Below are 71,375 nucleotides of genomic sequence, written 5' to 3'. Positions count from 1 at the left end.
AATTAGCAGAGTAGCCTTAGGGAGGAAATATAACAAAGGGGAAAGAGGAATCAATGCTGAGGCCATCACTTTTTATTGAGCAAAAGTTACTGAGTTCACTTTTTTTTTTTTTTTTTTGTGGAAAATTAGGAGATTATATTGTGGGGAATCGAATCCTCACCAACAAGGTGAAAGTTTAAATAGTCTGCCAACTGAGGTATAAATAGTCTGCCAACTGAGGTACTAAGATTCCCTTGAGTTACTAAGTTCACGTGATCCATATGTTACTTTTCGTCCCAATTGTAGTTGCTATCTTCATTGCAAGATATAGAAACAAGATATGAATCTTGGAGTGGAGTGGCAGCCTTGCATCCCCAAATTCCTCATATAACTGTCCATCTAATCTACATTCACAATAAGCTCTTGTAGGCATACGAAGGAAAATTTGTATTGATTCTTTGAAGTTTTGAGTCTTTCAAATGCACATTGAGTTCTCACACGTACACCTAATATTCCAAGAAAGTTGGCTAATCGTTGTAAACATGAGATCTTAGAACTATGCTTTTTCCCTTTCAAGATGCAGACTTTTCATTAATACAATCATCAACTCCTTGCTGAGGATTGTAGTGAGGATATCTGGACGACAAGATGGATCCTCACTCAACTTCATAGAAGCAGAAACCAAACTTTCCCCCGGAAGAAAACTGGGTCCAGGGTCCCATCTGCTTTATTTGTTTAAAATCTCATGCTTTTCTATTTTTAAAATAAAAAAGTGGTCGATGTCACTAATTTCTTCAAGAAAGTGGCGGATATCACAATATTAATACTTTATGAAACTGGTCCAGATCATAAAAATCTTTCTTTAGATACTTTGAAGATCAGAAACAACAAAAAAGTGAGTGATATATGTTTGATCATAATCGCAAAATGCAATACTCCCTCCGAATCAAAAATAGTGTTCACTTAGCTTTTTTTTCTTAGATAAAAAAAAGTGTCCACTTATCAAATCAAGAAAAAATTAACTTTGTTTTTCCAGATTTATCCCTATTAGGTGTTATATGATCAAATCCCAATGCCCATTTAATTAGAGATATTTTGGTCAAATTACCTATTTTTGCCTAGAGGTTAGTATTTTTTTAAGGAGTGTGCAAATGACCAAGTGAACTCTTTTTTTTATTCGGAGGGAGTAATATAATCACAAAATACCGTCATAATCATGAATTTATTAGGCCGTTTTGGGTAAGCTCGCCTACCTCCTAGTAATTTTTTTCTATCTTTGAACTTTTGCCATGTTAAAAGAAAATCTACCAAAAACTCATAGCAAATAGTATTATTTTAATAAACAACGTATTCATGGGGCAGATTTGCAAGTTGGCGTCTATATAGTGGGATCAATAATTTAATGGGGGCAATTCGCATGAATGCCCTTATTTTGGGGTGTTCTTCAATTTTTGCCCCTCAAATCGCTGGTCTTTAATTTTTGTCATTGGGCACTTTAAGTAACAAAAAAGTGTCCGAAAATATCCCTGATCTCAAAAAAACAAAAAACAAAAAATCGAATCTATGACTTAATTTCGCTATCTACAGAATTTATACCGGACAAGGTATAGTTTTTATGTAACTTTGCCCAAAAAGGCTAGAAACTTTGCCTTATGAATTTAGTTACTACACAACTTATGCCGGATAACTTAATTTTTACAAAACTATATCGGACAAGGCATAATTTTTATGTAACTTTGCCGAAAGGGCATAGTTTCTATGAAACTTTGCCTTGTGAATTTTTTTTCCGACGCTGCTGGGGATCGAACCCAGAATCTCTGGTTTCATAGACCAGCGAATAAGGTACTTCGGCACATAAATTTTTATTAAATGAGAAGCGGGGGCAAACATTTCTCATTAAAAACCAGTATGTATGAAGGGCAGTCCACGCAAAAAAAAAAAAAAAGTAACTTTGAAGCCACAACCCAAATCTTGATTTTATTGAATCTAGTTACTCATCGCTCCAACAAAAAAATGGATCTGCCTTGCTATTCTGTTCTAGTTCCTCTGCTTGTTTTCATTTTCATCGTCTACCAATGTTTCTTTACTAATTTCAACAATCCAAAAAAGTCACCACCATCTCCAAGAAAGCTTCCGATAATAGAAAATTTACATCAACTTGAGTTACATCCTCACCGTTCTCTCCATAAACTATCACAAAAACATGGTCCGATCATGCTACTTCACTTGGGAAGTAAGCCAATGCTCGTTGCTTCCTCTGTTGATGCTGCTCATGATATAATGAAAACTCACGATCTCGTCTGGGCAAGCAGACCTAAATCCAGCATCGTTGATAGAATCTTTTATGGTTCAAAGGATGTGGCCTTTAGTTCTGGTGAATATTGGAGGCAAGTTAGAAGTATTATTGTGCTTCACCTTCTCAGCAATAAAAGAGTTCAATCTTTTCGTGATGTCAGAGAAGCAGAAACATCAAACGTGATTGCAAAAATCAGGAAAGAGTGTGATTCTTTGAGTTCAGTGATACATTTGAGCGATATTTTATATTCTCTTACTAATAACATAATTAGCAGAGTGGCCTTAGGGAGGAAATTTAATGAAGGGGAAAGTGGAATAGATGCTAAGACCATCCTAGAAAAACTAGTTGAACTTGTAGGTTCTTTTAACGTCGGGGATTATATTCCATGGCTTGAATGGGTCAATAAAATCACTGGTTTGGACACCAAAGTGGAGAAAGTAGCTAAAAAGTTGGATGCATTTTTGGAAAGAGTGATTGAAGAACACATTATTAGGAACAACAAAAGAGAATACAGTGGGGGTGAAGTTAAAGACTTCGTGGACGTGTTGCTAGAAATTCAAAATGGAAAGGAAACTGGCTTTCCTCTTCAAAGGGATTCATTAAAATCTATCCTCTTGGTAAGAGTCTCGCATTTCCAACGCATTACTTATTTAATCCCACATAACAATCTATCACCCTTATTGATCTAGGCATATCAAATTTAACTTTTAATTAAATGAAAAATTGAAACTCACATGCAATATGTCTAGAACCAAGTTATTAGCTTCTTGATTGTTCAACAATATAATAGGGCCAGAATAAGGGAGACGTCACTCTATCCATAGTTTATGCTTTGGACAGGGTTAATTGATCTTGTAATCTTTTACAACTTGTAAAAGGCTATTCAAATGGTAAAGGGTTTCCTCCCCGTGCATTTTTTTTTCAATTTTTTTCTTTAAAGTGTTTAATATAATTCGTATTAATACATATTTTTGGTCATGACTTATGTATTGTACATATACACATAAAATACTCTACATATTGTGCAGGTAATGAATTATATAAAATCTGTAACATATTTTCTATAAATTATTATTCATTTTGAAATATTACATTTATTAGGAAAAAAAAAAAATTCCTATTAAGAATTAGAAATCCATGGGACATGTGTCCTCATGTGTCTTCAGGCTCACGCCCCACTTTACACTTCCATTTTTTAAGACACTGATCTAATTCAGAATTTTAAGTCAGTGAATGCGGAATACTATTAAAATATATTATTAATTTTATTGTACAAAAATGTTGCAAATGTATATTATTTTAAATTTTATTCGCGAAGTACTAAAGCAATGGTGGTGAGACTACACACCAACTGTGCTTTTATATATGTGTCATAGCCCCCATGGTTATTAGGGGCTATAATTCGAATGTTGGAAAGCATGTGGAACTTGGAAGTAAATGGAGCTTAAAAACGCAATTTGTCATTTCATTTCGCGTTAATTTCCTATCATAGGATTCGTTTGGTGCTGGCACGGATACAATATATACAACTCTAGATTGCACAATGGCGGAGCTTTTGAGGCAGCCAAGAATCATGGAAACATTAGAGAATGAAGTGCGACAATTAGCTCAAGGAAAATTGGAGATAGCAGAGGATGACTTAAAAGATGCTCCTGTGCAATAGCTGGGAGCAATTATTAAGGAGAGCCTCAGGCTTCATCCACCGAATCCACTACTAGTTCCTCGAGAATCAATGAAAGACGTGAAATTATTAGGTTATTATCACATACCTGCTAGGACTCAGGCCATTATTAATGTTTGGACAATCGGAAGAGACCCGTTATCGTGGGAAAATCCAGAGGAGTATCGGCCTGAGAGATTCTTAAATAGTGATATTGATGTCAAAGGCCTAAACTTTGAGTTGATTCCCTTCGGAGCTGGCAGAAGGGGCTGCCCAGGAAGTACTTTTGCTATTGCGGTAATTGAGCTAGCGTTGGCAAGGCTTCTACATAAGTTCAATTTTTCATTACCAGAAGGGGTAAAACCGGAGGATTTGGATATGACTGAAAGCACTGGCATCACTGTTCGTGGGAAATCACCTTTGCTAGTTGTGGCCACTCCATGCTCTATCTAAATCACTGATCTAATTCACCAATATTATGAAACGAAACAATAGTTCCCAGCATTGCTAGTAGTTAATAATTTCACAATATGTAACAAGTATATTGATCGACTCCCTTTTGGGTGTTTGTACATCTATTTTATGTTCTTTTATGCAATATTTCTTGTTCTAGCATGCTCCACAGATAACATTAATTTGTCAAAAGATCAGCTATTTTAGAAATAAGGGACCAAAGCCCAAAGGTGATGCTATTTACTAATAAACCATCTCGCCATTCGATATTTAAATACTCTTTCGTCCCAATTTATGTGAATACTTTTTATTGGGCACGAAGTTTAAGAGAAAATAAAAGACTTTTGAAACTTACTGTCTAAAATAAGAATAAGGCGTAGAAATTTATATGGCTATAAATCATTTCATTAAGGGTAAAATGAGAAGTTTGAAGTTAAATTATTACTAAATATAGAAATATATCATTGTTTTTAGGACTGATTAAAAAGGAAAGAGTGTCACATAAATTGGAAAGTATTAAATTAAGCTTTCCACATTTAGTTGATATATATATTGATTCCAATAGAAGGGGAAAAAGAAGCCTAGTATTCTTTTTCTTCCTCAAAGGTATATATTGGGGCGTGTTGTGTGTTTGTAATTAGATATAAATACTCGATGCGGGTAAATATTTACCATTAGATATTACGTGTTCAAAGGTTTTGGCCTTGAATTGACAAGGACTGGTTCTTGAGGTAATTCTTCATCCAACTCTGCACCCTTTCTTTTTTCAGAATGAAAATGAAATACATCATCCCTATTTTACCCTCACAAAATGAACTGGATTTGCTGGAAATTCCGAATGGAAAGGAAACTGGAAATCCTCTTCAAAGGGATTCATTGAAAGCTCTCAACGTGGTAAGCATCTCGTGCTTCCACTTATCTAGCATTATTTAATCTAACACGAAAAAGTGGAAATCCACATATTTAGTAGTATCTAATCCAAAGCTCATGCAAATAAAAGTGGAGCTTACAAGATCGGCTTGTTCTTTTTCTTTATATTATTATATATTATATTGTTTGTGTTCTTTTTAATACATAGGATTCGTTTGCTGCCAGTACGGATACAACATATACAACTCTAGAGTGGACAATGACAGAGCTTTTGAAGCATCCAAGAGCCATGGAAACAGTACAAAATGAAGTGTGGGGATTAGTCCAAGGGAAAGCAGAGATAACTGAGGGTGAGTACTTGGGAAATATGAAGTATCTGAAAGCAGCGATCAAGGAGAGTCTTAGGCTTCATCCACCGATTCCATTACTAATTCCTCGAGAATCAATTGAAGACATCAAATTACTTGGCTATCACATAACTGAAACTCAAATCATTATTGATGTCAGAGGACTAAACTTTTGAGTTGATTCCCTTCGGAGCTGGCAGAAGGGGCTGTCCAGGAATTATTTTTGCTATTAGGGTGAATGAGCTAGCATTAGCAAGGGTAGTCACAAGTTCAACTTTGCATTACCAAAAGTGATAAAAGAGGAGTTGGATATGACTGAAAGCACTGGCTGTAAAGAAATTAGATCAAGAGAATAAGAAGGAAAGACTTGAGCCTTGAGGCGTGATACTACTCTCTCAAAAGATTGATCGCTTGTCTATGGGGTTAGCCGACAACACTCTTTCAGGATACAAATTGAAACTATCGAAATTTAGAAATAAGATATGAAACTACAAATTGTACAAGTTACTTCTTTATCCGTATCCAAAAGTCGTGCATTGTGTACGTATCTCCATTTTTTACACGATAAGCAAAAGGTCCTATATATAGTGCATATGCATTACATGACAATAATTTCTATTCATCATCACGGATCTAGTATTTTAATCCATGAGTAACATGTCCACAAATTTCATCACCCGACCCCTCCCGTAAAAGATTTGATTTCTAAATATTGCAAGAGATAATAATAATCTTAATACGAGTAATAAAAGACTTCGAGTAGAATTATTGCATCGTTGAGAGTGATGTACAAAATGAAATCTCCGTGGTTTTGAACTATCAGAGTCGCATTGACCCATATCTAATTTTTCATCTAAAACGAAACATAATTCCCTATTTGGCTTTGTTTTGTTTGTTGCAATGTTCAAGTGTTAAAACCCAAGTAAGAAATTCAGAAGAATGTGGTGACGAATGCATGAAAGTCTCTCTTCTCCTACGTACCACCAAGAGTTATGGTGGGCTGGATTGAATTCCGTCATCCTTAACTTGGACGATATCATTACAAAGTGTCTACAATAATTGAAACTCGCAGACAAATTTGCCCTTTTTGGAAAAAACATGCACGACTTTCACAAGCATGCTACACAACTAAAGAATGTTTGACAAATTCATTCATCCAAAATTTTTTTTTTTTTTTTTTTAAAGAAAGCTGTAAAAGTATCTTGTAACAACTTACTTATAACATGCATGGACGAACTCCACGGGTATATAAAAGGGAATTAAACGTTATAAGTAATTTAGTTTGTGCAATTTTTGTATACCTAGATTTGATCTGATTTAACAAAGAAATTTCATCAAATGGACTCTCGGCTAATGAGAAGTGCTAATAAATATGGGACTTAGGGCGTAAAATTAAGCACAGAATTTCAGTGGTACATCTACACAACCAAAGACAACTGTATATCTACTCTTTTCTTAAAATTAAATAGTACACTGTATAAAGAAAAATAATCCTGACTTTTGCTTGTAAGTAAGCGTTTCGATATAAAACATGTGGTATTTTAAAAAAAAAAAATAGTATTTTGGAAAAAGTTAGAAAAGGGTATTTGAAAGTCAGTACTCCAACAACATGATCAGATATTGAATTATCATAGCCCTTGAACGCTTTTGACATATTTAGCCAGCTTGTCCTGTTGTACAAGGAGAATATTCAGCTACAATTGCAACTTGACTACTTATTAATCAAACTGTGAATTGTGATGTATTTAATTTCTTCATCCTTTACACCTACGTAAGAATGCACCCCAAAACAAAAGAAACAAGAATTGCACAAACTATTAATTAGCTTGTGTTAATTAACTTCAGCATTAGCTCAAGAAATGGTCAAGGAATACCCTACATCAACCAAGAAAAATAAGAGACAGATCTCAAATCTAAGTTCATATATTGCTACTATTAATATTATTATCTTAGCTTGTCTACTACTAGCTTATTTTGTTTTGACATTTGTGTACTGGCATGAAAATTTGTCTGTTTCTTTGACGTCTCTTATGCATAAAATCGTCCGACAGGAGATTAAGACGACAACGTAACATAGTCACCAGACTTAATAAATGCCAAAAAGTTCGATTCTACTAATAATAAATATAGATAATCGTCAATAATTTCTTGACCAATAGACCACATTCTGTCTCATCCACAAAAGTTTCTTGACCAATAGACCAACAACTCCCACCCAGGGAATTTAGTAACCGATAAATCCAGGAAAAATTTAAAATACTCCAAAGAGTTTGGTGTTGTTCATGAGTAGTAGGAGATCTTGACGATGAGATTAATTAATTAAGAAGCCATTGAGACCCCAATTAGTGGAAACCTTTTTTGTCACTCTGCCACAAGACTTCGTCTTCCTCCCCGATTTTGTCAAAAAAATCAGTTGCACGTACTGTCCCTTTTCGCTGTCTTTTATCAAATGAATTTAGGTTATAAAGTCAAACCTCTCTATAACAGCATCGTTGGGTCCGAAATTTTTCAGCTGTTATAGAGAATGGATGTTATATACCTATAACTGCATTGACATTTAAATAATACTTCGCTGTTATAGGCAAAAAAAAAAAGCATAAAATCTTATTTTCATTTATAATTGTCAAATTCTAAGCTTAATCACACTTTGTATAACGAATGAAAATCGTTTAATGATGCAAATATATATATTTATATGAGATTGTTTTTTTATCATAAATAGTGTATTAAATGATCAAATATTTGGTCAAAATCTCTACACTTATTATTGGTAATCATAGATGTTCTATTTTTATAAAGATGGTTAATTATTATATTACCAAAAAAAAAAAAAGATAGCTGTTATATGAGGGGTAATTTTACCAAGAGCGCACTGTTATAAAGTTGGTTGTTGATGTTATAGGTGAAATGTTGTTATAGAGAAGTAAAATATAACATAAAAAATCGATTCCGAAAAATCTTGGTTGTTATAGAGAGGTGTTGTTAAATGCGAGTGCCGCTATAGAGAAGTCTGACTATATACAATTAATAGTGCACAGAAAATTTTGCATTATTAGTATAACTTAATTGGATACTAGGGATATTGACCGCGCGAGCATAAAATTTAGTGATATTTTTAATCAGTTTTCTATAGATTTAGTCAATATAGAAATAAACTTTTCATCTGTATACATATAAAAATTAATAATAAATCGACTAAATCACAAGTATAAACAGTTTTTGAGATTTCTTCGACCTCGTCATATTGTCAATTTTGCAAAAACAGTGAATAACTACAACAAATATCATTGTATATAAACCAAGAGCTAATTAAGAATGAGAGAAAATAAATCACCATAAGGTGATAACCACTAAAACAATGTTAGAGCTCACATTTGAGGTACTATAAGTTTGGAGATTTAGAAATAGAAAACGATTAATATACCTCTTTTAATTAACGTAATTTGACAGTTACCGTGTGAACCTCTTTCACTTTAATTTTATTGGGCAATTATTATGTAAATGCTTTATTTTTAAATAAGAGAAGAGGAAAAAATCGAAATTGCTGGATGTTTGGACAAATGAGTCCTATTTGTATAATTAAAAAGAAGAAACCGAAAGATGAAGAAATAATTAGAAAAAGAAAGCGCAGAAAGAAATACTCCGTGATAACATCAATTTATTTTTACCCTTGTCGGTAAATCTTTCTTTCACATCGTGTTGTTTTGAGATCCCAAATGAGGTTTCGGATAGAACAACGGTTAAAAGATACTTTAGCAAACTATCAGAATATTTGCATTGTCCACCGGTAGATATCAACAAAAAATTACAAAGCAATTAGCAAGAAAATTTAGTGAAAGATGAGGTTGGAAGGTGAAAAGTGTGTAGGTATAGTGACTAATTAACCCCCTTTCACGATCACCATGACCTAGAATAGTTTGTATTGTTATTCTGTTCATTAATTTATAGTGTGAGAAAATGAAACGAAGAGTTACATTGATTCACATAAAATGAATGTAAAGAAGTACAACGATTCACATAAAAACGAAGAGTTACAACAATTACATTTCTCCTTTTGGAATAAAACAAATATTTAATAAAGAAAAATGAAAATTACTCGCCAAAAAATGAGGAAAAAGATGTAAATGACTTTCTTGATCACAAAGAAGCTACACATCATTCCCTTATAGACTAACTTTAAATTATATATGGATATAGATTCATCATTGTAACATTAACATTACTATAACAGAACCAAAAAAGTTCGGCCGAATAGAAAAAAGCAAAGAAAATGGTAAAATCTTGTATCAGGTAATTAATGTATTCAATTACAGAATGTCAAAAGCTTGCTTAAAGAATGAGTAAACAATAGCCACGGACAAAATAGAAGCACTCATTAAAAGAGATAACAATAAACCATGCCCGCAATCAAAATAAATGGAGATAGACACAGAATAAAAGTTAAGTCTAACTTACATCCGTGCAGACTATACCAGCATCTACCAACATGGGTTGTGGTATGGTTGGGATGCTTTCACCCTTAATCAGAAATCTCAGGTTCGACCACTTGCAAATGGAAAATATTTTTTTGGAAGCGCCGCCCCCAACAATGAGCCCTGCAATGCGTAATCCAGATTTAATCGCGCTCTAACGCAGTACCGAACACCGTGTGGGAAATAAAAATAAAAAAATAAAAAAAATAAAAACTATACCAGGATCTTAACTTACAATGTATAGAACTCCTCTGTTTTAAATGCAGGTGCAGAGACCGTGTGGGAAACCCAAAAAAAAAAGACTATACTTCCTCCATTTCATAGTAAGTGATTCTTTTAGCTCATGCACACACTTTGAGAAATTGCTTACTTTTAGAAAATTATGAGTATTTTTACTAACTTATCCCTAATTAATGCTTAGAAAAAGAAAAGTTATTTAATGATTCTTGATTATATAAGGGTAAGTTTGGAAGAATAGGATTAATTTCTTCTTAAAATAAAAGGCTTAAAAGGTCACTTAATATGGAATGGAAGTAGCGGCAGAGCCACACTATGCCAAGGGTGTTCATCCGAACCCTCTGGGCGGAAAAAAAAAACTGTTTTTATAAGGTTAAAATTATTTTTTATGTATATATAGTAGATGTTGAACCCCCTTAGGCTTTTTCGTATGTTTACTTTTTTATATTTTGAACCCCCTCGGCGGAAATCCTGGTTCCGCCATTAAATGGAGGGAGTACTAGGATCTTAACTTACAATGTATTAAACTCCCCTGTTTTGTAAACTTTTTGATATTTGTCAGAGTAGGGATAAATAAAAGCACCAACGCAATCAGACGGAGCAAACTTGAACCCGTAATAGCATCAAAAACTGATGGAGCCAAAATTAAATAAAAACAACAAACATAAGAACGTAGAAAGATAGAACAAAACCCAGCAGAAAATAAAGAATATCGGCTCCAATCGATGGAGGAGCAAAAGAAAGTACTTACTCTATCATATGCATGGATTTAATTGGATAAACAAATGAGATTGATTAAAAAGAATAATGTATTGGCTTAATGCATATGCAGCCCCTAAACTTGTCTTTTTTTTCCATTTTGGCACCTCAACTAAATGTTGTTCCTATTGAACCCCTGAACTCGTCCTCAAGTGTGTCTATCAAACCCTTTAAATATAATTTTTATTAGAAGCAAAAAATAAATTGTGGTAATGAAGGTAAAGTAATATTTTAGACGTGTGGTAAGTTATTCTTTAGGTCATGGATGTGTCGATTCTATTTGGTTACTCTTTTCATTCTTGAAGCAATTAAGAGCTTACTCTTTTTTTTTTTCCCTCTCAATTGCTTTGCTGATCTTAGCTAAAAAATGGCATAATTAAATTAGAATATATATTAGCATGTTCTACATTGAAGATATAATACTTATGTAAGTCAGATTGTGTTTGATAGACACACTTGAGGACGAGTTCAGGGGTTCAATAGGAACAACAGTTAGTTGAGGTGTCAAAATAAGAGGAACAGACGTGATGGAGAGGATTAATGAAACGAAGAGGAAGAGAGGCGAATAATTAAGAGGATTAAGAAATTGGAAAAGGGTCATATTTGCCCCTATACTCTCAGAAAATAGCTATATTTGCTCTTCGTATATTTACCCCTCCATCCAATTTTAGGGCCATATTTACCCAGAACTATTAGTTTACCTGTCCCTATCTTTATTATCTTACGTGACGCCTACGTGAATATTTATTTCTCACAAATAAAATCTCGTCAAATGAAAACCCGACCCGTTCATATTAAACCGACCCAACTTGCATATTCCAAACCCACCACAAAGATTCTCTTCAGAAAAAACTACAGCGAAGAGATTCCCAAACCAGTATACGCAAGTAAATAAATTTAATCTGTTACTTACATTCGAAGAACTAAAAACGCGAAATAAGATGATAATTTCTCATCTTTTTGGTCTTAATTTTTCTTTTCTTTTCGTGAGAAAATTGGATCGTAATTGTCAAAGACATAATAACCGATGGTACCACAATCATGGAGCCATTATCATATAGGAAAGTTAATGTTTACATTCGAAGAAATATAACAAGTCAAAGGCGATGGTTTCAAAATATCCGGTACCAGTGGAAGCAGAGTAGCATTTGCATACACAGTCAATTTTCAATTCGTATTCTACCATATAAAAAATCATTGGGAAAGGGGGCTAGGGTTTTCTCCAAAGTTGAAGAAAATTTGAAGTGGAGAGAAAGGGAACTGACAAAGCGATTTGGGTTTGGGAATCCCTTTGGTGTTGTTTTTTCTAAAGAGAATCTTTGTGGTGGGTTTGGAATATGCAAGTTGGGCCGGTTTAATATGAACGGGTCGGGTTTTCATTTGACCGAATTTTATTTGTGAGAAATAAATATTCACGTAGGCTCCATGTAAGATAATAAAGATGGGGACAAGTAAACTAGCGGTTCAGGGGTAAATATGGCCCTTAAGTTGGATGGAGGGGAAAATATATCAAAAAAATATAACAAAGGGCAAATATAACTATTTTTACGATATTACAGGGGCAAATATTGAACGTTTTAATTGGGGAAAAATAACGAAAAAAGGTAAACTGGAGAAAGAACCACTTTATTAGAAAAACCAACAGTCACATTTAGTGAGGCCGAATAGGCACTTTAGTGAGGGGAAAAGTTGGAAATTAAGAGAGTTAATGCAAAAATCTAGAAAATTAGATAAACAACAATCTTGGCTTAGGAGAATGCTCCCATTTAGATATTTGGGAATCCCGGAAACCAAGAAGCTCAGTGTCTTACAGTGCCAACCTTTAGTTGATGATTGTGGCAAAAATTTCTTCTTGGACAGCCAAAAAATTGTCGTATGCCGGCAGGGTGCAACTGGTCCAATCAGTCATATTTGGAGTTCAAGCTTACTGGGCTCAGATCTTTATTATTCCAACCAAGGTAGTGAAATCTATAGAAGCTTATCGTCGAAGCTACATCTAGTCAGGGTCCAATACTATCACAAGGAAAACTCTAATATCTTGGAAAAAAATATGTACTCCTAAAGCAGCTGGGGGATTAAACCTCACCAATCTTAAGTTGTGGAATAAAGTAGCCATAACTAAGACTTGTTGGGATCTATCAAGGAAGCGGGATAAGCTGTAGATTATGTGGATTCATAGTTATTATGTCAAAAATCAGGAATGGAGTTGATGGAGATACCATAGGTTTAAATTATTCGCTTTTGTGAATGAAAAAAATCTACCTACCACCTTTTTGGATTCCTATCTGAATCAAATTTTGAATTTGATTAATTTATTGGAATTAATAAAATTAGAAGTTCATAAAGAATTGGATGATTAGGAAAATATTCAATGCCAGGGTTCATCTACAGCAGAATCAATTGTCTCAAGGAAGCAAGCATAGTGTCATTAGCAGATTTATCATAAGCTGCTTGGAGACTTACCTAAGGTTCCTTGGAAAGGTCTTGTTAGTCATAGTGCTGCTAGGCCAAAGACTCTGTTCACTCTATGGGTTCAACTGCATAGAAGACTTCTTACAACTAATAGATTGATATATTGGGGGGTTCAAGTGGATCATATGTGTGTCCTTTGAAAAATAGCTCCTGAATCACGAATGCATCTGTTTGCAGAATGCCTTTTCACCAGAAATATCTGGGCAAGATTGTTGCAATGGCTCAACATTCCTTATCTTCCTCAAATTTGGGATCTGCTGCTCCAATGGATGCTTATCAAGGCCAAAGGCAAAACTGAAATGGCACAGGTGATGAAACTGATGTTCACAGAATTCATCCATGAAGTATGGATTAAGAGAAACAATAAAATTTTTGAGAAAGTTGATAGTATAGAAGGTGTTATAGCAAAAAAAAATAAAAAAAAATAGCTTGTATATGCTGTGTTAGAACATCCCCAGCCGGGAAAATATTGCTAGATAGGTGCAGGTTTTGAATTGAGTTACATAGGAAACTTTGTTTCCGTGTGGAGAGGGTTAGCTAGATGTGTCTGATCTAGCTTACATTGTAAATATTCCCTTTGGTGATTAATGAAATGTTGATAATTACCAAAAAAAAAAAAAAAAAAAAAAGAATGCAATGTCAGCCGGCCTATGTCCCTGTGTTATATAATTATATAGAATACAGGTTATTAATCTTTTTTTAAAAGTTACTTATCATGTTATACGGAGAGTTAGTGCTAATAGTAAATTAAATGAACCTCATAGTGTATAGATATTTTTTACTTTAATAGTTAATATGTGTAACATTAAACTCTTATCGAATACAAAACTAATTAATAATGTAACATCTCGTACATTAGTGTTAGGATGCGTAGTAGTAAATTCATATGAGCTTGAATGGATTAAAGACAATCACCAGGTTATAGAAGGTCTATGATAGTGTCACTGTAAGGCCCCGTAAGTTTGAAAACCTTGATATCGTTAGATACTATGTTGATATGGTATTTTCTATTAAGTGAAACATTTTTGTAAAAAGTTTGATACATATGATTTTATATAGTTAATAATATTACTACTTTTTGGTTACGCTTGAAATTACGATATATGAGGAAGTTTATAAATGAGACTAGTTTCATGAGGCCCGGGCTTACTCAATATATAAAAGTAGACATTTAATTAAAGAAATATATTTGTGTTACACTTTTTTACTGTATAATAATTAAATTTTCAAATAAGTAAATTTTTAATATATAAAAGCAAAACTTTCGTTCCATTCCTTTAACATTTTAACTTTCATTGTTGAAATTATTTACTTCAATCAGATGAGGAGTCAGATTTAAAGTTTATGGGTTCTGAATTCTAATCTTTTTAAGTTATTCGGTTCTATATTAACAATCAATACATAATGAATGAATTTTTAAGACAAACACAGAATTTAAATCAAACTTGTTGGAACCGACCAAACTCGTAGCCGACACTCTAACTCCGCTCTACTTCATACTCATTTTGTGCTTATCTTAAACTCAGCTAAGATTTTAGTGACGTATTTTAATCTCACTTGTATTAAAAAAAGTACTCATGTTTTCATCTTCTAGAATCACCTAACACAATAAATTCTTTCAATAACTTCGAATTTATACTACAATATTTATAGCTTTAGTTTCGAGTTTTTACACAAATTAACCTAATGGTCTTACAAGAATATCAATAAATAATAATTAAAGTAAAAAAAAAAAAAAAAAACTATACCTGAAATTAATTTTAGGACCTTGATAAGTACATATGAACTCACTAAAGACACAAAATATGGAAAGTTTAAGGATAAAGGATATAGTAATACCTAATAAATGCTCCAGTTGTAAAAAAAAATGGCTCAAAAGTTGCTAATTTAACCATAACCTATAGGACATAATATAATCCTTCGGTCTCAAAATATTTGTCACGTTTCGTTTTTTGAAAGATAATTTGACTAATTTTCAGAGCTAAATTGAATTAGATTAATTCAATATTTTAAAATTAAAATTTAGATATCCGAAAATTACTTGAAAAAATATCAATATAGTTATTTTTAAAAAGATATTAGTTAAAATTTATGTAATTTGACCCTCGATAAGTGAAACGTGATAGATGTTTTGAGACGAAGGAGTAAAAACTATTTAAGGAGCAAAAAAAAAAAATCACAAAAAGGTAGTACTCCAATATTGACCAATTACAAAGGCACATGTAAAAATCTATATCTATATCTATATCTATATCTATATATAATATAAAGTTAGGTATAGGCAAAGTGATGTGGCACCTCTCTATGACCATCATTCCTATTTGTCTTTTTTCTCCCTTTTTTGCCTTTTTTCTTCATTTTAAAATTAATGTGATATATATTAAAAAGCCAAAAAAGTCACTCTCTTAATTCTATTAATTACACCTCTTACTTCTCTTAATTACACCTTTTCCACTTCCTCGGTAACCATTGGTAGTGGTAACCTTCGACTGTATTTTTCACCTCCTAGAGGACTTTTTTATTCATCTTTTCATTCGTCTTATTTTTAAAAAGAATCACATATGTAACTTACCTTTTTATTGGGAGGTTATGACTTTTCAAATCCATAACCCCCAATAATTAACGTGTTATAAATTGCATCTTTCGTTCTTCTTTTTTCTCAATAAATTGCACCTTCCCTACGTGATAAGAAACATGGCCTTGGGGGACGTGGTTTTATTAAGAAGTTTTCCTCCGCCAAAGCATGATCAAGCAAGATGCACTGTTTGTGGAATGTAGATGCTGAACAAAGTGGTGGACATTTCCTATGCTAAAGAAATTTATTTTTGCCCTGTAGCATTTTCTTTTAACGGTGCTAGATTTTAAGTCTATTCATCCTATTTTTTTATATATATATATATATTTTTTATATTTTCTTTTTCATGTATTTTCTATATATTCAAAAAAAGTTCTAGATAAACAAGAAATTATATATAGATATATGAACTTACTCTTTTGTCTTTTAGATGCCATTAGAGTCAAGTCGTGGGTGTTAGAGATTGGAGATTTTAGTTACACCATCTATTTATGTTTCTTTCTTTTGTTTTATATTTTTATTCCATATTTAATATGTTTTAATATGTTAATTGTTCAAGTGTAATTTCTTTGTTGAATTTATTGTTGAGATTTTGAAAAATATTTTGAGAGTATATATCACCATTGTTAGTGTATGAAATATATTTGTTTTCTTTTCTTTTCTTTGTGAACTGCCTTTATAACTTGCTTCGTTCTGTTTTATAACTTGCTTCATTCTGTTCTCTTCCTTTTTCCTTTTCTAAGTCTGGTTAAATGTTCCATTTCTCCGACAATATGGATTTAGTGAAAAGGTATGAAAGCAAAATTCAAGAAATAGTAGCAAAATTATTTCATTTATAAATTATCATTAGTTCAAAGCACGGGAATCTGTCAATTATTTGAGATTAAACTAAGTACTTCATTCAGAAGATTTCAAAATCACCACCAAGGCATTCATTTATTTACATGTTATTCCAAATCTTTTATCAGTTTGGTCTTATAGAAGGTTCCGCTACTTTGTTGTCAACTAGATTAGCATAAATTTTGGTGCTCTTTAAACCTTGTATTCGTGTTTGTTGTCACCAATGTTTCCACTTTCACTTTAGAATAGATGGTAGTTCTCCCAGAAATTTTAATGGAACTTCTTTGTGAGGTTGTTGTTTCCTTTTCGTTCGAATTGATAATATTTTTTTTAATATCTACTATTAGGAAAAGGTTAGTTCCTATATTCAATAAAGCTTTCACGATCGCGCGACGCGCGGACAAATATACTAGTATCTTAATAAAAGAAGTGATGCCAAAAGTAAAAATTTGCACGGAATAAGCAATAGCCACGTGGCAGCTTAATCACCAATGATTGTGGGATGTGAGGCCGACAAAAGTTCCATGTCCGTGCTTATATATAGTAGTAATTTTCTTTATTATAAAGATAGAAATTATTTTCTCATAAGAAAAGAAAGTTATCTTTTTACCGTTTTGAGAATTTCTTTTGTACTCTTGGGATTAGATTGGTAAAAAAATAGAATTTGATAAAATTTATTTTATCACATGTTATAAAACTTAGTGTTTTTGTTTTATTTATAAGTAATAATTTCCCATTAATACTTAACTTTGTAATAAATGTATTAAGCACATGTTCCTTAGTAGATGACTTTTAGTTTATGTAATACATTTTATTTCTCTTATGAGATAAGATTTGGTAGGTTTTCTTTACGTTTCGAATATTTGGACACATGTTTGACTTTAATAAGTGACAACAACTTTCACATTAAGTAGGGCCCAACCAAAGGTAAATAACCCTTAGCCATAATCTGGATAAAGATCAAATTTTGTGGCCAAGAAGTCACGTGTATATAGTATATACATAGACCTCAATGGAAAAACAAAAATAAAAGAGTTCCTAGCCTTGTTCTTGCTCGTTTGCAGATCACAACGTGCATCAACATTAAGCTTTTATTTTCTCCATATTTTCAGACCTAATACACTCCCAAAAAAACCCTCTCCCCCATATTCAACTATTCCCAAGTGAAATCAAAGATTAAAAGTGTGATTCAAGTATTAAAGTTTCCGGATTGTTTATCGGATGCTAGTTCTTCTTCTTGTGGAGGTTTTGGAAGATACTTCATAGTGAAGTAATCTCTGTGTTGAAGTGTTCTTGAGTTCTTGAGGTAAGTTATCAACCCATCTTCATGTTCATGTACTTATTTAGCCCTTAAACAACTTGATTGAAGGAAGAAATTGTGAAAGAAAGCTCAAATGTGTTCTAGGAATTATGTTGAGTTTGTGGACTGTTTTGAGCATGATGTTGCTGTGTTATTGAGGTGATTTCCTTGTTTATGGATAGTAGTTGGTGCTGTTGTTGTATTGTTGTTAATATACTTCATGAATTTGGAAGAAATGAATGTATAAGGTATCGTATACGAAGCATATATTGGGTTGTTTAGTGCATATTCTTCGTTGTTGATGAATTGAGTTCAAAGAGGATAAAAAGGGGTTGTAGTTGTTGTTGTTGGTTGTGTTGATTGAGCTGTAGTTGTTGTATAATAGGGGAAATGTTTTGCGTTTCATTTTAGAACCGAACTATCATTTGATATACGCGCTATACTAGTATCATCTAAGTTCATATATATGTTCCTTTATTATAGGATTGGCGTACTAGTTACGACGAGCTCGTTGTTGGGCCGTATTGACGACTTGAGGTATGTAATGGCTATCTCTTCTTTCTTTGGCATGATTCCATAGCTAGTAAGAGCTTACGAGTCGCATAAAGAGAACTCGTCGATAGATCTTGTCTTAGCTATATATAGACTACCGAGTGACTGTGTTGTACCTTCCTAGGGATTCTTATCCGCTCCGTATTCCCTTGATTTCAATAGAGCTAGAGAGACACGTTGGTACTATATTTACATTCGAGAATATCGATGATATACAACATAATATACATATATTTTTCTTTAGTTGGGCCGTCGCTTGGTCGGAGAGACATTATTTCACGTACGAATTGATGAAACGTTATTGCCTAGCCTTAGTCAGTGAGGTTTTACGGTTATTGCCCCGCCCAAATTAAATTAGAGATATACTATTATTATACTGCATTTGATATGAGATAGATCAGGTGAGTTATTTCAGGGCGTTCTTTGGCCTCCAGATTATTCTGTTTTCAGTTCAGTTTCAGTTTCAGTTATTCTATTGCCTTACATACTCGGTACATTATTTCGTACTGATGTCCCTTTTGCGGGGGGCGCTGCATTCATCCCTGCAGGTGCTGATAGACAGACAGATAGATCTCCCCAGTAGGCGGGATCAGATATCAGTTGATTGGTGAGCTCCACTTATTCGGAGTTGCCAAGTCTAGTTTGGAGTCTTTATTTTGTGTACACAGATATGATGAATAGGCCGGAGCCCTGTCCCGGCCATGATACAGTTGTTTACTCTTTAGAGGCTTGTAGACGAGTCCTGTATATATTATGTCAGTGTTGTGGCCTTGCCGGCCCTTGTACTTACCCATTTTGGTACTGTTGGTTGAATGTGGCATTGTTGGTATTGTCTGCTTGCAGGTAGGCTTTGTCGGACTATGTTGAGGGTTACCCCTCTGAGTTACAGGTTCAGAGTGGTTCGCTCAGGCCGAGTGTGGCACCGGGTGCAGGCCACTCCTATTTAGATTTGGGGCGTGACAAATTTGGTATCAGAGCAAGTCTGTCCTAGGAAGTCTACAAGCCGTGTCTAGTAGAGTCATACTTATGGGTGTGTCGCGTGTGCACCACATTTATAATTAGGAGCATACAGGGCATTTAGGAAATGTTACCCTTCTTTCCTACTCTAGGTCGTGCAATAGAGTTGTGCCTTAAGAAATCATTCTACATCGTGCGATTACGATTAGAGTGACAGGTAAACGTGAAATCCCTATTAGGTTGTGTATGCCCTAGGTATGCAAGTAATGTGTTAGAACCCCAAGCTGTGATCCAACATTGGAGGATGAATGTTCCCAAGAGGGGGAAGATGTAACATCCCGTACCTTAGCGTTAGGATGCGTCGTAGTAAATTCATATGAGCTTGAATGGATTAAAGACATTCACCAGGTTATAGAGAGTCTATGATAGCCCGTAAGTTTGACAACCTTGATACCGTTAGATACTATGTTGATATGGTATTTTCTTTTAAGTGAAACATTTTTTTAAAAAGTTTGATACATATAATTCTATATAGTTATTAATATTACTACTTTTTGGTTACGCTTGAAATTATACACAATATATGAGGAAGTTTATAAATGAGATTTTCTTTATTATAAAGATAGAAAGTATTTTCTCATGAGAAAAGAAAGTTATCTTTTTACCGTTTTGAGAATTAATAGTACAAAAGAATTTGTACTCTTGGGATTAGATTAGAAAAAAAAATTAGAATTTGATAAAATTTATTTTATCACATGTTATAATACTTAATGTGTTTGTTTTATTTATGAGTAATAATTTCCTATTAGTACATAACTTTGTAATAAATGTATTAAGCACATGTTTCTTAGTAGATGACTTTTAGTTTATGGAGTACATTTTATTTCTATTATGAGATAAAATTTGGTTTTCTTTACACTTGGATTCATTTGGACACATGTTTGGTTTTAAAAAGTGACAACAACTTTCCCATTAAGTAGGGCCCCACCAAAGGGATAATAAGCCTTAGCCATAATCTGGATGAAGACCAAATTGTTTGGCCAAGAAGTCACGTGTATATAGTAAATCGACTCTCGAAAAGCGAAAAATATAAATTGAGAAGGAAGGAGTAATACGTGATATGACCAGAAAAATCTTGATGACAACTGTAGAATACTTAAGTAAAGTCTATCGTGGAAAAACAAGAATAGACTTTTTTCTGTTGATACATCTGATCTGGCGTTTTTGCCTTTGAACTAAATTATTTGAGAAGTTAGACCTATGATGTTAAATTTCTGTAAGAACGAATCACAGCTACGTTCAACTAGGACAATAGAAGTTCAATCACTGTTTTTTTTTTTTTTGGCAAATGAGGATATGAGCCTTTTAATTACTCAATTACCTAATTGATTAAGGATAGAGTTTGTGAATGTAGTTTAGGGTGGTCTGGCCTTTAGAGTCCTGAGTAGCTCATGAGAGAATCCAGTTATATCGGCAGGGGGTGGTTGTGGCCTGTGGGCATGGATCTATCTACCAAATTGTTTGAGAGTTAGAAATTTTGACCAAGTAATGGGGTAGTCACAAATTTGTATTAGTAGGCGTTTGGCTATCAATTTTGAAACCATGGTTTCAAACCAGCGTTTGGCCATCAATTTTGAGTCGTGGTTTGAAACCATGGTTTGAACCCAAATCATCCAAAAAAGCATGGTTTCAACTTTTTTAAATACAAAATTTAACCCATAAGTTAATATTTTGTAAAAAAAAAACTCATAAGTTGGTAAATATTTTTAACAATTACCCCCATCAATCATTTACCAATCTCATTAACTTCCACCAACCTTTATTTATGTCTACCAACCTTTAATTTATGTGAGAAGATTATATTAAATAGTAGTTACATTACTATTCATGTTAAATTTTCGATTCTATTGACGTAAAGTTTGATTAATTGATGTTGCATTTTTTAGAAAAGCTTTCTAGTAGTGTACTAATTTTGTTTGCTCATTTGGTAAGATTGTATAAGAATTGAGAATGTTTTGATAGTTTTCATAATTTATGGGGTTTTTATGTCTATAAGAGAAAATACAACTTAAAATATTCAAATTGTATGTCCAAACATGGTTTGAAATCATGGTTTGAAACCAGGTTTCAAACCATGTCCAAACGGGGCCTTAATACTAGCAAACTATGCCTGTGCGATGCACGGGGCCCAACCTGATTAATTTGGTTACTCAATTTAGTTAGTCTTTATAGTTTGTATATTTTGCAAAGGATACTGCGATTCTCCTTAGGGAGTCTCCATATTTTTTTCTTTTCCTCTTATGTTTCCCCTTAATTTCTCAATTGTTGTTAAAATTTGTCTTATTTTGGTTATGTCCGCCTCTGTTTATATTTAGTAAGTTGACAATTCAAATATCCTACATGTCAAGTTTATAATCACAAGATTCAAAGGATATTTTATTATATTATATACATTTTTAATTTAAAATCACAAGATTTGAAAGTCTATCTTTATTTCTTAAACTTCGTGTCTAGTCAAACGTAGACACTTAAATTAGACAGAGGGAGTACAATTTCAGTTGCTTTTTGTACAACTTATCGTTGCTGTGTTCGTCCACCTTGGGCGTTTGTTGTTACATAAAACAAATTTGTTTTATTTTGGTTATGTCCGCCTCTTTTTATATTTAGTAAGTTGACAATCATATATCCTACATGTCAAGTTTATAATCACAAGATTCAAAGAATATTTTATTATATTATACACATTTTTAATTTAGAACTACAAGATTTGAAAGTCTATCTTTATTTCTTAAACTCCGTGTCTAGTCAAACGTAGACACTTAAATTGAGACTGAGGGAGTTTATGGCAAATGAAGAAAATGAAAGGACAATTAAGACACTACAGAACCGTGGGGACTTAAAAAGTAAACACACAAGAGGTAAAATTAATGTTCAACTTCTGAAATGTACACATGTTAGTTCCTGCTTAGAGTACAATTTCAGTTGCTTTTTGTACAACTTATTGTTGCTGTGTTCGTCCACCTTGGGCGTTTATATATAATAAGAAAAATAGACATATATTTTTAGTAATGTGGCCAAGTAATATGGGACCAAGAGAGTACTTCATTTATTAATTCTTAAAGAATGTAAAAAGTCAAGTATAGTAATTTGGTCAAGTAATATGGGACGAAGGGAGTATTTCATTTATTAATTCTTAAAGAATGTGAAAAGTCAAGTAATGTGGCCAAGTAATATGGGACGGAGGGAGTATTTCATTTATTAATTCTTAAAGAACGTGAAAAGTCAAAAGTGAACAATTAAAAGTGCACGGAGGATATATATATGTGTCGGAGAATTAAAATTGAAGTGCATACATGTATACATGAGAAGAGAATAAATATTCAGCAAGAACGTGAAAAGTCAAAAGTGAATAAGTAAAAGTTCAGGGAGGAAATAAATTAAGAAGAGAATAAATATTCAGTACTATGACATATGTCCACATGGGATTTTATTAATTCTTAAAGAACGTGAAAAGTCAAAAGTGAATAAGTAAAAGTGTTATAATACTTAGTGTGTTTGTTTTATTTATGAGTAATAATTTCCTATTAATGCATAACTTTGTAATAAATGTATTAAGCACATGTTTCTTAGTAGATGACTTTTAGTTTATGGAATACATTTTATTTCTCTTATGAGATAAAATTTGGCTTTCTTTACACTTGGATTCATTTGGACACATGTTTGGTTTTAAAAAGTGACAACAACTTTCCCATTAAGCAGGGCCCCATCAAAGGGATAATAAGCCTTGGCCATAATCTGGATAAAGACCAAATTGTTTGGCCAAGAAGTCACGTGTATATAGTAAACGGAAAAGGCTCAAATATGCCATTTAACTATCAGAAATGGCTCATTTATGCCATTGAACTACAGGAAATGGCTCATTTATGCCATCGAACTATACGAAATGGCTCATTTATATCATTCATCAATAGTTTGACTCATTTATGCCATCGCCAGTTACCAAAATCACTCATGCATGCCATATTTCATTAAAGCTGGTTTTACAATACTATATATGACACGTGGCCTCTAACTAGATTATCATTGTGAGTGGGTAAGGTGTATGGGTCGGATTTTTTATTAATTTGGTATTTAAAATTGGGTTGGTTTAATTAAACGATGTAGACTTCTAATTGGAGGCCACGTGTCATATCTGGTATTATAAACCTGGCATTAATAAAAAATAGCATGGATGAGTCATTTTAGTAACGGGCGATGGCATAAATGAGCCATTTCGTATAGTTCGATCGCATAAATGAGTCATTTCCTGTAGTTTGATGGCATAAATGAGCCAAACTATTGACGAGTGGCATAAATGAGCCATTTTCGATAGTTGGGTGGCATATTTGAGCCTTTTCTGTATAGTAAATTGACTCTCGAAAAGCAAAAAATATAAATCGAGAAGAAAGGAGTAATACGTGATATGACCAGAAAAATCTTGATGGAAACTGTAGAATACTTAAGTAAGGTCTATCGTGGAAAAACAAGAATAAGACTTTTTTCTGTTGATATATCTGATCTGGCGTTTTTACAGCTACGTACAACTAGGACAGTAGAAGTTCAATCACTGTTTCTCTTTTTTTTTTTTTTTTTTTCTGCAAATGAGGATGTGAGCCTTTTAATTACTCAAATTACCTAATTGATTAAGGATAGAGTTTGTGAATGTAGTTTAGGGTGGTCTGGCCTTTAGAGTCCTGACTCCTGAGTAGCTCATGAGAGAATCCAGTTATATCGGCAGGGGGTGGTTGTGGCCTGTGGGCATGGGTCCATCTAACAAATTGTTTGAGAGTTAGAAATTTTGACCAAGTAATGGGGTAATCACAAATTTGTATTAATATTTAATTGAAGTTGGAAAAATGAATATTTAAAGTTGAAGTTAAATAAGAGTATTTAGAATCAGATGTATTTGACATGAATCTTCCTTGAAATGAGTCCCATTGTTTTACTTGAAAAACTCCTCAGATCACTTTTTCAATTTTGGATTCTCTTGTTCAATTTGACGTTGAAATAATTTATAAAACTGTAAAATAAACATTGATTTGCAAATAGTATTTCATTATTCGCAAATGACATTTATGTTCAAACGCCTACCTAAGTATTTCCAAGAACATTATGTGCACTCCAGATGCGATGTGTCATATGAGTTTGTTTGTATATGCTTTTCATTAATAAAATCATATTAAAGAAATGGAAACCAACGACACGCTATTAGAGTAGATTTCTCATATGGTTACTTTATTTTATTTGTATTACTAAAATCACTTAATTTGTGTGTTATATCTTACAAAATCACTATATATAGTCTCCTTTAGAAGTTCAAATTTGTGTTGAACTTCAATCTCTGATCTCTTCTGTTCTCTGTTTTAAAACCAAGCAGGCAAACACATAAACAATATGTTCAGCTCCTTACAATGGATAGAGTCACTCTCCTTCAATTCATTTTTCTCCTCTGTTTTAGCCCTTTCACTCATTTCCTTCCTCATTATGATTCTCCTCATGACTAAAACCAAAACCAAAAATCTCCCCCCATCTCCTCCAAAATTACCATTAATTGGTCACATGCACAAACTAGGCTTGTACCCTCACCACTCTCTACACAAATTAGCTCAACAATATGGACCCTTGATGTTCCTTAAACTCGGAACCGTGAACACTCTTGTTGTATCCTCAGCTGAGGCAGCTTCCGAAATCATGAAAACACATGACCTTATTTTCAGTGACAGGCCTAAGTCCAACGTCAGCAAGAAACTTCTATACGACTATAAGGATGTCTCTGTCGCGCCTTATGGAGAGTACTGGAGACAATTGCGAAGCATTTGTGTCCTTCAATTGCTAAGCAACAAAAGGGTTCAATCTTTTCGCGTTGTGAGGGAAGAAGAGACTGCCCTTTTACTCAAGAAAACCAGGGAGTTTTCTCCAGAGGCAGTGAATTTGAGTGAGTTGTTTATGACACTTACAAATGACATTGTGAGCAGAGCAGCTTTTGGGAGGAAATATAGTGGAGGGGAGAGTGGGGAGAAGTTTAGGAAGTTGATGAAGGAATTTGTGGAATTATTAGGTGGATTTGATCTGGGGACTCTTTTGCCTTCACTTGCATGGATTGATAGACTGAGTGGTTTAGAAGCAAAAGTGGAGAGAGTTGCCAAGGAGATGGATGAGTTTCTTGAAGGAGTAGTGGAAGAACATTTAGATAGTCATTCAAGAGTGAGGGACTTGTTGGGGGAAAGAGTGGAAAATGAAAAAAGAGAGGACTTTGTTGATGTTTTGCTTAAGATTTACAAGCAAAACATGGATGGCTTTTCCATTGACAGAGATGGCATCAAAGCTCTCATTTTGGTGATTCTCTCTCTTTCTCAGTGCGCGCTCTAGCACATTTGATTTTGACAATATTGAATTGTGTGATCATCTCATCAGAGAACACACTTTTATTTACTTAAATTTTTTAATTAAAACGCATTCTAACGTTCGTGTATGACTCTTTTCCATGAGCCAAACACATGAAAGTTGATATGGGACGTAACTATTTAAAAATTACACTTTTATTTACTTAAATTATGTGATCAACATACTAGGCAAAGTGAAAGATGGATATGTGATTATTTACTTAATTTGGTGGTATTTTTGGTGGTAAATCACATTGCTTATGTGTGTCACGAATAGTCACGTAGCAATTCTTTTTAACCAAAACGTCGTTTCATTTTGCCTGAGTATCATATAAAATGTCTCTTTAATTTCCTCCTAATAAATTTTTGTGATAATCAAAGTTCAGAACTTTTTTGTTATAAAAAATAGTTTAGTGACTTTCATATATTTATGTAAAGTTGAATGATTTTTCGTTACAAAATAAAACTATTTCGTGACATTAGTGCAATAAATGACTGATTTTTATGATAGGATGTCTTTGCGGGTGGAACCGATACAACTTACACTGTATTGGAATGGGCCATGACAGAGCTTCTAAGGCATCCTGGAGCCATGAACAAACTTCAGAATGAAGCGAGGGATATAGCTAAAGGGAGAAATGAAATAGTATCTGAGAATGACTTAGACAAAATGCATTACTTAAAAGCAGTAATTAAGGAAACTTTGCGCCTACATCCTCCGATTCCTCTGTTAGTTCCCCGACAAGCCAGACAAGATGTTAAGGTAATGGGATACGACGTTGCAGCTGGAACTATGGTAATAACAAATGGTTGGGCAATTGGAAGGGACCCGGCTATTTGGGATGATGCAGAGGAGTTTAAGCCAGAGAGGTTCTTGAATTCTTCGATCGATTTTAAAGGGTATGATTTTGGATTGATACCTTTTGGTGCAGGAAGAAGGGGATGTCCTGGAATTTCATTTGCGATGGCTTCTAATGAGCTTGTACTAGCTAATGTTGTGAGGGATTTTGATTGGGAATTGCCAAATGGAACAAAGGGGGGTGATTTGGATATGACAGAATGCACTGGTTTAACCATTCACAGGAAAGTTCCTCTGTTTGCTGTTGCAACTCCATACACCTCCTAGGTCTTCTTTTCCTTTGTTTCTCACTTGGTGTCCCATACTTACTTTGGTGTCGGAGTTTGATACACCTTTTAGTATGATCAAAGAATGTACTTAAGAAAAAGGGGAACAAAGGGAGATGAGTAGAAACACGAATGCCATGTAGTGAGTATATTGGCATGTGGTAAAAGGGGGTGTTAGTCTTTATTATACAGCATAAGGATATGTAGTTGATTAGGAGTAATATATATTCCTATTTGGTAAGTTAACTCCCTACAGTAATAGCTACTCCTATGTTTTTTCCATTTTCACTTTAATCTGGTGCCAACCATTTGAGTCAGTATCAAAAGCAGTTGGAAAATATAGGATGTACGAAGAAAGAGAAAAACATTACAAAAGAAACCTTTTTTAAAATCATTGGTCTTACAAAGTCTGTCTATCAAATACTGGAAAAAGAAACCTCTCAAATGAATTGATCAAACGCAAACTACTACATTACAAAAGCATTTATTTAAAAAACTATTTGACAAAAGTAATTTTCAAAATGAGCAATTTCGGAAAGTTTGACAAACAGAAACGGGTTAATCAGTCAAATTCCTTTCTTGGGATTTCTCTTTCGCCAGTGGCAGACGAATAATGGGCTTGAAGTTGAAACTAAGTGGCCCTTTATCTAAGCCCGTTTTATTATAAATTGGGCTTTAAGAAAAGAGAGTTTCCTGTGCTCGGACACATGTGGACGGGTAAGAGCACAAATATTCGCTTTTCAGTGCACGGGCACTTTGCACGATTGTTGTTATTCGGGGATGGTTTTTAATTTTTGTCCCTCAAATTGCTGGTCTTTAATTTTTGTCCTTCACCTAATATTCCGAGGTTCGAGGTTCGAATTTCGGCTCAGTCAAAAAAAAAAATCGCAAGATAGAGTTTCGTATCAAAACTAAGCCTATTCAGGCAAAAGCTTGGGCAAACTTTTGCCCCAAATTAGGCCTTTAGGCAAACCTCTGCCTTAAGGCCTAACTTTTCTTGCAAAATTAGGCCTTTTGGCAAGGTTCCGTTTAAGCGCCTAACTTTGCCTGAATAGGCTTAATTTTGGGCAAATGCTAGACCTTAAGGCTGAGGTTTCACGAAAGTCTTGCCTTGCAATTTTTTTTTTTTTTTTTTTTTTTTTTTTTGACTGAGCGAGGTTCGAACCTAGAACCTCAGGATATGTTCGGCCACTTTTTTAAGTGAAGGGAAGAAATTAAAGACTAGCAATTTGAGGGGCAAAAATTAAAGACCAGCGCCTTTGAAGGACAATCCACGCAAAAAAAAAAAAAAACGTAAGGGCACTTCCCTGTTTAAAACCTAACTATTTAACTACTTTGTAATAGGTAAATAAAAATCCCTAAACTAGCTATTAAAGTGAACTTCAGACTGGTGAGTCTAAAGTCTGCAATACTACAAATGAACATATGCTCTTATGATTTGTTGCATGGCAATAATTTTCTCTCACTATAAGGTCAAGAAGAAGGTTGTTTGCTTGAGGATATCATGCTGGAAATGGATCGTATGATGCAACCTCGAGCAGGGATGTTTCATTCAAAACTACAAAAAGTCAATCAATTCTAAGCTAAATGCTTGATATTTTAGCTACAACAACTCTTACTAGGTTCTAACTCGATATTTCAGAACAAGTCCTTTTTTTGTACATAAGACTTCTGCGAAAGAATTAACATTTTGTTAAAAGGAAGTAGCATTTAAAAGTATCTCCACCTTAATATCAGGTTCTGTTAAATATAGTTAACCGGTATCAAGTTAGTAAACCGTTGTAAGTGAACTTCAGACTCGTGTCTTTGAAGTTCGTGTTAAGTTCATGATAAGTATTTTAGTAAATTTATTTACTTATAACAAAGTGGCTAAACTTGAAATAGTTTTAGAAAATTTACTACTACTATATTTTCAACGGTGTCATCACAAATGGCTACCTACCATTTTACATTTTACCATGCCTTTCACTGTCTCTTTTTGTTGATGAATTTCACCTCCTTAAAAAGTAAAAGATGGTAGTAAAAATAAGAGGGGCGAAATAAGCTCACATTTCGATTTTGTTCAATAAAGTAACAGGTCATATTTAAGAACTTGTTATCACGTTATAACAAAGCCGACTGCAACTAAACCTTGGGATTTAGATAGATGCATTGACTATACAGATATACTACTATAAAATATGACCTTACATAAACTTGACTTTAAAATTATATCTTTGGAAGAAGTAAGGGACCCATATCCTCTAAACCGATCAACAAGCAAAAAAGAGGATTCTTATAACATTCATGTGAAGTTACCAAATAATTTCTTTCAACAGTGATAGGGACAAAACTCATATGGGTCAAAAGTCAGTGGAAGGTTTATGATTATTGAGTAAAGTAAGAAAAGAGATAAAAGTAATACTAGTAGTTGTGATCGGACTAAGCAAACTAAGTAATTATTAAATAACGTCTTCAAAGTTCAAATATTCAATAATTGAACGGGTCACAAAACGTTATTTTACAGGAAGATTCCCTTGCCTTTTTGTCTTGCTAAGGAAGTTGTCACCACACGGACTACTTTTCTGCACTTCGCGCATTAGAAATTAAAAAATTCATGAAATAAATATATAAGAAAAAGTACTTATAAAAAGATAAAACAGAAAAATATATCAAAATAAAGCCTCACACTTTTGATAGTTTAATTTATTATTTCATCAATTTATGTTTAGCTTATATTATAAATTTCAAGAGTCTTTAGATACACCGTCACTAATTAACAACATTATTTGCTGAAAGTAATATTATTTTGTACTACCTTATTTTTAGGGGAAATTTCACTTATACACAATTTATGGATCAAAATTACATATTCATAGCCCATATTTTAAATTACAAACCTACAGCCCAACATTTTATGGCCCAACTTGAATATTCAACTTTATACAACAATATACAACTTTATACACCTGGAGTAGACAATGTATCAACCTTGTATAAAAGTGTATAATAATGTATAAGAGGTGTTCATACACACTTTTACACTGGATATACATGATTATACAAATTTATACAAGAGGTGTATAACACTTTCAACTAGTATACAATATTATACAAACTCATACAAGAGGTGTTTATACATAATTTATAAGAGGTGTTTATACACATTTCTACACAGTATAAAGTGTATAATAATATATAAAAATGTTTATACACATTTTAACCCTTTTTTTTAGCAACCACTAAGAAATTTCGTGGGATATTTATTAATAATAAACAAAAGCAAAAACATAAAATTCAAACATAGAAATCCAACAGTGGCACCAAACTAAGAAAAAGTGGCTAAAGCATGTAAAAAAAAAGTTGGCTACAACGGGTAATTAATTTACCTAAAGTGATATGCAGTGATATTTTCCCTATTTTTAATAGCCCTAAGTCACTGAATATATCTTCTTAACTATTCCTCCTCCACCGTAATAGTTATTCTAAATACACCTACTTAAGTTTTCCTAAAGTGAAATAGTTATTTATTTTATAGGAGTATTATTTATCATTTATAATTATAGATATCATTTACTATAATGAATACTCCTACTATTTATGAACATATTTTCTGCATTTACCCTATTTTAAAAAAATAAAATCGAAAGTCTGTAAAATATAACTATTCAGTTTTTCCTCTTCCACTATATTCATTATTTATTAGATACTAAAATTCTGATCTTTTATGGCATCAAACTTTTTTTTATTCTCCTATAATGGTTTAATAACTACTACGTATTGTTTTTCTAAGTGCAATATATAACAAAAATGTTATATATGTTACTTCTCCGCGACAAAGGAGAACAACAAACCGGTTTCACAAAAAAAAGGTAATATAAAAGTAACGAAACAACTTATGTCTTAATATTCAAATGGGATCAATTTTTAAGTTTAATCTATATATATACACACCTTATCTTCATGATGAGTTTTCAAAAGATGTTTCAGCTTTGACTACTTCAAATTTGATTATTTATCATTATGTCTGGTTTTCGATTAACTAAACTAATTCTTGTTGTTTGAATAAATGATTAGAACATGATTGACTAATGAATTAATAATTTTAATTAACTTATAAATTATAAGTTCTTGGAAGCATTTTTGTCATTATTTCACAAAAGTATCTTTCTTTCACATATTACCAGAAACTAATTCTTAATGATGAAATTTGTTTATAAACAATAGAAAAATATTCTGTTTTGGCATCAAGTACTCCAAACTACTGGGAGACGTAATTTAAGCTTTGTTCAGTGTGTATCTAATTATTTATACTATAAAATCTCCATAGCTTTCGATATTTAGGAAATTAAATAGGTGCATGAACGGGGAACCTGAATCTTCAAGTCGAACCATCTTGAGTTAAGCGAGTTGACTAAAGTTTTTAGCATCTTTGACAGCCTTTTATCTTTCATCAAATGTGATTCTGCAATATCTACCTCATACTTTTTCACAAAGATAACCTCAAATCACACAAAAAAAAGAAGAGTAAATTAAATCAGTTACCTCGCAGGAGATCCAAGATTTGTCCAACCGAAGTTCATGAGAGAAAGGTGTCTTACTCAAGAATAAATGATTTGTAGACACTCAAATTAAGACATTTCTGAGGATGAATTTTTCTATCAAAATCAACAACCCATCACTACAAGTCCCAATTCATATGAACTCATATATTAGCATATTATATACACATGAAGGAAGACCATAAAGTATCATAAATTCATACATTAATTTTTTTGAAGGTTATGGACATGAAAGGAATTAGGAATTATGAATATCATTAAGAATAAAATTATGGAGCAGACAAATAAATGCCATGATAAGGAATTTTCGTTTACAAACCAATGTAACCATTCATTTCCTTTACAACTGTGTCATTGCCTTTCTTTAATAAAATAATAAATCAACGAATGAATAAAAAAAGCAAAAAAAGGTGAAAAAAAAGATAAATAGGTCTCTTGGCCATAAAAAGATACCACATCACCTTGTCTATACCTAACTTTATATTATATAGATTCTTAATCATTCAAATGAATTAACAAGATAAATTTAACATAATATATAGATAACTAAATAGTAAACATTTAAGAATTTGTAAAAGTTTACATTCTTAAGTATAAAAAATGCACACTTCAATTAGCTGAATTCGACGTACTTAATCAAATATTACTAGGACCAAAATCACATAAATAGGTCTCTTGGCCATAAAAAGGTATCACATCACCTTATCTATACCTAACTTTATATTATATAGATTCTTAATCATTCAAATGAATTAACAGGATAAATTTAACATAATATATAGATAACTAAATAGTTAACATTTAAGAAATTGTAAAAGTTTACATTCTTAAGTATAAAAAATGCACACTTCAATTAGCTGAATTCGACGTACTTAATCAAATATTACTAGGACCAAAATCACATTTATATAGAAAGATATTTCAATTTCAATGATACAAAGCGCAAATTCCCTAATATTATTATTATAGTTAAAAGAGAATAAAATCATATTGAATTCACTCTTGAGATGCAATAAAGCAAAGTGAATATCAAAGTGACAAGTGCATATTCTGGTATGGTTCAATATCTGTCAATTGATCGAAAAGTCAATAATTGACTAAACTTAGGAAATGACACCTTTAAAACTTATAACCCATAGTAATTTGCCAACTCAGAAAAAAAAAATCCAAAATGAAAATGACCCCTAAACTCTTGTAAGCTGCTGTGTTATTTCCGAAAAAATTATGATAGGGAGTTTTTTGGCGTGTTGAAGCAGAAGTCAATTCTTATTCTTATACAATAAGTTCAAAGTCATTATCAAGTATACTACTATAATACATTTGGCGAATTTCGTGGTGTTTATATGATTGAAATTTGATTTTCATACAATTTGTCCCTTAAATAATATGGAAAGCAGGAAAAGTTGACCCAGTATAAATAGACCAAATCAATAAATCTGTTGGAAATCGGAGTTATCCTGTTTCCACTAGTCAGTTACCTAGAAGGACTGCAAATTAAAACTTGGAAATAGCCTATCCACAAGTAAACTAGAGATTTGACTACAACTACCAAACATGAAAACAACGTGTTATTTTTTTGTTATTAGATACTTTATTCAGTATTTATGATTACATGTACTCTTATTCTAAATTGCATTACACATAATATAGTAATAGTACATACATTTTTTAAATAAGTATATAAATATTATTTATGCGAGAGATACAAATAGTACCGAAATATTGTCTTAGTATAATACGAAATTCAATTTGTGGAACCAATATTGCATTAGTAGCCCAAACTCTTATGTTGGGATAATGTTTTCTAATGTGCTCCACCAATGGCCATATTCATAAAAGGAGAAAAGGCTTGCCCCCACCCCTTTTTTTGGTTAAAGGAGAAAAAGTATCATTCTGCAATTCTTTTTATTGTAAAAATTAATTACTCAAAGCTACGACGAACTTTCGGAACAAGGAAAAAATCCAAAAAGAGCTACCCTACTAGGCACTATCACTCTGATAGAACACTGACATACAACAATATTTATACTAATTAAGTAATTTAATTTTAATCATTAAAAAATTAAACAGAGAATGTCTACCAGTTAATAATAATAATCTATATCTTAACTTTTATTTTAAAGTGGAAAGCATCAAAGTAGGTTGGCTACCTGAACTTTCACCTTATTGATGAGGGTTCGAATTTCCACATTGTAATCCACTCTCTGTTTCCCCTTCCCCTACCCCCTATATAATAAAAATAATTTAAAAAAAATGTTTAATTACTAAAATATTTATGAAAAAAATTAAATAATCATCTTATCTTTCACTTGAGCGCGACCATTATTTATAAGTAAAGTTGTACTAGATCGCCACTTTAACGTTAGCTGTACAAAAAAGTTATAATGACAAATGCTTTTGGGATTTTAATGTTTACATGGGAACTTTCAAAGAGCTTATTATTCATGTATCTCTAACTTTTACTTGTGCCAAAAAAAAAAAAAAAAACTTTTACAATTTTTGAAAATAACCTTTTGAATTCCTATACATGCATTATTCAGTAGAATTGATGGATTATCGATTCCATAATTAAGAAATCGTCGCAAGTAATTGTTGGTTTGAGGAGCACTTTCACTTAAATTTGCACTATTGGCTGGATTTATTCAGCAACACTCCTATGAATAAAATGTAATGAAGATGTTGATTATCTATTGGAACCGACGGAGGGAAATTAAGGCATGGTTTCAGGAACTTGTAAATGTTTTCTATAAGTTTATTTATAACTCGAAATAATTTTCTCATTATTATTTATGTGTAAAAGCATGAATTTTAAAACATAAAATATTGGATATTCTTTTTGGAGAGCAACAACTCATGGCAATGGCCAATGATCGTACCAAGTTATATTTGGTAGAATAGTAATATTCATTCAAAAATTATAATATCCTATCTGCCCATCAATCGTATAAAAAAATATAAAACTTGACCTCCTTTTTTTTTTTTTTTTTTATATATAAAAAAATTGACCAATATTTACTATGTAATCTCATATTAACTTATTACAGCGCGAATTTATCATTTAGAAAAACGAGGAGCCAAACATTTTCTATAAAAGAAGTCATTATTCTATTTCTTCATCATAAACTTTTTAAGGTTAGAGTTTTAAACTTTCCTGCAACTACAAAAAGAAGATAAAAAAATTTAGCAAACTTCTTCAAAGGTATTGTTTATTTTTCTATTTTTCCTATGTATGGTAATTATTTGTTTTGGTCTTTCAAACGATATATATTTCAATACAAATTTTATTGTTCTTAGCCTAATGTTCCGTTGTTTTAATGTTTAGTTTAAGAAGTTTTCCAAAGGAAAAAAACAACACTTCACTAATCTTACTTTCTAGATTTTTTTAACTTAAAGTAAACAACGAGCTCCCCTTCAAATAGTTTCTCCAAATAACTTTGCTTCCTTCTTTTCAAATTTAGGATCTTCTTATTGTATAACTTTGTGGTTACAATTTGTTTTCAACATGGAATGACGTGAAGTTGGGAGAAAAAACTGTATAGTAGTATGTAATTATTCTTTTCAAAGGCGAAGAGATCTAGGAAGGTTTGATAGCTGAAAAAGTCAAAATGGCCATGTTTAACATACATGAAAATTGAGATATCTGTAGCGTTATTTCATATGTGGTATGATTGAGTTACATTCCACATCTCAGTGTGAAATTCTTTGATTTTTGTAATAATAATATACTCAATTTCAATATGACTACGACACAACATAGATAGACCAAAATCCCATGATCTGTTTGAATTCGGAGTTATCCTATATATATATACTAGAGAAGCTTCACGGAAATAACAAAGGAGAGACGTACGCTACATAACAAAACAAACACAATCTGTTGGTCCACTTCTAAAACCATTAACAACGAAAAAGCTTCATTGTCCCAACCTACTTTTCCACTCCACGACCCCCCCCCCCCTCCTTCCCCCAACACCCACACACAAAAATTCTTGACTGAGAGAATCTCAAAGTAATGCAGCAAAAACTGGGCGGCACTTGAATAGGTGCCACATAATACTCTCTTTTAATTATTTTCTTTTGTTTTTAGATTTGAGTGTTTCAAGTTTTAATGTACATTTTGGGTTTTTAATTGTGGGGGAAGAGTATATAGGCTTGAAGAATATGTTATTGGGTTTGAGAGTTGTTCTGATTATCTACAATGTTTCTTTGTTTTTTTTGACTTCTTAAAAAGGTGTTGATTACGTTGGATTCAAATTGAAGTCCTTTGACAGATAATTACAAACCACAGGCACGTTGTTGACTTGAAATTCAAGTGTTTCTTTGGCTTAATTTTGATACTCTTGGATTCATATTTTATGATTTGGTAATATTGTTTTCTTAAATTCTTGAACTTTGTTTGATCTTATAACCTGCAATTAACCATTTTTGGCGTTATTGTAATTTTTCGTGGGCTTTTCTATTTTCTCTTCAGTATGTGTTTTTTTTTATTTTTATATTTGGCTGATGAGGTTGTAGGGTGGGTAAAATACAAAGAAACTTGGTATAATTTACACACATTTGATTGTTCAAACTTTGACTGCCCAAATAAGGTAATCGAAAATTCAGTAAAAGAAATTTGATGTCAAACAGGACTTAGTGATCAACTTTTGAAAGATATATGTTTTATTAAACTTATATTCATACATTATTAGTCCTGTTATAGTTACTGTAAAATCAGCTTTATGAGTCGGACAGGAGAAGAGCTTTGATGCTTATAACAGTCTTGTTTTTCAGCTTTCATTAATTTCAGCTAAACCTCTCCTACTTCTTCGCTTACATTCTTTTGTTGACCATTTTAGTAGTTGTTACCTCTCATCATCGAGGTTGAACCCAGATAAGGCGTTGGCGATCTTTTTAACCTACAAGAGTTGGATAATATTTTACCAGTCTCATCAAACTTTTTTAATGGTTTATGTAAAGTATAACGTATTAGGAGTGTGTGTAAAAGCACCCTGTATGTTGGTGTGAAACTGTGTCCCCCTTTTTTTTTTTTTTTTTTTTTTAAATGACAAGGGAACTCGCATCTGCCACCCTTCAGGTGCACACAGGGTAAACCCCGCTCTTGTGCAATAGCCCACAAACCACACGGGAGAGATAACCCGCACTAGGAAATCCCCGTGCGACGAGCTCGACTCATAAGGCAAATCCCCTGCTGTTGTAGGCAGGGGGTTTCGAACCTGAGACCTCCATTATGGAATAAGTCCCATGCTATCCGTTTTAGCCTATAAGTTGGGCAGCCTTCATGTTTAATTTCTTTTTTTTGGATAACCGAGATGTCCGGGCCAGCTTGGGTGCACCTCGACTAATTCTACAGGATACCTACCGAGACTTCATGGTTCTCAACCCACTTCGTTGACCACTAAGCCACACCCTTGGGTGCCTATGCTAAATTATATTAAGAAAACCTTTCATGTTTATTTTCTTGTTGATGACAAATGTAATAAAAGTTTGTTATTTAAAGAATTGATTTGGTCTGTAGATTTCATGGGTGCCAAGAGTTCAAAGAGGTCAACAACTGGTCGATATGCGTCATTCGGCTCCAGTTCACAATCAGGTTATCCATATGCGGCGCCATCATATACTCAACCAAGCTATAATTATCCACCGCCACCTGCTTATCCAACATATGGTGGTCCACCTCCTGAATCAAAGAAAAGGCTTGAGAGGAAATATTCAAAGATAGATGATGACTACAACAGCTTAGAGCAGGTAAAGTGAAACAAGTTCAATCTATGAATGGGTAAAAGGATAAAACTTCAGCAAGTTTATGATACTCGGGGATGTTGAACATAATCTCTTCAATCTGTATTGTTGGTCCATGATTCTTTTGGTCATGCTGAAAGCAATCATTTGTTCTTCATGCTATCAAGATATTCATGTTGTAATCTGTGAGTTACAAATGCAAGAATGAAAATTGAATATGGCATCAGCAATATCTTAATTCATGCTGAAATATGCAATTGTTTGAATAATATACTTGTATGTGTTTCCGCCACTTGCCACATCTAAATGCTGTTACAACTACCTGCTTTTTAAGATTATAATGTGCAGTTTTAGAGATAAGTTGATACAGTATTTTGGTTATACTGGTTTGGAATGGTTAGATATGACTAGTTGAATCGTGTGATGTTCTATGTCAATATATTCGTACCTCGTGGTTATTCTTTTGGCAAAAAGGTCTAAATGTTCCCCAGCATGCTACTTTTCTGTCTTTGGTGAAGCAACTGGTTTTGTCTTATTTCGCACATATATTTATATTATTTTTGCACCTAAAAGGTTATCTTTTTTAGCGTGCCAGTTGCCTGTTGTAAACTATAAGCTGCTGCTAAAGCACCAAATTTTAGCAGAGAGTTGGTGAATAATTTGTCAATCCAACATGTGATGTGGAGCCATAAGTTTATTGGCAAGGAGAAACCACTCCCTCAAGAGTCAAGGCTAGATGTCTCTTTTGTCTATTTAGTTGGTACAATCTGTCCTCTCTAAATTTCCCTGATGATTTTTCGGACTTTGTTAGCTCCCTGATCTTAGCATAGCCTGTCATGTATTAGAGCGAACATCTTCTATTTTGTTCTTATTACCTTTTGTACTCGTTGCATCTGCTTGATGCCATCAATGAAACTACGCCATAAGAAAAAGTGAAACTTTGTCATTAAACCTGAGAGTACTAGTTGATGCAGTTCCCCCATGATGCTTTTGAACTTATAAAGCTTTTTTTTGTTAATAATATAACTAACTTTCTTTTTAGGTCACTGATGCCCTTGCACGTGCTGGGTTGGAGTCTTCGAACTTAATTGTTGGCATTGATTTTACCAAGAGCAATGAGTGGACTGGTAATACTTAAATTTGTGGTGGAATACCTATATTTGAGTTACAACACTGTGCATCTAATCTACTCTTGAACTAGGTGCAAGGTCATTCCACCGGAAAAGTTTGCATCACATTGGGGATGGGCTAAATCCATATGAACAAGCAATATCGATCATTGGAAGAACACTATCAAAATTTGATGAGGACAACCTAATTCCTTGTTTTGGATTTGGAGATGGTACTTCTCTCAACACCTAATTTCTGATTGAGTTTTTTTTAATCACAGAGGTCTTATTTGATTGTGTATTTGCAGCCTCAACACATGATCAAGAAGTCTTCAGCTTCTATCCCGATGAGAAATTTTGTAATGGATTCGAGGAAGTACTGGATAGATATAGAGAATTAGTTCCCCAATTACGGCTTGCAGGTCCAGCTTGAGTCTCCTCTCTCGTATTTTGCCTATTTCTGATGGTCTGCAGTGGGTATAGTTCTGCATCTCTTCTTCTGTTTCATGACTCTTTTATCTTTACAGGACCAACATCATTTGCTCCTATTATTGAAATGGCAATAACTATTGTTGAGCAGAGTGGTGGTCAGTACCATGTTCTATTGATAATAGCGGATGGACAGGTAGATATTCTATAGCACAACAATATTGTTCACTAGATGCATTCTATGTTTTTTTTTTTTTTTTTTTTTTAAAACAATTCCTATTGTGTTAATGCTGATTTTGGGAATGTTCTATGCTCACTCTATGCTGTACAAATCAGTTGACGGGTAGTTGTAATCTACATAGGAAACAGATGAAGTAGATTTTAAAAATGACTTAAGATTTTGATCTTAGATATCATTTTAAAGCTGAAAGATTTGATACTGCCCTAGGCTTAAATACCTGGTGTTGGATGAAGAAACTTTAGTAAAAAAAAAAAAAAAAAAAAAAAAAAAAAAAAAAGTCTTCAGATTTATGCCAAATATGTGTGTACATGTCATGTGGTGAGTGGTATCTTCAACCTGTGATTCACTGGTCTAGCAGGCAATCAGTGCCTGGAAGTAGAGATCAAAAGTATCCAGCCTCAACATTGTGCTTGTCACTCCCCAAGGAATGGTTGGGTTGGTTGGAGGCTAGCCAAACAGAAATAGTAATTTGATTGCCTAGATGAAAGTTTTAATAAGGGTAAAGCTGTTTGTAGTCGTGGCCATCTTCAGGTCCCTCATGCTGTAAAACTTCCCGTATTAAGAATTATATTCAGGTTCTCTTGCAAGTTGTAATTGCACCTTTTAGAGTCTCTCAGACTTTTGGAGATCTCGAAAATAGGTTTTTCTGCCAAAATCTTCAACTTAAGAAGCAATACATGGTTACTTGATCAAAAAAGAAGCAATACATGGTTCTTCAAAGAAATTAAGACAGTGCGATACTCTCAGATGAGCTTTTGTGCCTTCTCCATAGGTTTGGACGTGCATCTTGTTTTCGATAGAAGGATAAGAGAGAGATTTGTAGTGACATATACTTCCGACCATTTCAGCTAACACTGTCCTATGAAAAGGGAAAATAATGCCATAGAGCCTTGAGTGAATTCTTTCACAGAATTTTGCTGTAAGAACATTATCTGGCTTTTGCAGATAATATAACCTGTCATGAGACTGAAGAATGTACCAATGTTGGAAATAAAGATGAATCTCTGTACTCATGATTATAAGCAACTCAAAATACCCATCTAAAATGAAAGAGATGGTTACAGGTTACAAGAAGTGTAGATACTGCGAATGGTCAATTAAGCCCTCAAGAGACGAGAACAGTTGAAGCAATTGTTAAAGCTAGGTAACATTTTTACTGTAAGAAAATTTTCTTTTATGGTGCTATTTCCAAATTTTTTCTTGAAATCTGTTGATCTTTATTTGCAGTCAATACCCCTTGTCAATTATTTTGGTTGGGGTTGGAGATGGGCCATGGGACATGATGAGGGAATTTGATGACAATATCCCTGCTCGAGCCTTTGACAATTTCCAGGCAAGTAACTACTGCTGCTTCTTTTCCTGTTCGTGATGGTATTGATTTGTTATCTCTTATTGCCTTAAGTTTTGATTTCCATATGTGTCAACAACTTTGTTTTGTTTTCTTTAGTTTGTTAATTTTACAGATATCATGTCAAAAAATGTGGATCGGTCTAGGAAAGAAGCAGAGTTTGCCTTATCAGCATTGATGGAAATACCTTCTCAGTACAAAGCAACTCTGGAGCTGAACATTCTGGGGTACAAATTTAACTCTCATTGTTAATATGTTACTAGTTGATACTCAAATTAATTTCAGTTTATTTCCTACTTCACTCTTCAGTCAGTGTTCATTTTATTTCTTAACCAGTTTTCACTTTCTGAGCAGTGCTCGTAGAGGTAATGAAATTGACAGGATTCCTCTCCACCCTCCTCGCTATGGTGCAGCTTCTTTTGGCACAACATCAAAGCCTTCACAAAAAAATAGTTACCGTCCTAGTGCACCTTCTTCTAGCGGATACAATTCAGCTGTTGGAAGCGGACACAATTCAGCTGTTGGGTCAAGTCATCCAGCAAGTTCTGCAGATAATCATGTAAGCAGAATTTTTGTTTGATTGAGGGTGGCTGGTTACATATTTAACTCTTGATAATCACTCATAAACCATAAAGGGCTCATTCCAAGTGTTTTGGACCATTCATCTCCATTATCTTTTTCCTTTTTTGAGGTTTGGTTCCATATCTTGATGTACTTTCAGAATCATTATTTTAACTATTAGTTTCACATTTCATGGCTTGACAGCTTTGTCCCATCTGCATAACCAGTCCAAAGGACATGGCATTTGGTTGCGGACATCAGGTATAGTTGTACAGATTTTCAATTTCCTTCTCAGGTAGTAGCACTAGCAAATCTACCATATATTGACAGAATCTCGTTTATTTGCAGACATGTTGTGAATGTGGGCAAGATCTGCAGTTGTGCCCCATCTGTCGGGACAGCATTCAAACCAGGATAAGACTTTACTGAGTCACTTGTCTCGGCGGAAGAATAATTTGCTCTGCTATTCAGAAGCCTCTGATTCTTATGTTAAAGGGTGCGGTTTCATAAACTAGTTTTTGCTGATGGATCTCAATGCCAGCAGTATCTAATGTCTTTTTTAATTTAGAGATGATGCATTTCAGTATTTTGCTCTGTACATAGATTTTTGTTTAAGGCCACTCATTGTTCATTGAATCTGGTGCTCAGTGTGCAAGTAAATTTCTGCTTTCCACATGTCCAATGACAAAGCCTTCGATGACTTAATGAGTAAAAAATGGATATAGTTCTCTTCTCTGTGCATCTCTGTGATGGTTAAATTCCTTAAGATTGTTAGAAAAATAGGTTTTAGAAGTGGAAAGAAGTAATCCAGCTTTGATTTAAGCATCCCACGTCGTTGCCGCAGGGGTGGTGGCAGAATTTCTCCAGGATTTTACAAAGCCAACGAAATTCGAATACCAGCAATTAATTCAAATTTCGCACAAGAACAAAATGTTGTGATTTGTAGTGAAAACAATAAAAAGAAGAAGAGAAAGTTTGTAATTCTACATCTGTTTGAAGTAGTACTAAGTATTTATAATAACTTAGGAATCTGTTCGCAACAAACACATCTGTTCAACGAGACTTTTCGTAACAAGCACATCTTTTAGAGTGACTTTTCTTTTCTGAAAAGAGTGACTTTTTTCTCTGAAAAATGTGAGTTTCTTTTCTGTAAAAAGAGTGACTTTATTTTATGGAAAATGTCATTTTTCGCCTGAGCTAACCCAACAACACTAACTAATATTACAATCCCCCACTTAGTTAGTGGTTGATGTTGTTTATGAGATTTATGCATATAGTAGGTCTCTTTCGAGTTGAACCTTCTACTTGTATAAACGATTCAAAATTCTTGTCGAAATTGATAGTTGGATTAATTTCTATTGAACTACAATTCCTTAATGACAAAGACGGAAAAGCTTTATAAACATAAATCATACCAACTTCACAACTTGTTCACCTTTAGTTTTAGCACTCGATTATGGTCTTGTGCTACCTCCTGAATTCATAAACACTTCACCAAGTTTGTCTCCCAACTTTGGATGATGCGGCGCCACTTCTCAAGTGTATATATAGGTTAAGTTTTAAACCATGTCCTTATTTTAGACTTACCAAATCCTTATCCTGGACTTTACTTAGTTCTTCATCCAAACTCTGGTTTCTTCATTAAGAGTACTTTTTTACTCACCTGCTTTTTCTAAGTACTAAATTCCCAATACTTGCTAACTGTCACAGAATAAGTTGTTACCTTTTGAACCTTTAGTATTGTTGTAGAGCAATAGTAGAGTTAAGGTTTCCATAACCCGTGATAATTTAATTTTGCCTTAGACCCACAACACTCATAGTGCTATAATTATACCTCTTGAGAGCATTTTAGACGTCAATGGGTCGGCATAATTGTTTAGACATGACATAAACAACTGGGGATATATCCACCAACATTCAGTTGTCTTATACATGATTCAAGCAATATTTCTAGATTTTCCATTTTTTTTTTTTCAAAAAAATGCCTTAGACATAATTGCTTCACTATCATAGTGCAAAGAGAACAATTGGCTTCCGTTGTGGCCACAACTTTATAGTAGCTTTTCCCACCATTTTGTCTCTCTTTCTGCATCTATAAATTCAAATTTCATAAAGAAATGAGTAATCCACGTCTATTTCATAGAAGCTCATGAAACTTATTCTCCATCCAAAATAGCATCAAGTCATACGCTAACTTATCATCACTTATACCAGTTATCCAACTAGCATTCACAAAATCCTTCAATATTAAAGACATATATTTTAAAATAAGCCAAAGTTTTGTCCTTTTAAGATAACCAACTATCCGTATGATACTTCTCAAATGTTCATTTCTAGGATAATGAGCATATTTCGATACAAAGAAAGGCAAAACCTAGTGTAATTAAATTACCACTACACCACAATAGTTTTATTGACTAACAAATCTTTTCGAGTTCTGAATCAATTTATAAAACCATCAAATTGAGTATAAATTTTCTAATACCCAATTGATTAAACACCTTGGAAAGAACCTTTTCAATGTAGTAACATTCACATAAAATGAAATCCCCACTACATTTTAAATTTTGTACCTAAGAGATAGTATCAACTTCTCTCAAATCTTTCATCTTAACTTGAGAGTTCAAAAATTCTACTTTCATTCATGCCTTGCATATCAGTTCTTATAGCATGTCACCAACATAAAAATATAATATCAATCTGTAATCCTTTGTGAAACTGAAATTCATTTATCCTCTCCGATATGTTTAAAACCATTTAATAATATTACCTTATCAAATTACATACTTTCCGGAGCTTGTTTAATCCATACAATGACTTCATAATCACTTTCTTCTCATTTTCAGGAAGCACAAACTGAAGCCATTGATTCAGGTCTTTTGATCTCCATCCAGATTCAAGACAATAGTATTTTATTTAATACTTAATCTGTACTTCCTTTAACATAAAACACAATTTTCTTGAGAAGAAATAAAAAATCAGAATTTAAATTCTTAATCTCGGTAAGTCTTTCACTCCTCCTAAGTTCAATAGGAGATTCAATCTCTTTTCTTTATCCAAAGAAGAAACAAGTTTTATACTACATTTTTTCCAGAGTTAAAACACTCTTCTTCACAATTTTTGTAGTATCATTCCCACTTACTATATTATCAATTATCATTGTAGTATTAGCTTGGGTTACTTTCCGATTAAAAATTTCTATATTTATAAATAAATTATTATCCTTCATTGGAAAGTATTTCATATCCTCGATCACTTCGTATCCTTTCCAATGACTTTCAACTAATCCTTTGTAACCCGTAAACATTTCAGCAGTTTGACCTCTTGTTCTTGTCAAACTAAGAAATGTATACCCTCTTCGATCCAAATAAAAACAAATATAATTCATGATCTCAAGAATAAATTTTCAAGTCTTAATATAATCCTACTTCATGCTTTAGTACCTTGAAAATAATCTTCATGCATGCTACCAAATTATATACCAACTAATTAATTTTATGAGACGCAACTGTGAAGATTTTGTTTAGGGTAAGTGTCTAAACAACTCTCTTCTTGTTCCTCAATCTTCGGAGACAGTCTCTGTAGTTGCCAGCCCTGGCCGATCTGCATAATCTTCCTCTAATTGTGCACAAGGCTAATCCAATGAGGGAGGGGGGTAGAACTGTACTAATGCTTTAGGTGAAGTACGAGGACTTTGGCCAACACTCTGGCGATCAATTTTATGGAAATGGTTGCCAAAGCCAAGCTCGTTAACGTTTGCAAGTAATTTTATGAGAAAGCAGATTTATGCTGGGTCTAAATGCTTCTAAATAAGGACATTAAATTCTGAGCCACTTTTTTCTTTATATATTTTCTATTCATTTTGGAGGTAACAATTTTAAATTGAGGCACAAACTTTCTGGCGGAATGGATGAGTCTTTTAGTGTGTAAAAGAAAGTTTGGTGCTCCCTGTCTTAGTGATGAATCAATTGTCACACAAAAGGTTCATGTGGCAAGAACCACCTAACCATTTAGATATACCAAAGAATGACCAAGATTAATTGAAAAAGTGATTGCCCATTTGCATGACTTCCTAAGTCCCTATATATCCTTCCAAACCATGAGGCATTCAACAACAAATTCTCTTGCACTACTTTTTTTCTCTCATGGAGAAGCATTCGCAGGCACTGATCATCAGTGCAGCTCTTTTACTGCACTGTCTTATTTCCTGCAGAGCAAGAACCGTGTTGCCCCATTCTGCAGAAAGAAAAGGGACATGGAAGTTGCTGCTGAACAACACTGGTGTGGTGGGTGTGCATATGGTTTTAACCCATTGGAACACTGTGATACTATTTGACCGGAGCGGGTCTGGCCAATCAGGATACCAACTACGTCATCGGTTCAATGGAACAAGATGCAAGGGCACTCGTGACGACTTGTCAGACTCAACTTGCTATGCTCATTCTGTTGAGTACAGCATTTCCAACAACAGTGTCAGGCATTTGAATCTCATGTCTGACACTTTTTCGTCTTCTGGTTCCATCTTGAGTGATGGAAGGATTGTTCAATCAGGTGGCTTTGGAGACGCTTCACGAAGAATTCACTACTTTGGGCCTTGTAAAAGTGGCGATAGTTGTGATTGGAGTGTGGACAAGAAGCACTTATCTGAAAACCGTTGGTATGCTTCTAACCAAATTCTCCCCGCGAATGACAGGATCATCGTTGTTGGAGGACGAGGGTCCTTCACGTATGAGTTTGTACCGAAAATGTCAACCAATGAAAAGGCTTTTCATCTTCCTTTCTTGCAGCAAACTAATGACGGAAATGAAGGTGGAAACAATCTTTATCCTATTGTTCACCTTTCCTCTGATGGCAACTTGTTCATTTTTGCAAACCGGGATTCCATTCTTTTCAACTACAAACAAAACAAGGTTGTAAAGAAATTCCCAAGAATCCCCGGATTGGGGTCAAGGAGTTATCCAAGCACAGGATCATCAGTAATTCTTCCACTGGATCACAAAGACGGCTTCCAGAAAGTGGAGGTCATGATATGTGGAGGGGCAACTACAGGAGCGAATGCAGCTGCTCAACAAGGCAATTTCTTGACAGGTCTAAGCAGTTGTGGAAGAATGGTGATCACTGGAAGTAAGAATCAATGGAAGATGGAAAACATGCCCGGGCCCCGCTTGATGCACGATATAGTGCTTCTTCCAACAGGACACGTGCTAATCATAAATGGCGCGAAGAGGGGTTGTGCTGGATGGAATAATGCAGCCACCCCTGCTCTCGAACCTTACCTATACAACCCAAAGAAAACTCTTGGGAGAAGGTTTTTGGTTCTGAAATCCACTAAAATCGCGAGAATGTATGCTTCATCAGCAATTCTTGTACCCGATGGAAGCGTACTAGTAGCAGGGAGCAATCCAAATAATCAATACACTTACAAAAATGTAAGTCATCCTACTGAACTTCGGCTACAAGCATTCATCCCGGACTATATGGGCAGGGAATATAATCATCAAAGGCCTCATAACGTGTCAATTGACACAAATGGCAAGGAAGGAGTTGCATATGGTGATGAATTTTTGGTCCGTTTTTTGCTGGGGAGTAAGCCTAGTAAATATATGGCGTTTAGTGCCTATGCTCCGCCATTTACGACACATTCCCTATCGATGAATCAAAGGTTGTTGAGACTCAGGTGCAAAAGGATAATAAGTGATGCAAAAAGTTGGTGGAATGCAACTGTGGAAGCTCCTCCATCTGCTAATGTTGCGCCTACTGGATTTTATTTGCTCAGTGTTGTTAATGATGGAATACCTAGCATTTCTGAGTGGGTTAAGTTCATTCAGGCTGCTTCAACTTGAATTAATTATCTTATTTTCCTGTACAAATTGGTATATTCAGGCAACCAAAAGGAGATTAGTACTATAACGTTATGAGTTCTAATGCTAATGCTCCATAGAAAAAATCGTTTTTGTTATGGGTGATTTTTTCTTGTCATTTCATGCTAATTGATTGGATCACCTTTTATTGGTAGTTTTATGATTTATCAACGACTTATATTACTCCGCTCACTACAAGAAAGTACAGAAAACAACTCTTTGGCAACAAAAATAATATTGTTGGCAAAATTCAATATTTAGCAACAACTTAGTTTTATTGTTGGCATAAATGATGAAACTTTTAAAAATGAACTTTTTTTGTTGCCAAACAATTTGATTTTGTTGCCATATATTGAATATTGTAGCAAAAAGTACTTTTGGCAACGACAAAAAAAGTTGTTGCATGTTGTTGCAATAACAGCCGTCGGAAAAAGTTTATGCAACAATAAAAAATGTTGTTACTAAAAGTACTTTTTGCAACAATAGTCAAAATTATGGCAATAAAAAATTTTATCGGCAAATATCTTCTTTCTTGTAGTGCTGTACAAGTAATTTTTCTAGAACTTGTAAGAGATATCAAATGGCTCCAAAAACTATTATTTTAGAAGTATCTAAATTGAGTTTTAAGGTTGAACTTGTTTGAGAAGGTGAAATTTGAAATGATAGTATCAATTAATCGACGAATAAATTCTAAATTTTACTAAAGAGAAGATTGTAGCCTTACACTTGCTATATTCAAGAGAAATACTAGTATTAAAAAGTACTATGGTTACCAGATTATGTAAACTCTTCAGCATGTATGCCAAGTTATTTTATAGAATTACATGTCTGAATTATGATTCAACTACCTCAGTCCAGACAAAGAAGATGAAGGATAAAAAGTTATGATTCAACTACCATAACCCAAACAAGAATGAAAAGACAAGAAGAAGATAGAATGCATTGAACAAGTTGCAACATGTCATATTTATTTAATTAAACATGCTTCAGATCCTGTCAATTTTTTTTTTTTTTAAAAAAAAAAAAAAAAAGAACGAGAAGCTTGAGATTCCGACAGGTAGTTTAATTTTTTTTTTTTTTTGGTACATTGTTAATATCGCTCATAAGCAATGGCTTAAGTTTGCTAGAAGAAGAAACTTCATATCCTTGTGTGTATCTTCTAAGATTAGCAAATCTTTTTTATGTATGTGGCCTTCGTTCGTTAGATTTGCATGTATGTGGCCTTCGCTGGTCAGAAAATTTACGCTTTTTTTGCCTCCTTCTAAATGTGCGTGATGGCGGTGTTGTTCACTTTCAACAAATAGCGACAATCTTCAATAACGGTTATAAGTGGATGAGATTTTATGTCATCCTCTATGATAAATTTGACAATAAATAAGCAGTCTGTTTCCACTTCTAATTCTTGGTAACACCTTTCTTTTGCTAATTTAAAACCTTATTTTATGCTCCTTAGATCTGGAACAAAACTTGATGTAGGCTTCTACTTACCAAAATAACCCAGCATTCATTTTCCTTGGTCATTCCTGAAGATCCCTCCAACATATCAACTAATTCTTCACACGACCATTAGTGTTAGTTTAGCCAGTTTAGATATGGAGATTTGCGAAGGAAATTCATCATTAATTTAATTAGTAATCTTTAATTTGCTTGCATAGAAGTTCAACAAGCAAATGTTTCATTTCAATCAAATTTCTATTTCGCTCTTTCCACATATATACCACAAAATTGAAATATAAGTGTAACATTACAAAAGGCTCGTCGAAAGGTATTTATATTATCATCAAGCCGCTCGTCGAAAGGTATTTATAATATCATCAAGCATTGGCTTCTCAGTGAAAGTATCAATTTCATTTTGTGAAGTGAACTTCTTCCACATCTGCTTTGATACTGGACAATCCCTGATAATATGTGCATGGTCCCCCACATCTCCATTGCATAGTTCACACTTAGACGATTCAATTATTTTCCTGTTGAATCTAAGCTTATTTGACATAATTCAATTATATGAAACAAGCCAAATCGGATCTACAACAACCACGAGTTCACGATTTGGTCACCGATCATTAGAAATACTTATGAAGCGAATGAATTTTTTTATCCATAGGCTAAAGATCTACAAATCGGACACTCTTTTTGATCCGGAGGAGTATTGATTTTGTGCGGAATTTTTCATTTGCATGTTCCACGAATTTATTTGAAAAGAAGTAATATCTTTAGAGCTTAATTAATATAAAATAAAATATATTTCAGAGATACCACAACCGATGTGTCAATGTTGCTAATATCTATATTGGCTTTGTTTATGAGTGGTCCATCATCATACCACCAATCTAAGTCAAAAATTTCATTTCGCCCCTTTTAATCAAGATTAACGTCTTAACAGTCCAAACCTTTAAATTTCCATTTCAAACCAGAGCACCTACCTGTCTTGTTGGTTTCCAGGTGGCTTTTTTTAATGTTTATACCCAAATTTTATATATTTTTTATATAATTATACCTAGTCTAAGTAGGGTGTAACCGATGCTAGAGCACCACTAAATTATACATAGGTCAGCCCCTAATCAAGATGTGCTTAACTTATATAATACTTCCTTCGTCCCAAATAAATTATCTTAATTTTGACTTGATACGAAATTTAAAAAATAAAAAAAGACTTTTAAAATGTATAGTCTAAAATAAATTTTAGCCGGATAATCTTTTTTGGGAGGAAGGGAGTACCTTTTCAAAAAAAAAAAAAAAAAAAAGAGACAAATTTTACGACGGGGGTTGGTTGGCTACGGCTAAATCACCCAGGAGATCTCATCAATCTAATTCCATATATATCCTCTCTCTCTCTCTCTCTATATATATATATATATATAGCCCCTTAAGAACACCCATTTTATTTCGGCCTTAAACCTCGCCTTGAGGCTTGAAATCAACAATTTTTCTGTCTAATTTAATGGATTCTGTAATGCCACTGAGGACAACCGCCACCGCCACGTCAGCAGCGGCGACGGTAAGACCCCGGTTCTCATTTCAACCCAAGAAATCGGCATTCTCCTTATCAGTTCCAACTACTATTTTTACGAGCTATCGAGCTCGAAATTTGCCCCAATGTTCGCCCCTTCCAGCTCAAGAGGTAGCCTAAATCGCTGATTTCATTTTGCTTTACTAGGTTTTTTGGTTGTCACTTGAAATGAGGGTTTTCCTTTGCTATATGTTGCGTAATTAATTACTTATCCCCTCTGCCTGTGCATTCTAAGAAGCCGTGAGCTTCTTTTCTTTCCTTAATTGTAGCAAAAAAGATGGTTACTTTGCGGTGATACTAGTGTTTTTAATCTATTAAAGGATAACCATTTTAAGGTTTTCATATTTTATGTTCCATACGGGTATTATTTCATTTCAGTAGTTGGATGTTCGTATGATTTGCAATCCCGTCGCTTGCATCATATACAAAAAAGACGCTATCTAATTCGTGTTCACTATCTTCATTTATCCACATAGTTTAAACTATCTAAATGTGAAAAAAGACAGTTTTTAGGTTAGCGTAAGCACATAAAAGTTAATGGGATTTTTTCAAGTTCAATTACATATATGGATCCAGGGTTGAATAAGTAATTTGGACTTAACAAATTAAATAGAATTACACCATAGAACAAAATATGATTTGCATATTGAATTTGGGCTTCTAAAATTTGTAAAAAAGATGTCCATTTCCATTACGGAATGATGTCTATACTGTAGGATTTACCTCAAACTCTTGTGTTGAGACATGTGTCTTCTATTTGCATTTTTTGATAGTATCACAAGATAGATGAGAAGAAGCGTTTCTTATAAAGATCATTCCACTAAGATAAATGATAATTGATTTGACTTGAAGGATGGTTCAGCGGTGGTTTCTGAATCCACCATTCCTGAAGGAGATGTTCTCAAAATTAAGGAGTGGGAAGTAGAAAGACTTCGAGAAGAAATTGCTGCAACTCAAGGTATAAAAATTAGAAGGAGGCCGACAACAGGGCCTCCTTTGCACTATGTTGGCCCTTTTGAATTTCGAATGCAGAATGAAGGCAATACTCCAATTAACATACTAGAAGAAATTGTCTGGAACAAGGACAAGGAAGTCACACAGGTATCTCTCTTGGACTAGAATCTCAAATGCCGCCTGAGGGTGTATGTGCTATCATGTTCTTGTTTTAATATATTCTACAAACTAAAAGGTGGTTTTTGTTTGCCAGATGAAAGAGAAGAAACCGCTTCTTCTATTGAAAAAGTTGCTTAGCAGTGCTCCACCTACTAGAGATTTTCTGGGAGCTCTGAAAGCATCATATTCAAGAACTGGATTACCTGCTCTTATTGCTGAAGTGAAGAAGGCTTCTCCAAGTAGAGGTGTATTGCGTGAAGATTTCAATCCTGTACGTGTGTCATTTCCCTTTCTTGAGTGCTTTTGATCTTGTACCGTTTAGTTTGACATTACTTAGTTTCTCATTCCTTCTACATTGAGCTAAGGAATATCTTTAAGGAATCAGGGTAAAGGTCTGATTTTAAGTAAACTATGTAGAGACATGTCGGGATATGTTATCTTTTCTTCTTTTTCTCTGAAGTAGTTCTTGACTGGTTTCACTTCTGTTGAATTTACAAGGACTCTTATGTTCTATAACTGTATTCAACAGAACTATATATAGTTCCTAAGAAATGTGTTAAAGTTCTTAAAGGCACTTGAAGTGATATAAGGATATAAACTAAATCAAGAGGAAAAACAAACTTCCAATATTCTTCTCAAATAAAAGTAAGAGTCATATTTAGGGCAAATTCTGATCCTTCTCGGCTGTCTACCAGCAGCCAAGCAAATGAAAAGAAGATGACGTCGTGGGACATGTATTATAAAGCTACATTTAAGTTGGTATGATTGCAGCGACCAGCAGCCAATTTCCGTTTCAGCATTAAGCTAATGGGTTCTTGCTTGCTCTTCTAAGTTGTGAAAAGTTGTAGTATGATTGCAGCGACCAAAGTGAAACTTCCTTCCTTAGATATTTGTCTTCATCTGGGACTATGTGACTTCAAGATTATAATAGTCGGCTAGGAGAAAAAGGGGGCCTTTATTCAGATTGATCCCCAGGGCATTGGTTCAGTGGCAAAGCTAGTATAGTACGGATGTGTAAGCGGCAACGCACATCACGAGTTTGAGTCTTGCTATGAACCAAACCCCTTGTATTTAAGTGGAGAAGCGTAGAGGGATGGCCCCACAATCCACCGAGCTTCTAAGCTGAAAACAACAGATTTCGTTATCAAAACTTTAGTAAGAGGCAGGTTTAGCTACATTAGATTATTTTCGTCTTCTACCATATACCGGGTTTCAGATTGGTACTCCTTTAGACTTAATAATCTGTGAAGATATAATATGGTACTCCTTTAGACTTAAAAATCTATGAAGATATAATAATGAATAAAAATCTCTGCAGGATTTTGTACAAATATGAAATTACTTTTTATTCGTGGATTCACAGTTAGCGCGATACATTGACAAAAAAAACCCATCCATTAAGTCAAACCCATTAAAGAGAGTTCAAATGTTTCAGTTGCAACTCACCCTTGTTGACATTGTTGAAATGGGGGATTAACCTTTCAATGTTTTTGCATGACAGGTTGAGATTGCGAAAGCTTATGAAAGAGGTGGAGCAGCATGCCTTAGTGTTTTGACAGATCAGAAATATTTTCAGGTAAAAGTTTCATTCTTCAAATTGCGATAAGGATTGTAGTTCTTTCTACTAATTAATGGCTTTAGGGTAGCAAAATGACTATCTAGTTACCAGTATCAGGGTCAGTTACTATCAGTAACTAAATATCATAATGTAAATGCAGTGACCAAAATAAGGTAGATGACAATATTGAGATTAGTTTCTCCCCTATGCTTTTCTAGCAGGAGTCTTAAGTTGTAAGTGAAGTATTTGACAAAGTTGCAAGCATTATTTTTTCCTTTTGATGCAAAGGGAATCTAATCAAGAATGCTGAAAGATTTGTATCCTTTCCTTGTAGGACCTTAAATTGTAATTGAAGTGTTAAAAAACTTGTCACTAGGATATGTTTATGTGAAAGATTACCTTTCTGATAAGGGAAGGATAAACCATCCCATTTAAGTGAATGACTAAATCTGCCTGAGTAGCAGTTGTGAAGCTTGGTCCTTTCTTATTAGTCACCCAAGAATTGGGATTTATAGTAGAGTTGTTTAGGAAGTGGCATCAACTTTCAGAATTAACTCATAGACTATACGATTCTTGGGGTATCATGGAAGTGCTTAGATGCAGATTGTCGAATGATTTTCCATTGCTAATTATGATTCTCTTTATTTTTGTGAATTAGGGAAGCTTCGAAAATCTAGAGGCCATAAGGAATGCTGGAGTAGAGGTATGCAGATTCCCTCTAGTTTTTTGTCACCTATAATGTATCATAATCGAGTCCTTTTAAAGTTTTTCATTGAGCTCCAACTTTTGCAGTGCCCTTTGTTATGTAAAGAATTTGTTATAGAGGCTTGGCAACTCTACTATGCTCGGGTCAAAGGTGCCGATGCAATTCTGTTAATTGCTGCTGTTCTACCAGATCTTGACATCAAGTATATGATTAAGATCTGCAAATTACTTGGATTGACAGCACTAGTTGAGGTAAATTGTTACTTTCTCCACTCCTACTTTTTGACCATTCCATGGACTGAAAGGGGGAAAATTCAAAATCTACATATCAATATTTGTTCAAGGCAGTTGACATGTTTCACAGATATGAAATATATTTGGTATAAGTTCCTCTCTTCATGAAAGATTGTTGGGTAAAGCCAACATCCTGCCTATGGCTAGGCCCAAGTGAGTGACCGGGGATGACCCCGGTCGGAGTCATGGTTGAACATGGCACTTGCTTGATGGCTTGATGAGCTTAGTTAAGAAATAAAGTTGCACCCTTGCTATTGGCTATAGCTTTTGGAATGATGGTAAACGCTTGATCCTAACAAGTGGTATCAGAGCCAATGTCATGGGTTCGATTCCCAGTAACAACATGTTGTGTCTCGTAGGTGTTTGCCCCGGGGTGGGGGGTGTGTGTTGCTGGGTAACGCAAACATCCTGCCTATGGTAAGCCCAGGTGATGGGTTTGTAATGATCGGATCAGAGTCATGGTCGAACATGATGTTTAATTTTGATGTGCTTGGTTAAGAAATAAAGTTGTGCACAATGCTATCAGCCATAGCTTTTGGCATGATGGTAAACGCTTAATCCAAACAAAGATTCTTTTCAATCTGCATATATTGGAACTATAAATCCTTCGTTGATGTTGATATTTTTCTGTCATTGCAAGGATAGTCACTTTTCAAAGAGAAACAAATTTCTCTTTCTGTAGCTCTGTTTCGTTTCTTTTCCTTTAATAGCCATTTCGACTTCTTGTTCTTCTTCTAGGTACATGATGAGACGGAAATGGATCGTGTCCTTGGAATTGATGGGGTTGAGCTGATTGGCATCAATAATAGAGACCTTGGTAATTTGCATAATTAATTCTACACCGCCTGTCTACTCATTTCTTGATAGACTACATGCTGCCAACTGCTATAAGGAGACAAATTGAACAGCAAAGGTGTACATGAAGATCTTGGGCTTGGGTGGTGAGGGAGGGCATGTAAATGATAAACTAGCCTTATAAGGAAATTATACAAAATGAACGCCAAAGTGTTGGATAGATTAATCAAGTTTCCTTGACAGAGATTCTAAATCCCTGTTCAAAGTGTTGGATAGATTAATCAAGTTTCCTAGACAGAGATTCTAAATCCCTGTTCACTTCCATAGAGAGTCATGCTTTTGGCTACATACGGGGCTAGGGAAAAATGTACAAACAGAATAAATGAAGTTAGAAGCAACATGCTTAATCAACTGAACTTCAATTGTTTAAGACTTGCCAACTAAATCAACTTTTGTGTTACCAGGAACTTTCAAGGTGGACATTAGCAATACGAAGAAACTTCTCGAAGGAGAGCGTGGGGAAAGGATTCGGGATAAAGGCATAATTGTATGAACTTCTATACACATCATGGAAGCTTTTGATTTAGTAGTTTTGCTTTCTAATAAATTAGTTGGTGACTTTATTGCCACTTTAATTCTTCAGGTGGTTGGGGAGTCTGCACTATTTACTCCAGCTGATATTGCTTACGTACAAGAAGCTGGTTGCAAAGCGGTAAGCTGCTTTTCTAATTTTGAATTTCATAATGATGACAGCGTATGATTATTCCAAATCGGATTCTAGAGGATGATAGTGGTTATTTTCCAAATATGATTTTGCATAGATCCTTCTGTCTTCATTTCACAATTATGTTATTGCCGTCTACTATCATACATCATCTGATCAATACTATAATTTGATTTATACCTTTTTCCTTGTCAATCATATATGATAATTATGTTGTCGCATCTCTGTAGGTGCTAGTTGGCGAGTCGATTGTTAAAAAGGAGGATCCTACTAAAGGAATAAGTGAACTTTTTGGTAAAGACATCTCACGCTAAGATGCAGCCAGTTGACTCTGTTACTGTTCCTTTCTGGAGGGTTCCTTTTGAGATTCTTCACCACAATTTTGTAATCTGTCGCCATTTTGTATTGTTGGTCACCTGCTTGCTTCATTGTAAGATATAACGTATAGACAAGTACGGTATGAATGGAAATGCTTATATTTGATGATTCCTGTTTCCATAATTTTTTTCTATTTGATACTTGTTAGTTGTTACATTTAGAATTGGGAGCATTTGAACAGCTGCTTTGGCTTCCGTTCAAAATATCAAATGGGTTGTAATGTTCATGTTTTACTAGGCGAGGTTATGCCTGTGCTACGTATGGGTCCAACATAAGTGGTGCTTATCAGGTGTTTTGTAAAAGTAAAAAGTATACTCGCACGTTTGTATGATTTGATGTAAACATTAGATGCAGGTAAGTCTTTGCCTCATGTGTTTTGTGCAACAAGTCTCAAATATTTCTTATTGGTAAATCAAAGTTTAAACCTCGGAAGTTCGATCTTATCAAGCTCATTAAAAGTAAAAGAGGATTTGGCTCCTCTCCATTTCTCCAAGCTCGTGTTTAGATTTGTGACACTTGTCCTATTTACATCTTTAATGGTCCAGATTTATTTCGCTAAATAAAAACCTTAACCATGGTTAATATACCTTTATTCTAGGGAAAAAATAATCTCTAACTTCAGTAAGAAATCTTCCTCTCAAAAAATACTATTAATTAAATTATTTGCGTGGAAAATATGAACACACTGATTTTAACCTTAATTATGGTTAATATACCTTTATTTTAAAGGACAAAAATACTCTCTAGCTTTAACCCATGTTCGCACAAGAATTACTTTCTCTATTTTATTCAATCTGAGACTTTTTTTAGGTCGGTCTAAAAAATAAAAAATAAAAACATTCCGAAACAATTTAACTTTAAGTTTTTCATTTTATTTTTAATGACATGATTTCTTAGCCACATAAATATTTACGTCATATTTTAGACCAGAAGTTTCAAAAATTATAAACAATCAACTCCCCCAGAAAAAATTCTAACAGTTACAGCATTAAACAAAAACATTTGTAACTAAGACATCCAAATCAAGTTTGAAACATCCAAATCAAGTCTTTAACATCCAAAAGCAAGTCTAGACATTCAAACATCATTCAGCCTATATCCGAACCAAATCAAACAAGTAGATGTTCCGAACATCAAAAGTACAACAAACTAATTCTCGCCATCAGAGTCGTCGTCAGACTCATCAGATCGGCAGATGTCTTTGAGATTATGCACTAGATTCTCCAATCGAGCAAGTCTTAAACGGTCTGCTTTGCGCTTTTTCGACAACTTCTGTATTTGTTTCCGCAATGAATCCATCTCTTCCTGATTCTGCAGAGAACTAACAGAAGCACCAGACAATCCCGATGTAGGATGGCCTATGCCAAGTTGTGATACAAGGCCACGGGCTTTACGTTTCTTTACGCCACCAATCGCCTCCAAAGAATATTGAAGCTTCATCATCCTGTGACGATTGGGTTGATCTGCCATCCTCAGAAGCAGGCTCACTTAGACGCCATTCATCCAAGCCTTTAAAATATCCAACCTGAAATAAAAATTATAAGCAATATATAAACAAATTCATGTTAGAGAAAAAGAAAATAGTTCTGAAGCTAGGATCTTACATATGTCCTCTCAACATGTGGCTCGACTCGAGTTCCATGACCATCCTTTTTATTTTTCACATGGTTCTCCTGAACAACCTCATCATAAGTCATAGATCTCCCTTTTTTGTTTTCCTGCAAAAAACAATATGAGTTGAATAAAAGTTCGATCACATATAGTTAAAATCAAGGAAAATTTAATAAACAAGTTACCAATCTCTGTCGATGAGTCCCTCTATTAACTGAACACCCGATGTGCAACGAGTCACCCTTGTCAGAGGCTCGGGCTGCCTTTGCTTGGATGCTCGTCTTTTCAAATTCCTCATATGCCCACCTTGCTTTAAGTTTAGCCCATATACCTTCTAGCATCCAATTAGGCTTCTGACCCTCTCTCCGAGCAGTCCACAAGGTATCTTTAAGTATATCATCAACTTGTTTCTCAAAATTATAAAATATTAGATAATCATTAGAGGGATACCATCCATACTTCTGCAAATAATTTATAACATTAGATGGGGAAAAAAAAAGGTAATATGATCAATAATACTATAAAAACTAATCTATCTGTACCCTAAAGTTATCCCATATCTGCACCCTAAAGTGATCCCATATATGTTGTTTGTCGAAGAAATATATCTCTGTCCAGGTAATCCAAGCATCACGATAAAATGATTTAATAGAATTCATGATCCTCTTTGTAGTTTCAGTGAAGGAAAAAAACCTGCATTAATTTTAACATATGTAAAAAATATATTTAATAATTTAAATCTAACAAAAGTATTATTTACCTAGTGGTCCAATCAGGAGTGATAGTCACCAGCCGAAAACCAGCCGGCGCTCCAACCTCACCAAAATTTTGACTTTGTGTACCTGTGAAGTCCCGTAAATGTTAAGAATTAATTCGAACAAAGTTATGAGCTTAAGCTATAATCTGTTCTAGCCTTGAAGTATGTAAAAGTCCAAACGAGGACAAGAAGAACTTGGGATAGGTGAACCTGTCCAAGGGATAAGTTAGAAGAAGTTCAGGTGACAAAGTGTCGAGGAAATCACAAGAAAGAATAAATTCATATATAATTTTTCTAGGTCTTGGAGCTCCTTAAGGGGGTTCTCCCCATCAGAGTCGTCGTCAGACTCATCAGATCGACAAATGTCGATGAGATAATGCACTAAATTCTCCAGTCGATGAAGTCTTAAATGGTCTGCTTTGTGCTTTTTCCATAACTTTTGTACTTGTCCCGCAATGAATCCATCTCTTCCTGATTCTGCGGGAACTAACAGAAGCACCAGACAATCCTGATGTGAGACAACCTAAGCAATGTGGTGACCCAAGGCCGCATGCTTTACCTTTTTTTACGCCACCAATCGCCTCCAACGACATTGAAGCTTCGTCATCCTGTGACGATTCGGTTGAGCTACCATCCTCAGAAGTAGGGTCACTTTGACGCCATTCGTCCAAGCCTTTAAAATACCCAACCTGAAATAAAAATTATTAGCAATATATAAACAAATTCATGTTAGAGAAAACGAATATAGTTCTGAAGCTAGGATCCTACATATGTCTTCTCAACATGTGGTTCGACTCGAGTTCCATGACCATCCTTTTTATTTTTCACATTGTTCTCCTGAACAACCTCATAAGTCGTGGTTTTCCCTTTTTTGTTTTCCTGCAAAAACAATATGAGTTGAATAAAAGTTCAATCACATTTAGTTAAAATCAAGGAAAATTCAAGAGTTAATGGTCAAAAACATACAAGAACTACTACTTTTTCGCGAGTTTCACACTCCAACTATCAGTTGTTTCGTTTTCCTACCTGAACTATCACCATGTATTAAAACAAACCTCAACTAAGGTAGCTAAGGTAGGAAATTAAGGGAACAACTGATATTTGAGGTGTGTTTTAATACATACTGCAAGTTCAGGTAGGAAAACGAAAACTGATAGTTGGGGTGTAAAACTCACAAAAAAGCAATAGCTCAAGTGTGTTTTTGAGCATTATCTCAAAATTTAATAAACATGTTACCAATCTCTGTCGATGAGTCCTTATACTAGCTAAACCCCCGATGTGCAACGAGTCACCCTTGTCAGAGGCTCGGGCTGCCTTTGCTTGGATGCTCGTTTTTTCAAATTCCTCAGTGGCCCACTTTTCATTAAGTCTAGCCCATATACATTCTGCCATCAGATTGGGCTTTTGACCCTCTCTCCGAGCAGTACACAAGGTATGTTTAAGTAAATCAGCAGCAGTTTTATCAAAATTACAAAATATTTGATTACCATGTTGGGGATACCATGTACACTTCGTCTGCAAATAATTTATAACATTAGATGAAAGAAGGTAATTTGATTTGATAAATAATATAAAGAATTAATTTATTTGTACCCTAAAGAGATCCCACATCCGGTCTTTGTTAATCAAAGGTATCTCTTCCCAGGAAATCCAAGCGTCATAATAACATAATGTAATAGAAAGCATAATCCATTTTTTAGATAGAGAGGATGGACAAAACCTGCATTAAATTTAACATATGTAAAAAAAACATTCAATTATTAAAAACTAACAAAAGTATTGTTTTACCCTGCAGTCTCATGAGGAGCGATAATCAGCCTACAAAAAGCATCCAGTGTTCCGACCTCTCCAGCATTTCGACTCTGTGTACCTGTAAAGCCCCATAAATTTTAAGAATTAATTCGAACAAAATTACGAGCTTAAGATATAATTCTATTCTAGTCTTGAAGTACGTAAGAGTCCAAACAAGGACAAGTAGACCTTGGGATAGGTGAATGTGTCCAAGGATAAGTTAGATATGGCACGGGTGACAAAGTGTCGAGGAAATCACAAGAAAGAACAAAAATCAGAAAATGGAAACAGCGGGGTTGGGTGCTTTCGCAGTGCTTTGCAGCAACGAAGCACTGGGTACTAAGGCCCAATTTTGCCTATATATAGAGAGTTGCAGATTTGGAAAATTCATTTATGATTTTTCTAGGTCTTGGAGCTCTTTAAGGGGGTTCTCCCCATCAGAGTTATAGTCAGACTCATCAGATTGACAAATGTCGATGAGATAATGCACTAAGTTCTCCATTCTATGAAGTCTTAAATGGTCTGCTTTGTGCTTTTTCAACAACTTTTGAAATTGTCTCCGCGATGAATCCATCTCTTCCTGATTCTGCGGAGAACTAACAGAAGCACCAGACAATCTTGATGTGTGTAACACCTCGTAGTTTCGGGCGAAAGTTTGACTCATAAGATGATAATATAATGGAACCAATATGAGGGTTATAGGAAGTGTTTTGAAAACCAATTAAGTCATAAGAAATGTCCTTGGGCAAAGAAAAGTTGGAAGCCACTCTACAGGGCATGTTTGCAAGTGAGTTTATAGAAGGTCTTAAGTCCAACGACCATAACCCCTCTATTAATTTGGAATTTGGGAAAATTTCCTTGAGAAAGTTGTAGCCCTTTGAAATAGATTTCCAACGGTATATTATAGGTCTTGAACAGAGCTGTGTATAAAAAGTTATGCCCATTTTACTAAACAGTGTTCTGTCAGTTTACGGTGGAACATACGGACCGTAAAAATTATACGGGCCGTATATTCCAGCCGTATAATTGGTCCAGAATGTCCAAATCACTGGAATGATTATACGGTATGATATACGGTCCGTACAAATTGTACGGGACGTAAAATTGGGCGTAAAATGGGTCTGAAAACAAGTTTAAAACTTCATTTAACACTTTCCACTTCATTTCTTCACACCCCATTCACGAAAACTCACCCCAAATTTAGAGAGAACAAGTCCTAAACTTCAAGAACTTCGAAGGTAAGTTTTTATCATAATTGTAGGTTGAATCCAAGTCCCTAATCCCTTTCTAACTTGAGTAACCTCTTATAATCTATAGAGTTAGGATTGGAACATTATTGTTGGATGTGGAAAACCCTAGAACCCGAATTCAAGAGGATTGGACTTCAAAAAGGTAATGTTTCTACTCCCTAATCATTTATAGTTGTGAATTGATGAATTCTTGGGAGAATAGTAAATGGGTTTGATAAAGAGAATTATATGAACTATGCTAGGATTTTTGGATTGTTGACTTGGGATTATTGTATTCATATGGGTGATGAAGAATGATGTTAATTACATCTAATTGAGATTGTAGAATCAGCTAGAAGTAATAGAATGGGGATTTGGTGAAGAAAACACCATTAATGAAGGTTGTGGAGTTTCATGCCCACCAAGTGTTTGATAAAATGCTTAGATGACCAAAGCATGAATATTATTGCTAATATAGAATCCTTTTGACTTGTATTGATATAGATCAAAGTTGAAAGGGGTGACGAACATTGTATTACGCTCAAAGGCTGGAATTAAGGTATGTGAGGCTAACTATCTACGTTAGGGAATGTTCATGATTCTCCCTACGCCTCATTCTTCATACTTGTTAGTAATTTGACTCAGAATATAGTTTAGCCCAGTTTTATGATATGTTGTAGAACTGTTATCTTCTAAGGTTGCGATTCTGAATTCATTCATGGTTATCAATTTGAATATTATGAACTCAAAGACGTAATCTTTATAGACTTATGTATTGTTACCACATGAGTCTCGATCCTAGAAATTCAAGATGCTCGAAACGAAACGGTGTTTTCAATTCGATCCAAAGATGTCTATTTCGGTCCGGATTGTTCATTGTTGTTATGGTCTCGATCCTTATTAATTAACCATAATTATACATGTGATTTTGCCCGAGGGCACAAATACGCCTTGTGTATACGTATACATGGCCGAGGCCGTTGATCGACGACGCACTACTAGGCCGAGGCCATAGGCGTTTTATTATTGGGCCGAGGCCCCACATATACAAACACGGATAATACGGATGATTCGGATACCGAGCAGGGGAGTATTCATATCTCTACTTCCTTGCTATTACGATTCTGATTATCGGTTTCGGTTTCGGTTTCGGTATTTTATTGCTTCGCTTGCTTTACATACCGATACAATTCAAATGTACTGATGTCCCTTTATTCTTGGGGCCCGCATCGCGCGATACACACACAAAGTTGACGACTCGGTATTTAGGGAGTGCACGTATCGACTCTTGGTGAGCCCCAAATTCCCTTCGGGCGTTGTCGGCTATCCGATTATTTCGGTTTATAGACGGCCTATTATTCGGTACTGCCTTGAGGCTTACAGACACGATCCCGTACAACAAATATTTATTATGTTAGCCTTGTTGGCAGTTGTTCAATCGTTTTGGTTTAGCCATGTTGGCTACTATCAGATATATTTCAGATTGTCTAAGTATTTTCGCATTATGATTTCAGTCAGACCTTTAGTATATCATCATGTGTTTAGTTGTTTCCACATTCAGTTATGTTTTGATATCACATGTTGATTCAGTCAGCCAGTTGGTTCGCTCGGTCACATGCAGTTAGGCATCGGGTGCTGTGTTACGTCCAGGCCCAGGTTCGGGGCGTGACAATTCAATGCCGAGAGGTTCGGGTGAACACCCTCCCACCCCCTAGACCCGCCCCTGCTTCGCAATACTTCTTCGGCATACCTCTACCTCTCCTTACACCCACCACTGCCAACCTCTCTCACCTCCTCACCGAGGCATCTGTGCATCTCATCTTCACATACCCGAACCATATCGACTATAAAGTCATATTACTTAAATATCGCAAATTAATTCTTAGGAAATGTGAGTTGGCATATTTTGAGATAAAGGGAATATTACTGCCTTAAAATTAAATAGGGAATATATTATTATGTTAGTAACAGAGATTTAAGATTTTTTTTTTTTCAACTCAAACCATCCAAAATTTTACATTTCTCTTAATGCAAATAATCAAGAGTACGGGGAGCTTAAGATAATTTTCCATAGCTTGTGGAGTTCTAATGCAAATACCAAATAAAGTGGAGGGGGTGTTGTTGGGGGAGGTTGGGGTAGACTTAGAGGGCACTGAGCACCTTCCATGAAATAACATGGCCATCAAGTGTTTTGCTGTCTTCACTAAACAAAGTACTAATACATCCAACCACCATTTTCAATAATTTTCACGTTATAGTGGCAAATTCAGAATTTTTAAGTGGTGAATGCTAACTGCTTTTAACGTAGAGTTGTTATTCTCTAAAATTGGGCGCTAGGTCAATATATAAATTCTATTATGTAACTTTTACAAGGTAGGGGTAAAGTTGTATACACATCACCCTTTCCAACCTCACTTGTTAGATTACACTGGATATATTATTGTAAATCTACCATTGCACTGTCGGCACTGAAAGTAACTGCAATATTTTTCTAGAGTGATATTCGAATTAGTGTGCGTACATCTCGACTATTTCTAAACACTTTTTTTTTTCTCATTAATGTAAGTATCAGATAAATTTAGTTCTTGCATTCAGATACGTCGGTAATTTTGTCCGCTAAAATTTGAGGACTATCACTATAATATCAATCTGCTTTTTATATTGCTTGTGGTGTGAAAAGGGCCAAAATTACAATTTCCAACAGCACCGACTAAAGTACAAATCACATTAAATTAAATAATAAAGAATGGCCAAAAGTTGCAATAAAACTCACCAGCTAAGCTAAGGTATCACATCACAATAATAAAATAGTGAAAAAAGAATAAGTGCACAACACCCGTGATTATAAGAGAACAAAAAAGACCCAGAGTTGTTATTTCTTTTTCCTTTTTTTTTTTTCTCTCCTTGGGTATATTTCTGCATACAAAAAGTGTTGGTAGGAACAAACTTTAAATACAAATAAAAAATTGATATATAGTAATTACAGTATTTATAACAAAAAAAAAAACAAAAAAAAATCCCTTCTCTTCCTTGGGAGATGGATTTTCTGAATTTTACTTCATTGCAAGCATTTCTCTTCCTAAAAAAAATATTGCCATTTTATTCAGAAAATTTTGTAAGCATTTTTATTCTTTTTTCACTTCTCCCATTCCTACACTGAATTACAAATTCATACACATCAGTGACACACTCACCATCTTCTATTTTCAATTCTTGATCTTCACTTGAGTTGTTTCCTCAATTTGTAGGAAGTTTTAACATCCAAACACACTACATGCTACTTCCATCAACTTCCCTGAAAATCAAACACAAATTTTTTAGCAAACATGTTAATTTTCCGTTAAGAGAGTTAAAATATAAATAAGTAAACACACGCGGAAAGAAGTCAAGAGGATTCAACATATAGTAACACACGCAGAAAGAAGTCAAGAGGATTCAACATATAGTAACACACGCAGAAAGAAGTCAAGAGGATTCAACATGTAGTATATATACATAAAAAAGATTGACCTATTTACACAGTCTAATTTTACGACGACTTTGTTGCCAAGTGCCAACTCATAAGAGCGAAGAGGAATTGACACATAGAATAATTAAAACATGAATAGTGGAGTAATATATGGAATGAAACATAATGTCAACAGATGCAATGAAATGTGACAAATCATGACAGCTGATAATTGAAGTTAAATATTTATAGAAAGCAGGTGGGGACAAAAAATTTGTCAACAGATAGGCTAGGCTGGCTGGTCTTTAAAGACTTAACACAGAAGTTGGAACAAACAGTGCATATACAGCTTTGTGTCACAGCTGTAGTTCCATGGAATTCCAACATATAATGCCCACAACATAAAAATCAAACACATGGTAGCTCGGATATTTTCTAATATTAAAGAAAAGATAAATGGCCTGATGATTAAAATCCAAAAACTTGGCTTGGTGATTAACTGTTTGCCACAACTATAACCCTTTATGACGAGTTTTTTTTTGTTTTTGTTTTTGTTTCCCACTTGATGTCCGATACAGGTTCTTGAGCCCTACCAATTCAAATTCGTGCCGGACCTTTGGGTAAAAGGCTCTTTACAAAAGGCGACTATTTTGAACTTAAACCTGAGACATCTGGTAGAGGATGGAAGGATACTTATCACTCGTCACGACCTTTGGTGGTTAACCCTTTTGTTATGATTACTTTTATGGTTAGGTGTGACCAAGCCTGCCTTTTTCCTTTCACCTTCTTCCTTACTCTTTTCCTCTTTAATAATTGAACTGGCTAAGAATACCTGACCAAAAACCAACTCCATCAAATGGTTTTAGGAATAGTCTATACATCAAGCAAAGAACTAATTCTTTTTCTCTTGTTATGGCTCACCGACAAAGCTTCTTACCTACTAATTACTTAAACAACCTGTCACTTTCTATAAAAACGTGCAGGCCTATTACCTAACAATTTATGGCTTATAATCAAAGAAATTAATCAAAAAGTAACTAATCAGTGACAACCATGACAATGAAATCTTAACTCACACACACAGCCTAATTTATACAAAAAAAACATTGCAAGCAAGCAAACAAACAAACAAACAAGTCTACCACTTTATTTAAGGGGGAAAAAATATAATCGTCGGGCCCGCTTGCCCGCAACTCGACTAATTCCACGAATGTTTGTTACCTCTCATCAGTACAAGTATAAAGTAATTCTGTCAGTTTAGACACATGGGAATAAATTTCCCACTTATTTGAGGAAATTTATTTATGTGGGAAAAGATGAATTGTCAATTTGTGCAATGTTCAATCCATTTCCAAAAGTTGGGTACACATAGCTTAGATGTTAAGTCCAAGAATTCCACCACATAAAAAGCTGGCAACAACTGGAATCACAAAAAGCCATAATTCTATTATTCTCCTTATGCCACCACCAAATTTTGTGCTAAACCACACACTTGTAAGAAAAAGAACCAATTTTTGAGCTAAATCAAATTCATTTGTTAGAAAAGAACCAATTTTTGTGCTAAATTACATTAACTTGTAAGAAAAGAACCAATTTTAACATCAAACATCCCTTTAAAAACACTGTTACAATATTTAAACCTTATTATCAAGAATCACAAGTCCATTAACACACTCCAAACTACCCATAACTCAATCAATAAATTACTTTCATAATTAAAGAATTAAAAAGAAAAATGAACCCTACTAAATTAATCCCCAATTTTCACACATTTTCAAGAATCTAGTACATCAATACACTCAAAATCAAAAACACACTCAAGCTCTATTTCAATTTTCTTGCATAATTAGAGATAAATCACCGAAACTCCAACAATAAAATTAAATGCATGACATAACAAAAATAGATTAAAAATGAATAGAATTAGTTACCTCTTCTTGGCTTAGCAACAACTTTAGCAACAGGTGCAGCTTTAGGAGCAACCTTAATTTCCTCCACAGGAAACAAAACTCCGTCAATCCCCTGAACGGAAATCCTCCCGTCGGTATAAATATCAGGGTCGAATAAATACGCGGATCCTTCATCAGACCCGAATTTAACCGACCCGTCAGCTTCTTCAGCAACAACTTTATGCGGCAATCTCAAAGTATCATATTTCACTTTGCCAAATCTCCTCACTGAATTATACATACTTTCCTCTGTTTGATACTCCGGTATCAAATGATAATACATTATCTGTTCTGGCGCCCCTGGCTCGCTAAGTTGATCAGTCGTCAGCTTAGCCATAGCCTCGTCATTGGGCGCCAGAACAGTTAAAACATATCCTTCTGAAACTAATCTTCCCATTTCCGTAGCTAACGACGTGAGATTAACGAGTATATCTGCTAATTCGTTGTAACCTCCGTAATGCAGCAGGGTTTGAATGAAATCTTTTACTTGAGTTTCACCGTCGAAATGGTGGTGTGGTCCACCAGGTCCAGGTGCTGGTGCTGGAGCTAGTGACGGACCTGTTGCAGATGCAGTATAACAAAATTAGTGGCCTAAAGCTAAATTTTATTAAGAGCCCTTAAATTTGGGGGCCTAAAGCTTTTGTTTTAGTGGCCTTGCCCTTGAGCCAACACTGACCTGGTGCCATAGCGGAGTAAATAGGTAGAACCGGTGGAGCTCCAGCGGGTACTGGGGTTGCGGGTTTTTTCTTCAACCGGTTTGTTCTCGGGTCGACTTCAGGTGCTCCTTGTGGAATTACAGCAGAAATTGACCTGAGACTTCTTCTAGTGTTGAAATCTTGTTGAACTGATTTGGGTATTAATACTCTTTCAATTCCATGGATAATTCCATCTGGTTTGATAATATCATCAGGGTGAATAATTTTTGCCATGCTCACCATATTTTCACCTGATTATTGAAAAATAAACAATTTAGTTAATAGGAGAAATACGAAAGAAATACTTCTGACATGTTATTACCATTCCATTACCAACATTTGTGTAACCTTCTCAAGACTTTACATAGCTAAAATATTAAAAACAGTAGAATAGCACCGAAAAAATTCAACAGCAGCTAAATAAAATAAAATTGAATGCATGACAAAAACAACAAAAGACTTCAAATGAATTTTTTTAATTAAAAGTGATAAAACTCTAAGCTATATTTCAATTTAATTACTCAAGAAAATAACACAGATTTACCAACAATTTAGCCCCAAAACAGCATCTGTATAACCTTCTTTAGACTTATATGTTTTAAGCAACAAAAAAAAAAAAAAATAGAAATCAGCTAAAATATTAGAAACAGTAGGATAATAAACACCTAAAAAATTCAACAAGAGCTAAATAAAATAATTTCAAAAAATCTACAACATCCTGAATTTTGACTCAACCATCATTATTCAACATTTAGTACTCCCTCAACCCCAATTTATGTGGCACAATCCGAATTTCAAGAATCAAACAGTTTAATTTTGACCATTAACTAGGCGAATTAAATTTTAAATTTTTTGAGTACAATTTAAATACTTGAAAACTACATAAAAAGGGACAGTAACATAAAAAGGGACAGTAGGTCATAATAATTACAACAACAATAACAACAGCATACCCAGTATAATCCTACAACGTGGGATTTAGGGAGGGTAGAGTGTACGCACACATTACCCCTACCTCCTCGGTTCAAGAGCCGGTCACAATAATTGATAATTCAAAATATTTAAACGATATATGAAAGAACTACTATCAAAAGAAAGACTTGTTTGAATCTCGATGACAATTTACTCACCTGATTTATGGAAAACAGAGAGTTGTTCTTCACCAGGACAAAGAGTTGAACGACGACGAGTTTTCAGTTCATTTTTAGGCCAATTTTTGGCCTGAAAACGACTTGGAATCATATGAAAAAGAAGCAAATTTTGAAGAGATTTAAGATTTCCAGGTTCAAGCAAATAACGTTTAAACTCAGGATCTAAATCACGTTCAAGTGCTTCATTTTTAGGTGCAAAAATGGTAATATTATGCTTAGTAACAGCTTCTTCAAGTGTTTGAAGTAATAAAGCTTTTTCAACTAGCTCAGATAATTCAGTATAATGTGAATCCAAAAGTGCTACAAGAACTGAGTTTGAGTTGATTTGTGGTGATGTAGTTGATGTGTTTTCTTGTAATGTAGCACCATTAATGGAGGAGAAGAAAAGAATGAAAGTAATCAAGAAACCATAGATCTGCAAACCCATGGCACTTGAAGAGAACGAAGGAAAAAAAACTGAGTATTTTCAGGTTTCTTGAAATGTGTTCTTGGTTTCTTGATTTTTGGTGTGTTAAGTGATTGTTGTGTCTTAACACAATGTGTGTTGTGTTGTGAGTGGGGGATGGGATGGAATGGAATGGAGTGAGTTTGTGGGTGGCTTTGGCTTTGAGAAGTAAAGAGAGGAGATGGGCTGGGGTGTGGGGTGTGGAGTGTGGGGTGTGGGGTTAGTTTGGTAGTGGGGGTGGGTTCTATAGTTGTCATTGTTTGGTGGAATAATAAAGCATAGAGGCAATGGAGGGTCAAGGGCTACTCTCTTAAAATATTTTGTTGTTAGTGTTTTATCACTCTTTTGTACATTTAGAGTTGGACAATTTTTTTGTTTTTTACTCACACCTTGTTCGGATGGTTGTTACGCATCGTTTCGTAATATATCGTATTATGTTATATTATATTATTTTGATGAATATAAAATGAAATTATTATATCGTTTTCTGTCGTTACGTAATGTCATACATCATCAATTTGAAGGATAAACATACATGAAAAGTAGTATATCGGGTAGAGCTGTTATGAAGAGGATGGGGGTAAATTATAAAATAGGATAAAAATAAAATAACTGCGTGATCACAGCAAATCAGTCGTCAAATAAAATGAAATTTGTTACATAGAGATGAATATAACGATACGATATAACAAAAACTTAAGTAACAATAATAAAGTATAGAGGTAATGGAGGGTCAAGGGTTACTTTCTTACATATTTTGTTGTTATTGTTCTAGTATCACTTTTTGTACATTTTGAAACTGGACATGTTTTTAAGTTTTTCACTTGGGGATGATTTGGTAGCTTGTTAGATTTATACAAGTATTGATAATAAAGGGTTAGTTATGAGGGAACTTATATATTATTTTATGTAGGGATTTGTTATATAAGAATAACTAGGTAATTTACTTAAGTTAAGTGACCATATGAGGAGTTGACTCATTATAATTCATGTATTAGTTATTTCATCTTCTATTCGAATAAAATAATACGTAGATTCTTTCATAATTTATATATCTATTAATTATGTGATTTCTAAATTGCAAATAAAACACCGTATTAAGTGTATTCAATTTGATACATAGCGAAAGTATACTACAAAACAGGGTATTACTTATGCAGGATTTAATATATGAATAATTTAGTGACTAACCAGCTATCAAACAACCCTTAATGTTCAGTACCCGTTTTGAAATTGGACTAATTCGGATATGCGTACGGAAGTCTCACTTGAGGCAAAGTGTTCTTTACTCTGTGATTTCATTTTTAGGACTCAAACCTAAGCTTTTTTATTAAGGACGAATGAATACTTATCAACGCATCGCAATTTTTGATGGTGAACGGGAGACTTTGGATTCAAGTGAAAACTAGTTAAACACATGCCTTTCTTTATCTGGCTTTTGGAATTGAGAAAACTTAGGATTAAAGTTCTTACCTAAGAGAAAACGAGTGACATGTGGACAATGAAGTTTAGTTCAAGTATTTAGTAAGGTTTAAGTTTGAACATTTATGGTCCTAGATGTACCTTTCCTTGATATTGCAGCTATACTAAATTTATGTGGCAAATTATTAAATGTTAGCATCAAATTAACAAATTGTTGCATTAATTATTTTTTACATCTGTGCTTAGTAGAGTAGTATCACTTTGTAGAATTTTGTGTGAAAAGATGGAGGGTTTTTGACAAATTTAGTTCAAAACTTAGAACACAATGTTGTATCCTTTAACAATCACATACTTTTTAGCTTAAAAGTATTCTAAATTTTGCAAATGGATTTTTAAACAAAGGATTTATTGCTTAGACTTCAAGTTTTCATTCTAGTTCCAATAATTGGTAACTTTGTTGTATCCACTAATTAAAGTATTTTATTTATTTAGAAAACAGATCAAAAGGGAAAAAATGGGGGCAGAGTGACATAAGGGTTGAAGTAAAGAGAAAAGGGTTTTTGCTTAAAGATTAAAAAGGTTCAAGGGAGGGACAGGTGGAAAAATGAAAAAGAACAAAAGAAAATGATGCATTTAATATTGTAATTTAATAGTCAATGAAGTAAAAAAAAATTATAAAATAATACTCAGATATCAAAGAAATTAAAAAGTTATTATCTGATTTTCTACCATCTACTTAATCTAGTGTGCATAGTTACCTAACATATATACTAACAGCAAGTAACAAGTACGCGACGAAATAATCAAAATATGTACAAATTGGCGTACACAACCAGTCATTAAAAAAAAAAAAAAAGCAATGGAAAGTTGAGTTTTTGTTTCTTGGGATTCCTAGGTTAAGTTTTCCCAATTTTTTTGTTTCTTCCACCGATGAAAAATAGCAAGCATCCGGTGATTTAATTGAGGTGTGCAAGCTGACCGAACATTACAATTAGTAATTATAAAATAAAAAATAATAGAAAGCCGATAAAAAGTAACAAGTAATTCATAATATAATTAAGATGCGCACAAGCTGATACAATATTACCATAGTTAACAAACAGACGAAAACTCAATAGAAAGCTGACTTTTCTGTTTATGGGGGACCTAAGT

General features: G+C 34.1%; 6 protein-coding genes and 1 pseudogene across 9 annotated transcripts; 5 read left to right on the top strand and 2 right to left on the bottom strand.

The window, feature by feature from the left end:
- The first annotated feature begins 1,879 nt into the window (after positions 1-1,879).
- LOC132043498 (cytochrome P450 71A4-like) lies at positions 1,880-4,388 on the top strand (annotated as a pseudogene).
- Positions 4,389-17,968: 13,580 nt separating this feature from the next.
- On the top strand, positions 17,969-27,557 carry LOC132043490 (cytochrome P450 736A117-like). Of its 2 annotated transcripts, XM_059433959.1 has the most exons (4): positions 17,969-18,266; positions 18,744-18,797; positions 25,186-26,144; positions 26,703-27,557. In XM_059433959.1, exons 3-4 carry the CDS (start codon positions 25,203-25,205, stop codon positions 27,315-27,317), a joined length of 1,557 nt encoding a protein of 518 aa, XP_059289942.1. In that variant the 5' UTR covers positions 17,969-18,266; positions 18,744-18,797; positions 25,186-25,202; the 3' UTR covers positions 27,318-27,557. The 2 variants fall into 2 exon arrangements, with proteins under 2 accessions (XP_059289942.1, XP_059289943.1); XM_059433960.1 differs by lacking the exon at positions 18,744-18,797.
- Positions 27,558-35,742: 8,185 nt separating this feature from the next.
- On the top strand, positions 35,743-42,020 carry LOC132043489 (E3 ubiquitin-protein ligase RGLG2-like). 2 transcript variants are annotated; one of them, XM_059433958.1, is made up of 13 exons: positions 35,743-35,900; positions 36,089-36,220; positions 37,376-37,605; positions 38,642-38,726; positions 38,801-38,941; positions 39,017-39,130; positions 39,236-39,333; positions 40,443-40,522; positions 40,606-40,711; positions 40,826-40,953; positions 41,081-41,285; positions 41,492-41,548; positions 41,636-42,020. In XM_059433958.1, the coding sequence occupies exons 3-13, from the start codon at positions 37,381-37,383 to the stop codon at positions 41,714-41,716; spliced, it is 1,320 nt and encodes a 439-aa protein (XP_059289941.1). In that variant the 5' UTR covers positions 35,743-35,900; positions 36,089-36,220; positions 37,376-37,380; the 3' UTR covers positions 41,717-42,020. The 2 variants fall into 2 exon arrangements, with proteins under 2 accessions (XP_059289941.1, XP_059289940.1); XM_059433957.1 differs by lacking the exon at positions 36,089-36,220 and having other exon boundaries at positions 35,744-35,900.
- A 3,399-nt stretch (positions 42,021-45,419) lies between these two features.
- Positions 45,420-47,314, top strand: LOC132043496 (aldehyde oxidase GLOX-like). The gene has a single exon (XM_059433967.1). It carries the CDS (start codon positions 45,433-45,435, stop codon positions 47,128-47,130), a length of 1,698 nt encoding a protein of 565 aa, XP_059289950.1. The 5' UTR covers positions 45,420-45,432; the 3' UTR covers positions 47,131-47,314.
- Positions 47,315-50,068: 2,754 nt separating this feature from the next.
- On the top strand, positions 50,069-55,833 carry LOC132043501 (indole-3-glycerol phosphate synthase, chloroplastic-like). Of its 2 annotated transcripts, none has more exons than XM_059433978.1 (10): positions 50,069-50,269; positions 51,011-51,259; positions 51,366-51,542; positions 52,773-52,847; positions 53,488-53,532; positions 53,622-53,786; positions 54,567-54,645; positions 55,088-55,170; positions 55,267-55,335; positions 55,578-55,833. In XM_059433978.1, the coding sequence occupies exons 1-10, from the start codon at positions 50,090-50,092 to the stop codon at positions 55,659-55,661; spliced, it is 1,206 nt and encodes a 401-aa protein (XP_059289961.1). In that variant the 5' UTR covers positions 50,069-50,089; the 3' UTR covers positions 55,662-55,833. The 2 variants fall into 2 exon arrangements, with proteins under 2 accessions (XP_059289961.1, XP_059289962.1); XM_059433979.1 differs by having other exon boundaries at positions 50,074-50,146.
- An 861-nt stretch (positions 55,834-56,694) lies between these two features.
- Positions 56,695-60,078, bottom strand: LOC132043495 (uncharacterized). Its single transcript, XM_059433965.1, has 10 exons — positions 59,882-60,078; positions 59,687-59,813; positions 59,330-59,608; positions 58,862-58,972; positions 58,653-58,782; positions 58,097-58,178; positions 57,879-58,029; positions 57,522-57,797; positions 57,330-57,443; positions 56,695-57,250 (listed from the first exon to the last, which is right to left on the bottom strand). Exons 2-10 carry the CDS (start codon positions 59,777-59,779, stop codon positions 57,116-57,118), a joined length of 1,371 nt encoding a protein of 456 aa, XP_059289948.1. The 5' UTR covers positions 59,780-59,813; positions 59,882-60,078; the 3' UTR covers positions 56,695-57,115.
- Positions 60,079-63,955: 3,877 nt separating this feature from the next.
- Positions 63,956-68,972, bottom strand: LOC132043497 (fasciclin-like arabinogalactan protein 17). Its single transcript, XM_059433968.1, has 4 exons — positions 68,336-68,972; positions 67,187-67,456; positions 66,493-67,068; positions 63,956-64,408 (listed from the first exon to the last, which is right to left on the bottom strand). The coding sequence occupies exons 1-4, from the start codon at positions 68,781-68,783 to the stop codon at positions 64,368-64,370; spliced, it is 1,335 nt and encodes a 444-aa protein (XP_059289951.1). The 5' UTR covers positions 68,784-68,972; the 3' UTR covers positions 63,956-64,367.
- Between the last annotated feature and the right edge of the window lie 2,403 nt (positions 68,973-71,375).

The sequence above is a fragment of the Lycium ferocissimum genome, unplaced genomic scaffold (genome assembly GCF_029784015.1).
Source record: "Lycium ferocissimum isolate CSIRO_LF1 unplaced genomic scaffold, AGI_CSIRO_Lferr_CH_V1 ctg2550, whole genome shotgun sequence".
Classification (NCBI taxonomy): Eukaryota; Viridiplantae; Streptophyta; class Magnoliopsida; order Solanales; family Solanaceae; genus Lycium; species Lycium ferocissimum.
Note: the sequence above shows the minus strand (reverse complement) of the source record. Positions and strands in the feature narration are given on the sequence as shown.

Coding starts and splice junctions, on each gene's coding strand:
- LOC132043495 (XM_059433965.1), bottom strand. CDS start 59,779: ATGCTTTCTATTACATTATGTTATTATGACGCTTGGATTTCCTGGGAA. Junction 58,973..59,329: donor GGACTCATCGACAGAGATTG/GTAACATGTTTA, acceptor TTGTTTTTGCAG/GAAAACAAAAAAGGGAAAAC. Junction 57,251..57,329: donor CACATGTTGAGAGGACATAT/GTAAGATCCTAG, acceptor TTTTTATTTCAG/GTTGGATATTTTAAAGGCTT.
- LOC132043490 (XM_059433960.1), top strand. CDS start 25,203: ATGTTCAGCTCCTTACAATGGATAGAGTCACTCTCCTTCAATTCATTT. Junction 26,145..26,702: donor GCATCAAAGCTCTCATTTTG/GTGATTCTCTCT, acceptor TTTTTATGATAG/GATGTCTTTGCGGGTGGAAC.
- LOC132043496 (XM_059433967.1), top strand. CDS start 45,433: ATGGAGAAGCATTCGCAGGCACTGATCATCAGTGCAGCTCTTTTACTG.
- LOC132043489 (XM_059433958.1), top strand. CDS start 37,381: ATGGGTGCCAAGAGTTCAAAGAGGTCAACAACTGGTCGATATGCGTCA. Junction 40,954..41,080: donor CTGGAGCTGAACATTCTGGG/GTACAAATTTAA, acceptor CTTTCTGAGCAG/TGCTCGTAGAGGTAATGAAA. Junction 41,549..41,635: donor CATTTGGTTGCGGACATCAG/GTATAGTTGTAC, acceptor GTTTATTTGCAG/ACATGTTGTGAATGTGGGCA.
- LOC132043501 (XM_059433978.1), top strand. CDS start 50,090: ATGGATTCTGTAATGCCACTGAGGACAACCGCCACCGCCACGTCAGCA. Junction 50,270..51,010: donor CGCCCCTTCCAGCTCAAGAG/GTAGCCTAAATC, acceptor TTTGACTTGAAG/GATGGTTCAGCGGTGGTTTC. Junction 51,260..51,365: donor AGGACAAGGAAGTCACACAG/GTATCTCTCTTG, acceptor TTTGTTTGCCAG/ATGAAAGAGAAGAAACCGCT.
- LOC132043497 (XM_059433968.1), bottom strand. CDS start 68,783: ATGGGTTTGCAGATCTATGGTTTCTTGATTACTTTCATTCTTTTCTTC. Junction 67,069..67,186: donor TTACTCCGCTATGGCACCAG/GTCAGTGTTGGC, acceptor CATCTGCAACAG/GTCCGTCACTAGCTCCAGCA. Junction 64,409..66,492: donor TGTTGCTAAGCCAAGAAGAG/GTAACTAATTCT, acceptor TTTGATTTTCAG/GGAAGTTGATGGAAGTAGCA.